General features: G+C 45.8%; 1 protein-coding gene and 1 long non-coding RNA gene across 2 annotated transcripts; both read right to left on the reverse strand.

Annotated features, from left to right (window-relative positions):
- Window positions 1-3,495: 3,495 nt before the first annotated feature.
- LOC135826243 (uncharacterized) lies at window positions 3,496-42,436 on the reverse strand. The gene is made up of 28 exons (XM_065338872.1): window positions 42,391-42,436; window positions 40,541-40,765; window positions 38,612-38,836; window positions 37,586-37,810; window positions 35,644-35,868; window positions 34,505-34,646; window positions 32,499-32,570; window positions 31,812-31,880; window positions 30,256-30,330; window positions 29,616-29,687; window positions 28,874-28,945; window positions 26,619-26,758; window positions 26,093-26,116; window positions 25,128-25,325; window positions 24,560-24,784; window positions 22,760-22,904; window positions 22,140-22,211; window positions 21,166-21,234; window positions 20,650-20,724; window positions 19,844-19,915; window positions 19,309-19,380; window positions 16,833-16,975; window positions 15,999-16,022; window positions 14,550-14,744; window positions 12,338-12,562; window positions 11,480-11,716; window positions 4,831-4,884; window positions 3,496-4,328 (listed from the first exon to the last, which is right to left on the reverse strand). The coding sequence occupies exons 1-28, from the start codon at window positions 42,434-42,436 to the stop codon at window positions 3,928-3,930; spliced, it is 3,819 nt and encodes a 1,272-aa protein (XP_065194944.1). The 3' UTR covers window positions 3,496-3,927.
- A 16,241-nt stretch (window positions 42,437-58,677) lies between these two features.
- Window positions 58,678-60,517, reverse strand: LOC135826432 (uncharacterized). The gene is made up of 4 exons (XR_010555294.1): window positions 60,457-60,517; window positions 59,896-59,967; window positions 59,086-59,157; window positions 58,678-58,769 (listed from the first exon to the last, which is right to left on the reverse strand). It is a non-coding gene; the product is annotated as an uncharacterized LOC135826432 (long non-coding RNA).
- Between the last annotated feature and the right edge of the window lie 1,223 nt (window positions 60,518-61,740).

Genomic DNA, 61,740 nt, shown 5'->3' on the forward strand with positions numbered 1-61,740 from the left:
GCCCGTCAACAGGATCGACAGCGGGAGGCCCCACTGATGCCGATGTCGATGCACACCAGGAAACTTGTACTAGTTGTAGTCGTGAGTGTGATACCAACAGGTCTAGCAGCAACCACTGACACACGAAAGGCCAGCTGGGGCATTCACTCCAGTCAGGGATGCTTGGTCGACGCTTCGTATCAGCAGCTCAGCTCAGTTTGATCAAACAAAGATGTTGCAGATGTGTCTTGCTTTTCCCCTTCCTTCTTCACCGACTCGTCTAACAGGTCTAGTAGCAACCACTGACACACGAGAGGCCAGTATCACACTCACGACTACAAGTTTCCTGGTGTGCATCGACATCGGCATCAGTGGGGCCTCCCGCTGTCGATCCTGTTGACGGGCGGACAGGTCGGCGTGAATCCTGAACGGCAACCGAGCCTGTCGCGTTGGGGGATCTCGGCGGTGAGTCTCACCTCGCCTGCATACATGGACATTGCAACATCATAATAATAAACAACATACATGTACTTTCCATTGGCATCAGTATTCCGCGTAAGATTTTCGACGCCTGTGTGGTGTGTTTCTCCACCAATGAGCGCGTACTATGATTATTAATCGCTGTTCTCACACTTTACCATTATTTTTAGCAGCTTGCATATGCCATTGATACACAAGAGAGAGTTTGGAAGCTTTGTCACAACTCCGAGTTTCACGTATCTCTACGATCATCAGGCAACTGATGGATCCAAAACGGGCAGCCAGAACATAAGGGGGAGCAAGGTGGGAAATTCCGAGGGGTGTCATAGGCGACGCGTATCATAGCGCAAGAGTCAGGTGCAGGCGTGAAGTTGCCAAGTCTTCAGACTTGGGGCTATGCAGCAGTAGTTCCGGCATGAATAGAATAGAGCTGGGGACAAATGCCAAATCCACACATGCCCACACCACTACACAAACATACACCCACACTCTCTCCCTTTTCTCACATACACATACACTCACACGCGTCCGCACACACATTCTCTATATCTCTCTCTCACACACACACACACACAAACACACACATTCATTCTCTATATCTCACACATGCACACACACACATTCATTCTCTATATCTCACACACACACACACGCATTCTCCAAATCTCACACACACATTCTCTAAATCTTACATACACACACACACACATTCTCCAAATCTCACACAAACATTCTGTCTCTCTCTCTCTCTCTCTCTCTCTCTCTCACACACACACACACACACACACACACACACACACACACACACACACACACGGCCACAATACTCATCCTTTCATTCTCACACCTACCGCACATATAGTTGCACCCGCACTTATCCAATCACCCACACGCACTCTCTTTCTCACGAATGCACACAAACACACACACACACACATGCGCGCTCACACTCACACACACTCACACTCACACACACACACACACACACACACACACACACACACACACACACACACTTGGCAGCGGGACTACCAGCTAGATTCACTTGACCTTACGCGCAAAGTTACAGAGGTAGAACTTGTTTTCATGACGACACTTGGACACAAGCTCTGACCTCTTGTTGAGGGAGCGGGTCTTGTCGGCCCAGGCAATCTCCAGCTTCTCGGCCAGACACAGGTTGCAGCGCTTCGAGATGTTAGAGTAGGGTGCGGCTCTCCTCACAACGGACCACCTGATACTGTAAGGTTTGTTTTCATCCTTCAGTCTCCAGATGTGTCTGGACAGTCTCGTTGAGGTCTCGTGCTTCTTGTGGCGAATAGTATGTTGATGACCATTGAATCGTGTCTTGAATGTCCCTTCCGTTAATCCAGTGTACTCCTTCATGTCGCTGCCGGTTACTTGTGCCCTGTACACAATGCTCGATGCTAGACAGTTTCCTTCCAAGGGGCAATCTTTTTTGACACGGCAGTTGCAGGTTCTCACATCCTTGGTCTTATTCTGGTGGTCGCTGCGGAGGATACTATTGTTGTGTTGCTTGACGATGGTGGCGAAATTTGGCATGCAACTGTAACTGAACTTTAGCGTGTTCCGGTTAAATATCTTGTATAATTTGCAACCGCCATTGATATATTATGTGGAAACGCGCACTTGCGCCATTTCTGGTGTATAAGAATGATCATTCCTCCATTATCATCATTATCATCCTCTACTGATGAGCTCCGACAGGGAGCGAAACAGCTGTCTAGAGGCATGGAGCAATATTATCTCTCAACGGAAGTGTCCTTGCTGGTGTCTGTATGGTTCGGCTGAAGAGCGCGTGGTTGTGATGAGTTGGGAATGCAATGAATTGAAAATATGGCCGAAAGCTCTGTCGCAATATTTAGTTTTAGAATACTATTGTGTAGATTATCAAAAGCCCTAACTACCGGTACTTGTAGACCTACAGGCTACAGCACTGTACATAATTTACTTGCTTGGAACACCTGGTTACTTTCAAGTACATTGCTCTTTAAAAATGGAAAACCTGACACACACCATCTTCAATCCAAGTGGTCTCTTCGCTGCAAAAATATTTCTCAAATCAACTTTTCGGCCAGGAGCCATCATCAGGATTGCTCTTGCCGTCCAGAACATCGCTTGCATCATCCAATTATTCATCAAACCTTCTATATAAACTAATATTCGTACACTAGTGCATGGTGCTTCAATCAGCACTGTAACATTACAAGCATCGGTCTGTACTAATAGTAATAGCCACTCTCTTTGCTAATGCTATCACGGCATAGGTGGCGACTGGCGATACATGGTATTGCGGATGCCGACTACCAGCGCATGACACATGCCACTAGTACTAGTACTCTTAAGTACCTGTGCCTATGATGTACATCGAAGTGGTACGGATACAAAGTATTAGCGGAGATTCCGCATTGTTTTCCTCGCTACCTATTCCTCACGCACCCTGACCATTGGCATTGAACTAAGACGTGATCAAGACCTACAGATACATGTACGTGTACATGCTGTCTTAATGCTGTCTAGAGCATTGCCATTGGGCATTACGCTCCTCGACATTACTGTAAGACATTATTATATTATAATTTATAACGAGGAAGCAAATCTTACGTTTTAACGGATGACATTTCTTCGTTAAAATAAGATCCGTTGAGGCCGTACTGCTTCATATAATGCTGTGTGTGGATATGGCAGAATACTGCAAGATCGTTAACATATCTTCTCGTTAACCTATGAATTTTGGACAATCGTTGAATTTTGCGACTCGTTCTAATAACATATCATACAGTAGTCTTCTTGAGCACTGCTGGCTCTAGTGGTGCTGCATGTCTGTGATGCCTCCTTCGCACCATGGATTGTAACTCGGCTTGCTTATATTAGAGCTCGTAGCTGTACTGGTGAGGCGTTCATGGCCGAAACAGCTTGCAGTCTACAGCACTGGTTACATGTACATATAGATGTAGGTGTTATGTGTACAATCGCCTCTCTATTGTAGATTTTCACAATACTGTACTCACCATTCACCATCTACCCTATATCTGTATCTATTTCGCACACTGAGTCTGGAGAAAAATAATTGAATTTTTGGTCTAAAATATAAATGTACAAAATGAAGAAAGACTTCCATTGGGGAATAGATACGATACTGCATAACATAATTAAGATTGTCGGCGGAATGTTTCGGTTCCAGGGATCTGCCAGGTATAAGATGATAGTAATGTAGAATGAATTGACCAGCAGTTCCTACACATACATAATACATGTATATGTATACCATTGGTGGCTTTAAGGTGGTAGCTAAATGTCGATGCCTGGCTTCTCTGCCGAAATTACCGAAATCAACCGGGAAATAGGAAACTAGATTACCAGGGTATTTTCAATCATGAAAAAATGACAGAAGTAATAATGAAAAAACTACCAAGGAGGCCATGTGCATCCTAATAATTCTGTGACTGATCAATTATTGTCATGCTCGTTGACAGAATTTGTCGTAGACACCGGTACGTCGGTTGATACCTCATCGGATTCCACTTGGATTCTGCTGCGTATCAGCTCCAATTGTGTGCTTTGATAGCCTTCGCAAGCTTCGACGATGGGAATGTTGCATTCCTGGATGAAGCTGGAGTCGCGGCGGAGCACTAGGTTTGTGGCGCTGGGACGTCGGTTTTCGCTCCTCGTGGTAGCGTGACCTCGCGGGTTCGAGACGAGATTCTTGGCGCTTCTCAGGTAGATCGATAGCGGCACACCACGGCGGCGCAGCAAGATGGCCAGGCCGCAAGAGGCAACAACGACGACCCCGAGGCACGTCATTCCAACAATGAAGCCGATACTTGTCAACGGGAATCGACTGTCATCATCTGCAAAAGGGTATCACGCACAGCATAGAAAGTACCGATAGGGTGGTGAAATCATAATTGAATATTACTTTCAAAATTGTATACCATGGCAAAATGTATAGATGCGGTCCGAAAGAGCATAGATTCTTGGAATTGAAAGTTAGGTCTTACCCTTTATATGGCTCATTATACGGTTTTCAAAAGCCAGTGGCACTACTGTATTGAAGTCGACTATAGTCGTGTCTGTCGCTTGCCATGGAGCTGAAAATTAGGCACTCAGATGATGGCTGGTGGGGGGGGGGGGGGAGAAGTAGGATGTGCTGGGGGGGGGGGGGGAGGGAGAGTGGTGGCGGGTTGGGGCAGGAGGGATGAGTGGGGCCATGGGCGGGGAGGGGGGGGGGGGGGAGATATGTGGAAGGGGTGTATTATGTTCCCACCGGCTTGTAATGGAATCGAAAAATATGTGTATGTATGTTATAATGGTGCATGCACATTGCTGATTAGACTAGTGTGTTCTCTGTACCTGGGTCAGTGCTACCCAATGCGATGTCGGTACTATTGTCGTTTTCCTCTAGAGCTGAGTTCAGCAAAAGCAGACAATAGCAAGTATGAAAAATACACAAACATGCACAAACGCTCATACCCACACATACATGCACACACACGCACACATGCATGCACGCGCATACATGCACACACACATACACGCGCATACACGCACATACATGAACACACGCACATACACACATACACACACACAAATTTAGATGAATACATGCAAGCAGAACAACGCACAAACTACCACAAACAAAATCGTTTTTGTACTGTAACTCGTCGGACTTAATTCGCTCTGCTGTAGTACAGGCATCCAACAGCTAGCGCCTTGGCAAATTGGCTCTGCTGTAGTGCAGGCATCCAACAGCTAGCGCCTTGGCAAATTGCACACACTGCCCCACTATGCTATAGTCATCTAGCACTCAGCTCCACACAATTCTCAGCCGGCAAGTTGGCCCATTGATTACATATCAGGGGTCCCGCTAAACCTTACACTTGTTTCTGCCTGCATCCACCTTAAATTTCCATTATGCTTTGACCAGCCTGCATTGAATATTGTTTGCCTGATGATTGCACACGGTGCATGAAACTCAGAGTAGCAAAACATTACGAGTGATCCATTGTTTCTTGACATGTGTCATTGCTCCCCCCAAGTAATTGGATGCTGAACACTTTTTCTGCAGCTGCAGGCATAGTCTTACTGAGTATATAATTATATGTGTGTGTGTGTGTGTGTGTGTGTGTGTGTGTGTGTGTGTGTGTGTGTGTGTGTGTGTGTGTGTGTGTGTGTGTGTGTGTGTGTGTGTGTGTGTGTGTGTGTGTGTGTGTGTGTGTGTGTGTGTGTGTGTGTGTGTGTGTGTGTGTGTGTGTGTGTGTGTGTGTGTGTGTGTGTGTGTGTGTGTGTGTGTGTGTGTGTGTGTGTGTGTGTGTGTGTGTGTGTGTGTGTGTGTGTGTGTGTGTGTGTGTGTGTGTGTGTGTGTGTGTGTGTGTGTGTGTGTGTGTGTGTGTGTGTGTGTGTGTGTGTGTGTGTGTGTGTGTGTGTGTGTGTGTGTGTGTGTGTGTGTGTGTGTGTGTGTGTGTGTGTGTGTGTGTGTGTGTGTGTGTGTGTGTGTGTGTGTGTGTGTGTGTGTGTGTGTGTGTGTGTGTGTGTGTGTGTGTGTGTGTGTGTGTGTGTGTGTGTGTGTGTGTGTGTGTGTGTGTGTGTGTGTGTGTGTGTGTGTGTGTGTGTGTGTGTGTGTGTGTGTGTGTGTGTGTGTGTGTGTGTGTGTGTGTGTGTGTGTGTGTGTGTGTGTGTGTGTGTGTGTGTGTGTGTGTGTGTGTGTGTGTGTGTGTGTGTGTGTGTGTGTGTGTGTGTGTGTGTGTGTGTGTGTGAGTATATAATTATGTGTGTGTGTGTGTGTGTGTGTGTGTGTATGTGTGTGTGTGTGTGTGTGTGTGTGTGTGTGTGTGTGTGTGTGTGTGTGTGTGTGTGTGTGTGTGTGTGTGTGTGTGTGTGTGTGTGTGTGTGTGTGTGTGTGTGTGTGTGTGTGTGTGTGTGTGTGTGTGTGTGTGTGGATGTGTGTTGATGTTGTTTTCAATTCTGTATGGTTGCCGTGCCCAGTTTGTCCCGTGGGTGCACTCTGGAACAGCATGTGCAGTGTCATCCAAACGTACCCTGTTTTACACACCGCAGTGTAGAAGTTGGGCCAAGAATTTTTTTTTGTCACGAACATCTTCTTCCCTGTAAATCATGGTTCAATTGACCAGTTTAGGGAAATCCTTCCAAGTTATTTACCTGAGACTAAGACACAGTGGAGATCGGATATAACGACCTTGCATATAACGACAGGTTGAGTTTTGCGACACAATTCTGTTGCCCAAGTCGTTTAGTAAGTCCTTTGTAAAGATCGGGTTTAGTTGTGGCAGATCGAATATAGTGACATTTGTTCTCTCCCGAAGAAGTGTCGGTATATCCAATCTCCACTGTACCTTGGATTTGATTAGAGGAGTGTTGTATCCCCTTCTTTCGCTTTTATTTGTCCATATTAATACAGTAGTGGCGGAGGTGATATCAACATTTATTTGCCAATATAAGATTAGTTCGGGCCTGGTTTGAATCTGGCTTTGGAAATTCTTTTCTTCATTGCTATCAGGTTCGGCCTCATTTTCTCTGTGCTGCGCTGATGAGTCCACGAAGGCAGAAACAGTTCCGTCCGCAGATTGAGTAAGATTAGTTTCAAGTAGTTCCCATTCTATTGTTACGTAGATTCACCGATGAATGTAACAAGAAACCACTTCTGAACAAGTCCTCTCTTTCCCTGTCGTTGTGTGCCTTGCAATCATCATAATTATAACATTGTACACATCCATGTCGACATGTCGACATGTGCTGCGCTTGCGTAGTTGTTCTTACCGCGATACGTTCTAACAATAATGAGATGCCTTTTGTCGGCTCTTCTGCCTGGATTTCGTTGACAGATGCGTTAAGCCCATGGATCCTTCCATGAGTGGCATGCGAGCTGTAACTATTATTATTATATTATTATGTCGACATAATTATAGGAAATGCATACAGTGCAATTAGTCGACTTTGTTATGTGAACTGGTAATGTTATCTTTACGATATACAACTCGGACACTGAGGCAATAAATATAATCAACATAGAAGAAGGTCGTTGAATGTCTCAGCAACATGTCAGTTGTGTGCCCTGTTATCGCACTTTCTGACCGCTAATTATCTTGTTACAGTCGTGGATAGTTTCTCCATAACTCGTTTCCATGTGATTTCTTCTATTTCAATAATATATAAGATATATTCCATTGAAAACATTTTGACACATTTTCAACAATACCAACCCGCGATATTCATGTTAAAACAAAATGGCGTCACGATTTATTGAAAGTGGTATAGTTGGTGGTACGAGTGTTCAAAACCATTTGAACTTCATACTGTTCGTCTTCTTTTTGATATGCTCTCTTTCCATCGTCCTTAGCTTTTGTTTGTTGTGAGCTGTTTTGGCTTCCTCCTGTACCTCTGGGGGATGCCAAGTGATGGTTTTGAGAGGCTGGTGATGGCTGTGAGCGAGAGTTTGCCGATCGGCGTCGTCCTCGCTGTAGCGATGAAAATACTAGTTACTGCGCACCTGGCAGATATCACAACACGTCGGAGCGTCCAGGAGCAAAGGAATCTTGGGTTTTCACTGGAATCTAGTTCCTCCAGCATCGTGTAGCCCACCGTCGGTGAATGGCGGTCCAGAAAGGTCGAACCTGGTCTTCTGCAGCATCTCGCAGTCCTGCGAGGCACACCGTGTACGCCTGCCATGTATTGTACAAATAAAACTCATGCAGTAGTGGACTCTACAGTGATGAGTCTCAGCCTGTATGCTGCAAAAGACACAGGAAATGTGACTGGTGTCTGTACACTCAGTGACTGGACGCCAACACCCCAGTCTTCTCCAGCAGGATCTGTTTGACATTGACATTATGCAGTAGGTCGGCATTGACCTGGTTTGGCAGCTATCGTAATAGTATCTGCCTGATTGGATGTAGCAGGCTGGCGTTTGCTCGTCGTCCAGTCCGGAATTTTCTTGTAACTCACGGTGGAGTACGCGCAGGGTTTGTGATCATCCCTGTTCACTTCAATATTATCAAACACAACGTTCCCTTTGTCACTCATCTTATCCTGAGTACTGAATTTGCTGACAATATTACACCACACTTGTCACAACCTACCGCCACTGCTGGCGGTGGCGATTGGTTCATCAATGGCGGTGACCAGGCTGACTGACTAGCTTCGAGACAGCGGCCTCGTTGTCAACCCCGCGGCAGCCTAAAGGTTGATTTTATCAATCCAGCCTCAGCGCCATGTTGACGATGCCCTAGTGACTGTGTGTCATGGATTGCCTTGCCATCAGCGGCCATTGCCGTCCACCTTGGTGCAGCCCTCAACAACTGGCTCAGCCCATGGGAGTCTCAAGTGGACAAAGTTGTTGCCAAAGTAGCTCAGAAGATTGGTGCATCGTGGTGTAGGTGAGCACATAACTAGGACTTCCCAGCGCCTATTTGTCCAGGCTGCGATACTATGTGACATGCTGTACTGCACATTCTTTTCAGCACTGCAAGGCCGGCAGCTGGACCGACTGCAGGGGCCACGCACATGCAGGCCGCCTGTTGCCAGTGCAGCATTCTGGAACATTCCTTCCTTCTGAGATCCATGGAATAATAACTTTCTTTGCTTAAAAGCAAGTTGCTTACCTTTCTGTTGTGCTCCCAGTGTCCTTACAACAATAACCTACAGCAATGTTTTATTTTCCTTTCCATTCCCCAACCAATGAATACTACAATGTCGATTCTATTTCTGAATACTTTAGTGTGTGCCCGCGCACGCACGTGTGTGTGTGTGTGTGTGTGTGTGTGTGTATACCTCACTCGCCACTCGAAGTTCTGTTCCCCATTACTGGAACACTGCCTGTTCTTTCAGGACCTGCCATCATCTGCGGATGGGCATTCAATGATTGTATTGTGTGTGTGTTTCATTCAGAATCAGATCCCCTATCGTTGCTATAAGAGAAAATCTGTGGGTTCACATCCAGTGCATTTGTAGATTTGCGTGCTTTTCTCGCCACGGGCGCATACATGGGACATTGTGTGTGTGTGTGTGCGTCTGGGTGTATGGGGATATTGTCTGTATCGGCTTTTGGTACTAATGTTCAGGTCTGTGCATGCTATTGCTATGTTGTATATTATTGTATGTATGTGTGCATTTCCACGAACAGTGTAGATGAGCGTGGAGAGTGCATTCATCCCTCATCAACCACTTCCCCTTGGGCTTACGAGAGTTTTTTCTGCGTACCTCTCATTTTTGTTTGTTTCTCTCTGATACTGTATTGATGCTGGTACCTGTACCTCGATGTGTTCCTCTATCTGCAGTCGCCTTTATCCTTCGGTCAAGTTAACGTTTATTGTGCTCTATTTATCGTGCGAATCAAAATAAACAATAATAACACAAGTCATGCTAGAGTGACGACATGTGCGTGTAGTAGGGACGTTATAATTAGGTGGAAGAGAACACACATTGGGCAGATTGATTGGGCATCATTGATTGTGCTCAGTCTAAACAGTGAACATAATAATTATCTTCAGTGACAGACTGTAGCGGCTAGCCTCCAATCGGTAGCTGGCGCTAGTCGCTACTGCTTGTTTGACAGGTGCCGCCAGAACCCCTGTTGTGTCATGCTATAGATGCACATGCCCTATTCTGGGGCATACTGAGGTACTTTGATTTTGTTGACTGCATGTAGACAGCATCCAATAGTAGTACTCGTAGACCTTGGCTCTTTGTAGGTCAACCACCACCGCATGGATCGATCCGTGACTATGCACTTGGAGGTTGGAATAGCCCGCGCTGAACAGATCCTGCCATGGCCCAGGGAGTGAACTCGCTTACTCGACTATCCCGGTTTTAGTTAACCAGCATGAGTGGTGCAATTTGTCCATACCATGTTGCGAGCTCACAGTTGTTTGGGCAGGTTTTGAGCTGCACAACGAAACAAAGCGAAATAACGGCGTGACTGCAGAGCAAGGAAGCGGCGAGACGGCACTTCCAGGACGAGACAGGCAGTAGAGATGTGTTCACAGCACGAGCAACCTCTCAAACCCTGCCGGTACTCCACAGTTACAAGAAAATGTCGGACTGGACGACGCGCCAATGCAAACCTGCTACATCCACCCAGGCAGATAGCTGCCAAACCAGGCCAATGTCGACCCACTGCATACCGGTATGTCAATGTCAAACAGATCCTGCAGGAGAAGACTGGGATGATATTGGCGTCCAGTGTACGGACACCAGTCACATTTCCTGCGTCTTTTGCAGCATACAGGATAGACTCATCACTATGAAGTCCACTACTTCGTGATTTTTATTTGTAGAATACATGACAGGCGTATTCAGTGTGCCTCGCAGGACTGCGAGATGCTGCAGAAGACCAGGTTCGAACTTTCTGGACGGCCATTCACCGACGGTGGGCTACACGATGCTGGAGGAACTAGATTCCAGTGAAAACCCAAGATTCCTTTGCTCCTGGACGCTCCGACGTGTTGTGATATCTGCCAGGTGCGCAGTAACTAGTATTTTCAACGCTATAGCGAGGACGACGCCGATCGGCAAACTCTCGCTCACAGCCATCACCAGCCTCTCAAAACCATCACTTGGCATCCCCCAGAGGTATAGGAGAAAGCCAAAACAGCTCTCAACAAACAAAAGCTAAGGACGATGGAAAGAGAGCATGTCAAAAAGAAGACGAACAGTATGAAGTTCAAATGGGTTTGAACACTCGCACCACCAACTATACCACTTTCAATAAATCGTGACGCCATTTTGTTTTAACACGCCTACGGTCCACTGCAGCTACATGCATACCGTATAAGAACAAATTTTCGTTCACGAAATCTTTCGTTATTTCACTCCACCAGCCGGCTGGTTACGTACTAAATTTCGTTGTTGGTCGAGGTCTGTCACCCCAAACGTTCAGAAAAAACTTTAGTTTGGTACAAAACTTTAGTTATTTCGCGCCCCCTAACGAATATAGCGAAAGTTAATTCCAAACGAAAAAAAATTCTTATCCAGTATCCAAACTCACGTTGACACTGGACATGGGGCCAGGCAAATCCTGATCCGGGACTTTTGCCACGCACACATCTGATCAAGGCGGTGTCATCATTAGGGTAGTAGCCCGAGGCGCAAACGAGCACGGCGTTAGCAGCGCCCTCGATCTTTGGCAGCATGTGCACTTTACCATTGGCTACTTTGGGTGGTGTGAGGCATGTCTCGTTGTCGGGGACATCGCGTGGCAGATCTGTTGGGTGTGTTGGTATGACTTTGATACGCGCGCGTACACACACACACACAAACACACACACACACACACATGTACACACACACACACACATGTACAAACACACACACACATGTACACACACACACACAAACACACACACACATGCACACACGAATACAAACACACAAGCGTGTGATGGCACAATCCACACATCCATTTAATTGTACCGTGACACGGAGGGACGGACATACAGTAGGACATAGGGACAGATGGACAGACGGACGGAGAGATGGATCGAGAGATGGATGTAGAGATGGACAGACAAAAGGAAGATAACGAGAGACACACACAGATACAGAGGTGAGTAAGTAAGTGAGCAAGACTGGAAAATATTTTTATGAAAGGATAATCTCCAGCTGATCACCAAGTCAGTAATAAACAGGGTAGGGTCTGTATTGCGGGACAGACAATCTGGTAGGGTCTGTATTGCGGGACAGGCAATCTTGTAGGGTCTGTATTGCGGGACAGACAATCTGCTTGCAGGGTATACTCTGGCAAGTAGGGCACTTGCAGTACCCTTAAGTCAGAGAATACAGCAGAAGCCTATACCGCACATTACCACTGTGTCTGTTAAAGAGGGGAAACTAGAGCAGAACTCACTAGTACAATGGACTGGGGTCCACGTTGGCTTAACTGGACTGTCATCAGGACGTTGGCAGGTGATCTTATGCGTCTTGGTCGTGTATCCGGTATGGCACACAGCGTAGCCGAAAGCGCCAATCTCATTGCTGTTGGGTGCGATGGCAATGTAGCCGTTAAGGGGAGCCGTTGGAGGGTTGCAGAGATCCACTGTTAACAGGTAGTCTTTGGTCCGCTTACTGATGGCTGAAAATACATGAATGACACAGCAAAATTTTAAATGTTTAAAAAGAAATAGCAGCTTATCAATTGTCACCAGCACCATTCGATTGCTGCTAACTCTCCGTCAAAAATGAACCACTCCATAGTCTATTAATGTTGCGATGTTCTGATGTTTGGGGCCAGTCGCACAACTGTTACTTCCTCCGCGTCATCGAAATTGTCGCAGTTTGACTAGTGACTTGCCACTTGTTACTGACAACTCCATAAGCTAAACCATTCAAAACATTTTACACAGTATGATAGTCTGAAGACTAGAGTAACGTTCCAGGACAGTCGGGCTGAGAGTTTTCATGCAGAGATGAAGTCCTCGTCGTCGCTGATGTCAATGGACGCAAAAATATCGTTCCGAAATATTTCAAGGAAGGTTGAAAGTTGGTCGCGCCTCATCTCAGACGCTTTGATTTTCTCTACAGGACAAGAGCTGCTATGCTTGTCGTCTGCTAGCTCTGGATGATTTCTACTTCACCCCTAACGAAGCCTAGTAAGAATAAACGATCGTTGCGAGGTCGGTTGATTACCGTCGGCGGAACCAAATCGATCTTGAAAATGAACTTTTTTTAGCCGTGGCATGCCCATTTATTTTACCTGTGTGGTCACAGCTCATGCAGGTAAGTGTACTATCATCCAGCGCGCCCTCTTTTTCAGCATCACTGGTACGGCACCTGCGCGTGCATCACTAGCACTTCGTGTAGAGTCTACACCATAGTACACGGCTCTTGCAGGTAAAATCATGTACTGAGTGTCTCAGCCAGAGCAACAAATTTTATCGCCGTTGCATGCATTTAGTTTGCTGACCCCTCGGTGTTTCTCCGAGCGCTGCTACTTGTTCCACGAAGTCATTCTCACCCAAGCTAAGGTAAACAGTGATGAGGCTCGAGTGAATGGCCATAAGCACGAGAAATGTGCAGCCTGCAACGCCTGACTGATCTCAGGGAGTTGAAATTACCATCGCAGCGACATCAGCGAAGAAATTGCGTCTAGTTCAAAAATTTCAGATTCCAATAACAGAATATAGAACTTTGCCGTCACCCTATACTGATGACTATCGCCTATGTCCGATTCATTGCCTCTGATACGAGTGCTGGTGAGTAAATACCCCGTTTTATGTCAAAAGTCAAACTGCGACAATTTCGATGACGCGGAGGAAGTATATGGGATGTGAAAATAACACGCGAAGCACAGAAGCCATAATAGCTGCGACCAGGCCTTTCATAACATCACTTTTCAGGTGGAATACAACGGTGATTAACATGGCAGCAAGCAAGTTCTTATAACCGGCCCTTTGGTGATCAGAGCAGTTACAGAATAGCACCTGAGATAGGACTAGTGGTTCCAGCTACATAGTGAGACCATCAAAACACACAAGGCACGAGGAAGATTTACAGATTTGTCGCAACTCGGAGTGTCTTGCACAATGCAATCATCAGGCAACTGATGGTCGCATTGTGCAAGAAACGGCGGAGTTGCGACAAACCTGTAAACCTGATTCTTGCCTTGTGTGTGATAGTGCTCCACATTACTGTGTTGAGCCCTCTCTGCTGGCAGAAGGAACTTTCCCTCCTTGTGGTGAGACAATCAATAAAGAGCATATTATGTGAAATTGCGACTGAATAGAGCTGTCGTCAGTCATCAATCCCAAGCATCTGATTATGCAGCTAACAGGGCAGTCTTGAAGCCCACAGTGCATCCTGTAGTGTGGAGCATCGTCAATGTCACAGCAATGCTATTAATGTGATGCATCAGACACACAGTCAGACACACAGTCAGCAGGCGCCTGCCCCGTACGGGTTCCTGGGTGCCCGGAACCCCCTTTTTTCGCTCAAAATGCAGGATTTTCCTTCATTTTTTGAAAATATTTCCCCGGGACACCCCCCCCCCCCCCCTTGAAGGGCACCGGCGTACGCGCCTGGTCAGACACACAGTCAGACACACAGGCAGGCTGGGGACTCACGATCACAGAATACTGGACTCCACGCAGCCCGCGCTCTCTGAGCTGTCGGCGCCTGGCAGGTCATCGTGCTTTTACCATTACGAGTAGCATACCCATCCTGGCAGATGGCGAGTGCTTTAGCACCGATGCCGGTCGAAGTGTAGGAGAAGATACCACTATGGCCAGCTATCGAGGGGAGTCCACAGTCAGTCACATCTACACGCAGAACAAGAGAAAGAGTAAGGCAATGGAAAGGAATATTCTCTCCAAAATCGCTTGGGCAAACGGACGAATATTCTTTGTTCTTCTGATGTGCCTCGGTCGCTTCACTCCATTAGACCCAACATTCATGTTGCATACAGATCATGCTGATAGTCAATACTCACTGGCTATAGAGCAGATTTGACCTGAGGACATGCTTCACAGTTCTCACAACATATTTTCTTTTCTACACTATCATCCTCAACACAGCTCAGGAGATCAAAGTTGGAGCTAAAAACACAATCATAAAGTGCGAACCTTTCGATTTTCAAAATTAGAATGTCGTTGCCTGGATTCGAATATTCTTTCTGGTGTCGGTATTCTAGGGTATTGGAACAATTCGAATATTCCTTGCATCACTAGGTTATAACGACTGTCTGAGTATCGACAATTCGCGAGTAACGACACAATGTTAGTGCTCCCCCAGAGGTCAAATTCACTGCTTGAATAACAACTTACTGGGCTCCTGACCGCTATTTCAAGTACCCAGTGTCATGCAGAAGCACCAGAGCGCATTGATCGAGCTGCACATGCCACAAGATGTCGCAGTGTGTGTGTGTGTGGGTGGGGGGGGGGGGGGGGGTAGGGTAGGATTGGCTTTTTTCTTTGTTCTTGTTTTTGCTTCAAATGCCAAATGGGCGCCCAACAGGTGCCGAATGCATGCGTTGGCAGCATGACTGAAATACACACTTTCTCACACACTCCATATGGTATGATAATTGTTACGCTGGGCTTTCTACATTCACGGTACAGCTGCATATAGCCGTACTCTCGGGGCAGGGTCATTATCTATTTCCGTCTGATGATCGATTCAGTTCGAGAAACTCAGAGTGATGAAAAGCAACTGCTCGTTCTTCTCTCTGTGTACATGTACATGTTGCACTTAGTCACTAGTTGGAGCAATCAACTAGAATAAGAGCTTTGGGACCTCGTTCGAACACGATATTTGTGGCCGTGGCAGCGGGCAACACAGCTTCAATGTACATGTACATGGAGTATTGTTAGAAGTGGAAGTAGTACACGTGTTAATGGGCACACACACAATCACTCTCTCGCTCTCTCTCTCTCTCTCTCTCTCTCTCTCTCTCTCTCTCTCTCTCGCTCTCGCTCTCGCTCTCTCTCTCTCTCTCTCGCTCTCTCTCTCTCTCACTCTCTCTCGCTCACTCTCTCTCTCTCTCTCTCTCTCTCACTCTCTCTCTCCCTACTTACCAACTTGTGAAGTTATGGAACAATCTGTTGAAGAACAGGCCAACAAGCAAAGAAAAATGACAGAATTTTCTGTGTGCAATGCTTATACTTAAAAGCACCCACGATAGGCGGTCAGCCTTTGGGCCATCCAAATAAAATTATTATTATTAAAGTGACCCACAGATATGTACAGGGACTACTCAAAAGAATGGAAAGAAGACTTCTATCACACATGATGCATGCGAGACAAGAGACAGTTTGATGAATATCATCACACAAGAAAATGCTACATCCCCACCAGGATGCATGGATGAATGGAAGTAGAGAGTGACCCAAAACACAAGTATCAAGAACTGAACGGCAAGTCCTGCGAGTCGTCCATCTTTATTCTCTTATCTTCTCATACTACAATTGACATTACAACGCTTGTCTTCTGAGAGTGCCAGGGAGACGCTAATTTACCCAGGGCAGCTAACACAAGCAAAGAACCAGCATTCCACACCCTTTGTAACACACTGTATGTATGCCCCCCCCCCCCCCCCCCTTTAAAGCCATGGTCTCATAATCATTCAAAACACCGCTGCTTGCCCAGCTATCTTAGATGCAAAAATGACTCAGCCACTACGCCATGCCATAAGAGTGACAGTTCACACAGAAATTAAAATCTAAATCCACTTGTTCACCCTTTCTGCTGGGTTGGAAGCTTGAAGCTATGGCTTTTTAATTTACTGAGACTGGCTTTATAATCGATATACAGCCATGGCCTTAAGTAAAGGTGCGGTCATAATGGTATTATGTTCCACCCAGGTTTGGACTATTTCTTATCGTCTCCGTCTCCTGCCCAAAGACACTTACAGATAATTCGGTACTTCGTGATTGGCTCGTTTTGCAATGTAATGATGTCTCTGCAGTCGCCATGTACTCTGCCCCAGGATGCAGTGCAGATGTTGTCCTCTTGGCTCAGCAAAAAACACGTCAGGCTATTGTTCTTCAACAGGCTGGATGACGACATTAAAGCAAATGAAGGACAAGGATATTTTTTCGGGGTCACTGAGTATCACGTGGTACACACACGTAAAGTACACACGGATTACGTGGGACTAAACCTCTCTAGTATTACGCCATGCAAGCCAAAAGAGCATTCTTCTACCAAAATCCTACCGCCAAAAAAGCATAATCTCACGCCATAAGAATAATAAAATACAAACGAGTTCAGCGACAAAGGTGTAGGTGCGGTAGAACCAAAAGCATTTGGTGAAAACAGCCTCCTACCGCCAAACACAGCATCATCTCGTGCCACAAGAATGTACATTGAGTTCAGCGGCAAAGGTGTAGTAGGAGATATTCAGCACCAGAAGCAACGCATAGTGTCAGATGACATACAGTCACTGTCACCTTCCTAACACCTATATCTCACACCTATGTCATACCATCATCTGTCACCTTCCTAACACCTATATCTCACACCTATGTCATACACTCCATGAATGCATACGGTAAGAAGCATGGTAGCGAGGAAAGCTTTTCTGGGATGCTGACTCTTAGGTTATGGTGTTTTGATGATTTTCAAATCCAGTTATTAAGTTACCATGAAAAGCAGTGGATAACATCCACATATATCTGCTTCCTACAATAGTTTCCATCGGGCACTGATGTTACCATAGGGCCTGGCGGCACGGCTTCACGTGGTTTGAAGCGAGCTCTATCTGGCTCCCTGGCAACAAGGGCAACTGCAGAGAACGCACTGTGACCACATACCAATTTGCAAACTGATTGGGTCGTGCGGAAATGGTCCCCCAGGGCGTATCTCCTGTGTGACTTCTCATCTGTCACCAATAATATGTTTCTCGAGGATGCCACTGGTCTCGCTGACATACTATTCTGGATAATCCTTGCAATAAATATCATAAAACTCGGATGATGAGCCAATAATTTATTACGGAATGGAAATGACCATAAGGAGATGTGTTCGGAGATGTGTTGGAGCTAGGTGTCAGGACGTTGAATGTCACCGTACTCTGTCAGTTTTGTGCCTAATTGTTGCACTTTCTGACTGTATAGAGTCTAAGTACAGTGGTGGAGAGTTACTCTTTACTATCCACTCTCCACTCCACTCTTAACCCTTTACCGTTTTAGGTATTTGTACAGCAAAAACCGACCGTCATTGTTCATGCCGTAACTTTTTTATTTTTCACTTTTATTAAGTACAAAATGGGGTGATTCTGAAAGTAAAAACACTCAGGAATGCGATGCAACAACTTTCAAGTCCAGAAAACGAACACAGATTTCACTATTTACCACTAATAATTATTTGAATTTATTGCCGATCGGGCAAACTGTTGCAATATGCAATAAATCAGATCCTTGCACTGGAGTGGCTCCCTCAGGTAAGTGGATACCGGGTTCGTTCTCTGGGTGGAATGCAGGAGTGTTACCAGTCACAGTGGTGTCAGCATTGTCCCAAGTATTGCAAATATCGACTAGTGCAGGTTGCACCGCTGGCTGTACCTAGTACCTGTGCACCACGACCTCTACCGTGACGACGGCCTATTCCACGGCCGAATCCTCTCTCTCTGCCACGTCCACTTCCACCATTCGTGGCACTCATCTCAGCGACACTGTCGTCGTCTGTGACATCCATGTCACTCTCACTGGCGCTGCTTTCACTCGCCATGTCATCGTCGCGGTCATCGTCAGAATAAATATTTTCAACAGGATTGTCTGGCTCCAAAAACTCATCTTCGCTGGATGAGGCAGCGACAGAGTCATCAGGAAGGGTCTCCAGAAGCGAAAGAGCTTGCTCCGCGTCCATGGCTTGCACAGCAGGGCAGACAGTCGTGAGACCAGCTCAAGCAAAGGTTGAAATAATCTGCAGGCAATACCAAAAGTCGTAGGGTACGCACTTTTCCCAAAGCGCATTTTTCAAGTCGCGATTTTCGCGAATTTTTATATTGCATCACACAAAAAAATTGTCGGCACCCTCTGCGCGTACATCTTGGCTACCAGTAGGGAAAACCCCAGCTCTCTGCGGTGAACCAGTCCAGCGCTGTGCGCACACTAGTCATCGACCGCGAGCGGTCGAAATTTGTACGTACAAACGGTAAAGGGTTAACTCGTGTCCATATGTTCCTTTCTTTTTTTGTACAAAATATCTTGCACTACATTATTCTGCATACATTTTCTCCACCTGACACGTGTGAATAATGCGTGCAGGTTGATCACATGATGTGAAGTTCTGCCGTCACAGATGCCATAGCTGGAGTTGCACCTTTTGGGTGTACTGTACACTTGCTACCATGTCACTCTCAATCGCAACAATAGCAGCACTCACATTGTTGCTGACTTCTTTATGGAGTCCAATGTAGCAGTGGTCATTGTGGTCAACTTATTGCCGCTCAAGTCCCTGATGAGGAGAGGAGAGAGATACAGATTATGAGAGAGAGAACGGGGGGGGAGAGAGAGAGAGAGAGAGAGAGAGAGAGAGAGAGAGAGAGAGAGAGAGAGAGAGAGAGAGAGAGAGAGAGAGAGAGAGAGAGAGAGAGAGAGAGAGAGAGAGAGATAGTATAAGATAGAGAGTATTAGATAGAGAGATATGCGGGACAGAGGTAGTCAGACAGAGACGCATGCAGAGGCAGAGGCAGAGACAGACATAGAAACACAGAGAGGCAAGGAGACAGAGACAGAGGCAGAAACCGAGACAGAGATGGAGTGACCTTCCCGTAAGCATTCTTGCATTGAATGTCGGAGTTGAAAAACATGAACACCCGCCTGCCAGAATGCATGAAGTGTTGAAACACTATCTTGATAGTGAGGAAAGGGGTCAGGAAGGCTTGGGCTACACGCTCGGTTGCACAAAATCTCCTTACAGAGTCTTGAGTGCGGCAAGGCCAGAGTATGTGCCAGGAAGGATAGACGTGAGCAGATTATCTGCAATCTTCCTGTGACAGCAAACGTAGAACAGAACAAAGCACCTGATCAAAGGAAAGAAAGCAGCGCGTAGCGTTTTGAAACCACTGATGAAACATGGTTTGCTTTTTGGTTTCACACTTATATTCTAACTCTCAGAAGGATCACACAGTTACGGTTTGTAGGTTTGCCTATTTGCGAGGAGGAGAGGAAGATGAAGACAGTGTGCGAGTAGTATGCGCGCAGCTTTCCATCAAACCATTCGGTGCATAGTTAATTTATACAAAAGAGAAAGGACCAAGGAACAACAAGTTACGCTATACTGTCCACTAACACCACCAGTCCGAGCCGTCCATTAGTGCATAGTTTATATGCATAGCGGTACCTTTGTAAGCCGGCACCAGTTGTGCTACGGAAAGTCTCCTGACCTGGGAGGGTGCTGGATAACAATTCTTTTTCTTTGTGCAGAGGGCATGGATATGAAAATTTCGGTTTCTTAAAAATGATGCTGGCAGGAAGAAGGTTAAGGGTGCTGGTATATAGCATGCTGGATCAAAGATGGGTGACTGAATACACAAGTCGTGTGTGTTTGGAAAGTACCTATAGTACAAAAATTGTAAAGAAAGAAAAAATTCGAAGGGTTCGCGTACCGGGCAGGTCAAGAACAAGGAGCCGTACAACTCCCTGGTCAAGAACCACCTTTTCCGTGCTTCCGTACCACTGCATTGGATTGTGCAAAATCTTTTTTAAAGACAACCATACTTACAGGACCTGAAGTGTGCTTGCTAAGGGCTTGAACGTGTCCGGGTGAATGCTGGCAAGTCTATTATTGTCCAAGATCCTATCAGTGAATATCAGAAGAAGAAACGGGAAATGTGTCGGAAGGGTTATTGATAGAAACACAATCAATCCACAGCCAACCGACAACAATTCGTTTTGACCGAAACAATTTCCTCCGGAATTCATCGAGTGTCTGAAGAACGTTACATCGAGGATACAGTCAACCTCTTGCATAATATTCTTGCGAATAATGACATCATCTTCAGACCTAGTCGGCAATTGACTGTATACTTTGACATCACGCATAGCAGCATGCTTATCATACCCCGTCGAGGGCCATTCTTCGAGAGGTAGACTTATAAAAGTGTAGTAGAGACATGATTCTTTGAAGAAGACTGCATCAACATATCCCATGGAATGCAATAGATGAGAAAAAGCAAACAAAAAATGGGGTGAAATCGCCCAACAGTAAAGCTATGCGTGCAGTTGATACTACACTCACAAAGTGACGATGACAAGACCTTGGAACGCATCCTTGTCCATTGTCTGCAGACCGTTACTGTCCAGTAGTCTTGAGGTGGAGTAACAACGGAAAACAACAGCAAAACAAAACAATTAAAATGCTTATGTGAAGGGAAGTAATAAATGAAGTTTAGGACACTGAAGAACTTTGCCCAGTAAAGTAGAGTGGTTTTTTCTGAATGGAATACTCGTCTTGCAAAACTGGATTCTTCCTGTCCTCGCACATTGATTACTGCCCTGGGGGAACGGGATGGGGCTGGGAGGGGCTGGAACGAGTTGAGTGGGCGGGTTGAGAGGGCTGGGAGGGGTTGCGAGGGGACTGAGAGGGGGCAGAAATGGGCTAGGAGGGTGGGAGGTGGGCTGGGAGGAGACTGGAAGAGGGCTGGGAGGAGGACTACCGTATTTCCTCGATTAATGGACCATGCTCGAATAATAGACCATGCTCAAATAGTAGACCCTCCTAGAGGCCTCACGGAAAAATAGTAGACCATGCCCGAATAAGAGACCCGGTCTCTTATTTGAGTTCATCGCTTTGCGCATGCGCACTAAGAAAGCACGTGGTGGATCAAAAAAGGACGCGATTTTAGGTTGCGCAACTACAATTTTTGTAGTGGCTAGTGCTTTCTTTCATTATTTGAGCACGGGCCACTATATTTTCATCGGCACATCGCTGGAAATGGTGGATTTTTAACAAGTCATAATATAGAACTTCTATATTATGACGTGTTACAAAATTCACCATTTCCAGCGATGTGCCGATGAAAATATAGTGGACCGTGCTCGAATAATGGTCCATGCCCAAATAAGAGACCAGGGGTCCAACCCTCTTCAAAAAACAAAAGACCGAGTCTATTAATCGAGGAAATACGGTATTCTTGCTACTTAGCAACAGGTTGAGGCCTGCTTAATTATTCCACTGAACATGAAAATCAGAACACAGGATCCATCACTTACAGGCCTTTCACCTTGGGGAAGGCCTTGAAGGATCGAGCTGGAAGATACTTCACCGCACATGAATCCAACACACTGAAACAGGGGCAAGACACAAAACAAGGAGAAGCGAGAATAAGGGATAATTCTGTAAATCAACAAAATATTCGGTGCATACACATATGTATTTTCGACTATTTTTGGCCTGGGCATTTTTGGCCTAAAATTTGCGGCCGAAATTTTGCTTTGCGAGGTTCAGTGTGACAGTGTATACAGACAGCAGGGGTAAAGGCTGAAAAATTAATGTGATCGAAATGTGTTTTAGCCCCAAATGGCCAAAATTTCAACTCGCTGAAAATTTGTAGACTGACAGTAGCCTCTGCAGGTTTTGATCAGTAGGCATGAGAAGTTCACAGTGGTAAAGACACTCACATACAGGTTTTGATCAGTAGGCATGAGAAGTTCACAGTGGTAAAGACACTCACATACTGCATGAGAACTATGCAGATGAGTAGCACAATGTGTCAGTTTCCGCAAACACAGGTTAATCTGAAGGGAGAGCTATCCAGGGTGTACAAGGTATCATGATAACAATAGGAGTTTATGTAGGTAATCAACTAGCATTCCGCGCCGACGTGACTCACAGAATGGTGAACGAGGACGTGTCAGCGGAGAACTTGGGTACGGCCGTGATCTTCGGGTCGGTGCACATCAGTGTACCAGATGCAGACCGACAGTTGACACCGGTAAAGTTGGTGGCCAGTGGTGACGTGTGAACTACTTTACCGACTGAGTAGACATTGGAAAATGAAATGCAAAAAGAAAAATTATAACGTCTTTCTCAGACTTGATCCCCTCAAACAATCAAATCATTACAATTCTCACAGGGAGGATTTCCATGACGTTACTTTTGGCGTGACTGATATTTTCTGTCAGAAATAGGATACTAAATCATTTCCGATGAGAAATTTAATGTTACTCCTCCAAAAAAGAGAGAGAGTGGAATGAAACTTTATATGGTCTACATAATGGTGAAGATGATAATATTATGAGTTCCATGCAGATATGAGTACCTGTTCACACACACACACACACACACACACACACTGACACACACACACACACACACACACACACACACACACACACACACACACACACACACACACACACACACACACACACACACACACACACACACACACACACACACACACACACACACACACACACACACACACACACACACACACACACACACACACACACACACACACACACACACACACACACACACACACACACACACACACACACACACACACACACACACACACACACACACACACACACACACACACACACACACACACACACACACACACACACACACACACACACACACACACACACACACACACACACACACACACACACACACACACACACACACACACACACACACACACACACACACACACACACACACACACACACACACACACACACACACACACACACACACACACACACACACACACACACACACACACACACACACACACACACACACACACACACACACACACACACACACACACACACACACACACACACACACACACACACACACACACACACACACACACACACACACACACACACACACACACACACACACACACACACACACACACACACACACACACACACACACACACACACACACACACACACACACACACACACACACACACACACACACACACACACACACACACACACACACACACACACACACACACACACACACACACACACACACACACACACACACACACACACACACACACACACACACACACACACACACACACACACACACACACACACACACACACACACACACACACACACACACACACACACACACACACACACACACACACACACACACACACACACACACACACACACACACACATGCACACTCGCACACGTTCACGCACACATGCCCGCGTGTACGCACATGCTTGCAGACACACACACACGCAATCACAAATATACACATCCACGCATGGACACTCGTTAATTAATGCAAGCACACACGCGTGCAGGGTCATGCACACACATGCACACACGTACACATGCAAACACATACACATACACACACACACACACACACACACACACACACACACACACACATGCACACACATACACATACACACATACACATGCAAACACATACACATGCACACACACACACATACACATTTACACACATACACATACACGTGCACACACATATGCATGCACACAAAGGACATAATATGAAGGTACTTAAAAAGTACTTGAGTAAGAGACTTGAAGAGAAGGCAACAGATCTACACCACACAATACCACGGTGTCTGTTAAAGAGGGGAAACTGGAGCAGGACTCACTAGTGCAGTACACTGGGGTCCACGTTGGTTTAACTAGACTGTCATCGGGACGTTGGCAGGTCATCTTATGCGACTTGGCATGGTATCCGGCATTGCACAGAGCGTAGGCGACAGCGCCAATAGCATTGCTGTTGGGTGTAATGGCAATGTAGCCGTTAAGCGGAGCCGTTGGAGGGTTGCAGAGATCCACTGTTGACAGGTAGTCTTTGGTCCGCTTAGAGATGGCTGCAAAGACATGAGTGGCACAATAAAAAAATTAAAAATAAGGGCAGCTTATCAACTTACAACACCTCTGCTCTGTTGCTGCTAACTCTCAGTCAAAGGTCGGAGTCACTCCATAATCTATTGGTGTTGCAATGTTATGCCGTTTCGGGCCAGTCGCCCAATTGCCAGATTAGAGTGAAATTGCATCTGCATAGAGTGGCTGCCAGTCGTCAATCACAAGCATCGGTTTGTGCAGATGAAATGCAAGTGATGAAGCCTGCAGCGCATCTAGTCGTATGAGGGGTCGTAACTGTCAAGGCAATGCGAAATAAAATACTTAAAGGAAGCAAGCGGGCCGACTCACGATCACAAAATACTGGACTCCACGCTGCCTTCAGACCCGGGGAAGTCGGTGCATGGCAAGTCATCGTGCTTTTGCCATTACGAGTAGCATACCCATCCTGGCAGATGGCGAGTGCTTTAGCACCGATGCCGGTCGATGTGTAGGAGAATATACCGCTATGACCAGCGATCGAGGGTAGTCCACAGTCCTTCGTCCAGTCTACATCAGAACAAGATGAAACATGATGCAATGGAATACGTTTCAACCAAAACAGACACATACACACACACACACTAGCAGACACACCATTTCTCCTTTTCTTCCTCTCACCCTCTTCCTCTTTCTCCGTCTCTGTCTGCCTGTCAGTCTGTATCTCTGGGTAGTTTGAGTAGGCTGAGGAATAGGCTGAGGAATAGGCTGAGGAATAGGCTGAGGAATAGGCTGAGGAATAGGCCGAGGAGTAGGCCGAGGAGTAGGCTGAGGAATAGGCTGAGGAATAGGCTGAGGAATAGGCTGAGGAATAGGCTGAGGAATAGGCTGAGGAATAGGCTGAGGAATAGGCCGAGGAGTAGGCCGAGGAGTAGGCTGAGGAATAGGCTGAGGAATAGGCTGAGGAATATTGTGTCTGAAGAGCACAGCATTATACATTGCTCTCAATGTCAAACTAACACCACTGTACAGTGAACGCTCATTTTTGTACCTTGTTTGAAGGTGTGCCAGTTCGTATCTGTATCGATATTTTTGATTTCGGTCAGTATCTAAAGTACGGAGGGTTTTTGAACCAAACGTCATATTAGGTGAATGGGGTCCACCTAGGGATAAAAGGAGCCATCTTTGAGCAAAATCGGAAAAAAATGGCCCTGTCGGGTGGTGTTTGGTCGTTGCAGACATTGACTGATGCTGAAGTTGGTGCTACATGTGCTACTGTGTGTTATAGCAATCTTGTCTCCAGGGAAATGCTTTATCTCTCCCTACTTGCAACTTACCAACTGCTAAAGCTTTGCCACAATCTGTGGCACAAACAGACCAAAAAGAACAAACAAAAGGGGAAATAATTTTGAAACAGCTCCGTAATAGCAAGACAGTGATCTGATTGTTCGGTAGCTAGTTGGTTGAAAAGACAATATTGAAGACTCACAAATCACACATGCTTATAACAGTTAACCCACATGCACACTAGACAAGAGACAGCTTTGGGAATACCATCCCACGGAAAAACAATACATCGTTTTATACCAGCTCAAATGGACGGATGGATGAAGATTGACAGAAAGCACAGGTTAAAAAGACTTATGAGCAAGTATTGCGTGTTGTCAATCTCTATTCTGTTATCATCTCATACTACAAAATTAATCGGACTAAAAAGCCCATTTTCTGAGAGTGTCAGGGAGGGGTAAATTTATCCAGAGCAGCTAACTCCATCAAAGAACAAGAATTATAATTATGCCTTTTGAAACCTTCCCAGATTCGACCTTTTTTCAATCATCCCCGTCTCTTCCCGAATGTACTTACGAAGAGAGCGGAATGTTGTGATGGGCTGATCCGCCGAAGTGAAGTAGTCCAGACAGGTACCATGTACTCTACCCCAGGACGAAGAGCACATGTCCTCGACACCGCTCACAGAACACGTCAGGCTGTTGTTGTTCAACAGGCTGGATGAGGACACGACAAAAAAAAAAAAGACAAGGATACTGAGACAATACGCCAGCACTAAAATCAAGAGTCCATAAACAAGAGTATGCAACTGTGATCTCTTTTCTATGGGCCAGATGCGCGGTGCGCTGCCTTCATTACATCATTCAGCTGCAGTCCGCGCACTGCGGAAAATCAAACACCGCACTTTCCCTCTGGTTTGAAATGAACTTCCGTAGGGAACCGGATGGACTCGTACAAGAAAATGTGAGCTTGAATACATGCGTTCAGAGTGTGATGAAGGCAAGTTACGTAATGAAGGCAGCGCGCCGCGCACTGACCCATAACCACAGTTGCATACTCTTGTTTGTGCACTCTTGTTACAATCCATCGGTAGAAAGTAATTGGGTGGACCCGCTCCAAACCCACTTCACAGGACCCTGACCGATCCTTACCGTACAACACCGTTTCAGCAACATTGCCATCGTCAGGTACAAATAAACAATGATGCCATGCAGTCCTCAAAAGAGCAGTTTTGTACAAATATCCTTCCCCAAAAATGGCATACTTATACAAGCGTTTCGGAGACAACTACTTCAGTATCTCAACCAAGAGAACACACTGTGCGGTGACCAATCTTTTAAACAGACTCAGTTCACGCATGGATGCAGTGTATGCAGCGCAGGTGAGTGTAGCGGCGAGAAAATTGTTTTGCTTGAAGTGGGAATGAACATGATGGATTCACTTTGAAAATTGTAGTCTTCCCTTACTAGTGGACGGTTCAGAACATTTTTCGTTTCACATGTATATTTCACATTATTATCTCTAACGTGTTTGTTAATATAGTAGTTATCCATCACCAATAAAGAATGGCTATCTCACAGTTTGTTCCCTTGGTTGCGATATCAAAAACATACGCTTGGTCTGGACAATTCAGCAAAAGAACGGGGAGTTCCTCCATAGCGTTCATCTATAGCTCCTTGAAAGGCTCGTATTGAAACCTTTCGGTGGGATTTCACTTTCTAACCCCAGTGCAGCATTTATCACTATGAAAACATTCTGCAACCTACGAGGAGACAGTAGTCGTAAAACGGCAATGAATAAAACTAATTGTGCACTCATGAGTCATAACCATGTACATGTACAAAACAATAATTATTACTAAAATTTGATAACCGCAATCAATAAAATTAGCTGAACCGACATTTGTGTACTTTATTCATGCAATGTAAAAACTGTGGAGACGATGTGCAATAAAACGATGAAAATATGAAGAAATGGTGTAGAGAAAAAATATGGATTCAAACAAGTTTTCGTACAACACTCATCAGGAATCGTCGTTGTACTAAAGGACACTGAAACAAAAATTGAACTATTATAGAAAATCAAAGTTAGAGAAATAACACTAAGAGCAACAGCAGTGAAATTTACAAGTGTGAATTTTAACAATCAAAGCGGGAAATGTATTACTAAAATGAAAAAAATCCATAAAGTTTTCTCGCGACTATCACCAGTGGAACATTGTCACATGGTAAAAATCACTAAAACAACCAGTTATATAGCTAGAATAATATTCACAAAATAGCAGCTCGCTGTTACACATAGCGTCAATTACATCAGCAGTGTGAGTTTATGTATTACAATGTAAATGTGAAAATTGCAGCGGTAAATGGATGAGGCAGCTATGTCACATGTGTGCGTGTGTGGACAACAAAGGGCGAGTGCGTATTATTTGAAGAGTGTGAGTGCTACAACGTTTTCTTTCTTTCGTTATGGAATTTTTTCATTAAGTAATAATTATTGTTTTAAACATGTACATGGTTATGACTCATGAGTGCACAATTAGTTTTATTCATTGCCATTTAAAAAAACGTTCTGTATTGCAATAATACCAACACTTACAGAGAGAGAGGTTCCAGAGAGGTTCAGAGAGGTTCCAGGCGGTACAAGAGAGTGCTCAATACCGAGAGGCAGAGCTGTTTCACACAATAAGACGACGGAGAAAGTGTTTTTACTCTGAGTTTCACGCACTAAGCGATCATCAGAAAACAGTTTTCTGATGATCGCTTAGAGTGCGTGAAACTCGGAGTAAAAACACTTTCTCAGTCCTCTTGTTATGTAATACCAACACTTACACTGTTGCTGTTCTCTTTATGGAGTCCAATGTAGCGGTGGACACTGTGGCCAACTTATTACCACTCAAGTCACTGGAGATGGGAAGAGAGACGCACAGAGAGAATAGGAAAGGGTAGGGTAGGGAGATGCAGGACAGAGAGGGAGAGAGAGAGAGAGAGAGAGAGAGAGAGAGAGAGAGAGAGAGAGAGAGAGAGAGAGAGAGAGAGAGAGAGAGAGAGAGAGAGAGAGAGAGAGAGAGAGAGAGAGAGAGAGAGGGAGGAGGGGGGGGAGAGAGAGAGAGAGTCTGTTGAGGTAAGGTGAGGCAGAAGGCAATTCCAGAACTTTCCAATCTTGTGAAAAAGGATGGTGGTAATGTGCCTTGTGCTTGTGTTCCCTTCCATATTGGTCACCCCCAACAACTGTCACCTTTCCCGCAAACATTCTTACGCTGAGTGTTGGAGCTACCGCCTAGTCATAACAAGCGCCTGACTGAATGCATAATATCTCCAAGCAGCTTCATAACAGTGAAAAGAGCGCAGATAATAGAGAGGTGCACGATATTTCCGACGTGACGCGCAATTTCACGTCAAATTTGGCGTAAAACTCCTAATTTCGACGCGAGCTGCAGGCCACTCGCATTGTTTTTTCGACGCACAAGCCAAATAACACGAACTGAACTTTTGCGTCACGTTAGAAATAACGTGCATCTTAACCTCTCTAGTGTGGCTTGGACAACCCCGCCGTTTGCACAAATCTCCTTACAGAGTGACGAGTGCGCCAAGGCCGGAGTATGTGCCGGGAAGGATAGTCGTGAGCAGATTATCTGCAATCTTCCTGTGACAGCAGAAACATAGATTAGAAGAAAGCATACGATCAATGAAACAAATTCAATGCTAATTGGATAGGAACACTTACATGTACATTCATGATATTCTTGTTTGTTGTTTCATAATGTCCGCCACACGGATATTATTCATCGCATTAAAGAAGGATGGTTTGATCATATTTGGTGAAGATCAGTTTTCATACACACACACACACACACACATACACGCACACGCGCACACACACACACACACACACACACACACACACACACACACACATGCACACACACACACACACACACACACACACACACACACACATACACACACGCACACACATACACACACAGACATTTTTCACACGCACGCATGCAGCACTGGTCCATTGGCGAGGAGGAGAGAAAGAAAAACACGGATGTGCACAGATGTGCTGGTTCGTTGAGAATGCTTGTTTATAATATTGTGCTGCATCAAAGAGGGACGACTGTGTACACATTATGTATGTTTGGAAATGACCTATACTACAGCTGCATTAGATTGCACAATTGCTTCTAAACAGAGGGAACCTTACTTACAGGACCTGAAGTGTGCTTGCTAATGGCTTGAACGTGTTCGGGTGAATGCTGGCAAGTCTATTATTGTCCAAGATCCTATCAGGGAATATCATCAGAAGAAACGCGAAATGTGTCGGAAGGGTTATTGATAGAAACACAACCAATCCACAGCCAACGAACACCGATTCGTTGGGACATTTTTTTCTCCAGAACTCATCGGGCATCTGAAGAACGTTAGATTGGGGATGCACTCAACCTTGTATATAAAAATATAGGGTATAACAGATAGCGAATAACAATGTAAGACTTAAATGGAGAGCCAAGGATTAAATGAAACTTGTCAGCACCTTCTAGGTTCAGGCAGGCCCCATAGCTCAGTGGTTAGAGCATTGGTCATGACAAGCAAGGTCCCGGGTTCGAGTCCTGGTGGGTCTGGCATTTTTTTCTCTTTCGAGGCAGCTCACTTCCCCAACTGATCCTTTGAATTTGTGAAGTTCTCCCAATCCTTTATTAAAAAATAATAACCTTCCCCTCTTTGGTCTTTCCATAACCTTGAACCTTCCAAGTTGGAAGGCTGTCGGTTAGTGCTGCGGAGATGTGTTGAAGCTAGGTGTCAGGACGTCGAATGTCTCAGTACTCTGTCAGTTTTGTGCCTAGTTGTTGCACTTTCTGACTGTATATAGCATCTGGTTACAGTGACGGAGAGTTACTCTTAATTCGTATCCATATTTCCTTTTCCTTTCTACAATAATAAAATAAAAATAAATAAATAAAATAGCGAATAACAATGACTGTCATCGTCATACCCAGTCGCCAATTGACTGAATCTTTTTAACATCGCGAATAGCAGCGCTTTTCTCATAGCCGGCCGCCATTATTCGCAAGGTTGAAGTACACAGTTGTACTAGGGATGTGAACTCTTTCTTGGAAGAAGATTGCATAAATAGTCGGCAGAGTCATCAATGCCCCACCATCACTGCTGCGTCTTGGTACAGTGCCTGCTCACTAGTTGTCAGTTTGTCCTAGTCTCCATACCATTGTCTTTCCTTATTCTTCTCGAGCTGGTTATGTGAACATATTAAAAAATATAATAAAATAAAACGATGAAAATATGAAGAAATGGTGTAGGGAAAAAATATATGGATTCAAACAAGTTTTCGTACAACACTCATCAGGAATCGTCGTTGTACTAAAGGACACTGAAACAAAAATTGAACTATTATAGAAAATCTAAGTTAGAGAAATAACACTAAGAGCAACAACAGTGAAATTTACAAGTGTGAATTTTAACAATCAAAGCGAGAACTGAACAATTTCAATTTTTGTTTCAGTGTCCTTTAGTACAACGACGATTCCTGATGAGTGTTGTACGAAAACTTGTTTGAATCCATATATTTTTTCCCTACACCATTTCTTCATATTTTCATCGTTTTATTGCACATCGTCTCCACCGTTTATATAATAAAATAAATAAATAAATACACCCATTTGGAATGCACTAAATGAAGAAGCAAGGAAGAAAACACGAGAAATGCCCCTACAGTAAAGTTATGCATGCCAGTTGATAGGACACTAACAAGGTGACGATGGCAAGACTTTGGAACGCATCCTTGTCCATTGTCTGCAGACCATTACTGTCCAGTAGTCTTGAGGAGGAGTGACAACAGAAAACAACACCAAACGAAACAATTAAAATACTTATGTGAAGACAAGAAAAGATGACGTTTACGACAATGAAGGGGGCTGGGAGGGGGTTGGGAGGTTGCCTGGAGTGAGCTGGGGGGGGGGGGGGGCTGTGAGGGGGGCTGTGGGAGGCTGTGGGGGCTGTAGGGGCCTTGGGGGGCTGTGGGGGGCTGTGGGGGTGGGGTGTGGGGGCTGGGGGGGGGGGGGGGGGTTGTGGCTACTCATTCTAGTTAGTAACAGTTTGAAATAATAATAATAATAAACACAGTTCGCATGTAGCCCAAACAAAGAATTATTATGGGATTAACACATCTGTATGCAGCAATAAATTAGGTGAAACATTCGAATCTGACGTACAATTCATAGTAGCTAGTAGTAGGGGCTACCTGGACAAATTCAGGGGACATGGGAAAGTTGAGATCCAGTAAAATCAAAATCAAATTTCATGCAGAGTCAGTACATCTGTGTGCAATATCCAGCCAAACTTTCCGATCACTGCCCAACTGCAAGAGTTAAAGAGTTCCTGTTAAAAAAGGCATTCCACTGAACATGAAAGCCAGACCACAACAGCAATCACTTACAGGCCCTTCACCCTTGGGAAGTCCCTGAAGGATCGCGCAGGAAGATACCTCACTGCACATGTGTCCAACACGCTGAAACAGGGGCCAAAGAAGAACAAAGAGAAGCAAGAAAAAGCGATTTAAACACAGCACGCGTCACAATTTCACAATCAAAGAAAATGACATCCTGACGTGATAACTACAAAACAGAGAGGTTTTAGGCTGTCCAATAGAGTGCACAAAATACCGAAAGGCAGAGCTAGTTCCAACAAGAACGAGCAGATGGAAAAGGAGTTCCACTCCGAGTTTACCGCACTAAGCGATCATCGGAAAATGTTTTGTGATGTCAGATCGTTTAATAGTGCGTGAAACTCGGAGTAAAACATCCATTACATGCTCTTATTGTCGTTGATGTCATAACAGTGCAGATGAGTGGCACAAAGTGTCCCTTTTCAATGGCTACTCTTCTTGTTTTTTTTGTTGGAAATAGTGGTTACGACTTTGGCGATGATTGCTAGGAAAGGGTTTGCTCCCCACACTGGAGCTAGTGCTATTCCGTCGACTTGACTCGACACTTGGCTGACTCACGACTGCCATCCAGAGCACACGAGAAGTCCATCGAACCTTCGACTCGTGTTGTTTGTTTGTTTCTTTTATTTTACTTCACCAAGTGAACAGGCATTACTACCTTCTCACCAGGTCCACAGACCTAGTTCCTACAAAATGATGAAGAGCATTCAGAAGAGTAAATGAAAATATAATAACCGACGAGGAGACAACAGTCGTAAAAATATTAATAGCAATGAAAAATATCAATTGTGCACTCATAACCATGTATAAACAATTAAAATGAAACAATTCCAGAACGTTTTCGTGTGACCATCATCAGTGGAACATCGTCACATAGTAAGAATCACTAAAACAACAATAATAATTATATATTCGTGTGTATATATTCGCACACGTGACCCTGTTCTATGCAAGCAAAAAGAAAATGTTGTAGCACTCACACTTTTTAAATAATACGCACTCACCAGTTTTTTGCCCACACGCACTCACAGCTGCCACATTCATCTGCTGCTACCATTCTCAGATACACTGCAAAGGTTCACACTACACGCGTTATGCATAACCGCTAGCTGTGCTGCATTCTCACGCTTCTTTTCATATTACTCTAGCTATATAACTGGTTGTTTTAGTGATTCTTACTATGTGACGATGTTCCACTGATGATGGTCACACGAAAACGTTCTGGAATTGTTTCATTTTAATTGTTTATACACGGTTATGAGTGCACAATTGATATTTTTCATTGTGAAAATATAATATGTATATAATGATTAAAATCACAAAGTGCCTGAAGTCCTTGCTGCAAATAGTACTCAACACCCTAACAAGGGCAGAGCGTACTACACAAGGCAGAACAACAGAGACCAAAAACCGTTTTCGTTACTCCGAGTTTCGTGTTTATGAACACGAAACTCGGAGTAACGAGAAAGATTTTTGGTCTCTGTTGTTCTGCCTTGTGGAATGATTTTGAATCATGCAGACGATTATCTCAAGGGGGACGCTGTCAGAGTGTGCAAAGTATCGTGATGATCACACAAAAAAATGAGTTACAAAATGAGTTTTAGTAAGTACAGTTAAAAAAACCTATCAAGGGACCATCAAACGGTAGTCTTTGTTACCAGGTGGTCTCCCTATCCAGGGTCGTTTGACTGGAAACACCATCCCTTGATTCTGGTTTCAGTGGTCTTGTAGGACAGGTGGTCACCTTATTTGAGTGGTCGCCTTGACAGGTCTCACTCTACTCAGATGGTGAGCCAAGAAAAACATTTAAAATGAAAACGAGGAAAACAGTGTCAGTCTGGTGCTACCAGTACCTTGTGCATGTCTGACTGTTCAATACCTAGTTTAGTTAGTGGACTCAGACGCATAACCTGTGCCCTCCATTTTCTTGGCTTCCATTTACAAATTAGTTTTTAAAAGCAGACGTTCAAGTAGCACTCAGTTTGGACGTGACTCACAGAATGGTGAACAATGACGTGTCGGCGGTGAACTTGGGTACGGCCGTGATTTGCGGGTCGGTGCACATCAGTGCCCCGGTGACAGACTGACAGCTGACGCCGCTAAAGTTGGTTGCCAATGGTGACGTCGCCACTTTACCAACTGAGTAGACAAAAAAATGAATTTTTTTCATTAGAAACGTTTTCCACTGCCTTATTTTGGGCAGCCAAAACTAACACACACAAACAAGCACACACACACACACACATGCACACATGCACACATGCACAGATACACACATGCCCACATGCACACAAAGCAGGTATATGATGGTATAGGAAGTAAAATGAGAGATATGAACAAGCGGCGCTGAGACAATAACTTTAATAAGGCAATAAGCAGAATCAGCAAAGCGCACATTCAACGTAGTCATGAACAAAAATTAAAGATGGATAAAAAAGTTGCATAAAAAGGTTTCCGAACACGTTTTCTAGAGACATTCATCAGGGAAAATACGTCTCAATACTGAAATCTAGTAATAAACACCCACCAACATACCCATGCGCGTACTCCTTACACTTCACCCTCTCTGAGTCTCACATCGTTATTATTTCTCACCTGCCCACAACTGTTATTAGTTCACACTTCTCTTGTCTTTCGCACTTCACCTTCTTTTCTCCTATTTTCTTTAACATGCTGCATGTCGTACTCTTCCACGTATATATCGTTGTTTATTGCTAGATTTCAGTTTTTTCCCTGATGAATGTCCCTAGAAAACGTGTTCGGAAACTTTTCTATCCAACTTTTTTATCCATCTTATATTTTTGTTCATGACTACGTCCAATGTCCACTTCACTGATTCTGCTTATTGTCTTATTAAACTGAGAGAACGCAGCAGATATCTACACCGCACATTAGCACGATATCCCTCAGGAAATTTACAGCTGACTATGCCTATGCAATCAACGGAATTCCGCCACCTTGCAGTTGATTTTCCCCATTTCTCTCCTCATCAATCCCTACTTCTCTTTGCACATACATCTACATCTACTGTTCTTTCAATCAAATGAACCCCTCGATAGGCACATTGCCTTTGGGTCATTTCATAATAATAATAATAATAATAATCTGGTAAGGGCGGAACTGTAGCATAACTCACGATTGCAATATACAGAGGTCCACGTTGGCTTAGCTACGCTGCCAATAGGACGTTGGCAGGTCATCTTATGGGACTTGGTGTTGTATCCGGCATTGCACAGAACGTAAGCGACAGCGCCAATACCGTTGCTGTTTGGTTTGATGGCAAGATAGCCATTGAGTGGAGCAGTTGGAGGGTTGCAGAGATCCACAGCTGAAGGGTGAGGTTTGGGGGCGATGGCTGCAGCTACATGAGTGACAAAACAAAATATGAGGTTGAACTTTGAGAGAGCTTGAAAGTAGACAAACAAATGAAATTATTTCATTAGAAACGTTTTCCACTGCCTTATTTTGGGCAGCCAAAACTAACGCACACGTGCGTGCGCACACACACACACACATTTCATTTCACGGTTCGCGTCAGACTCGGTTTCTCTATATAGAGGCCGAGTTTTCCGCATCCGTAGGAACGCCACCACCCTTCAAGGATCAAGGCACAGATGCAGCTCCTAAAGCGGTGGGAGGTGAGTAGATCAGCTCACCATCATGTGGTCAAAGACTGAAAATCCCATTCACTGCATCCATGTTTTCCTCGTGCCAGGCCACGAGTTCCCAATTAACTGTGGATCGCAGCACGGCTGGAAAAATTCCTTCCGCTTCCAAGCAGGATTTGAACCTGGTACCCTCTGTTTCTCAATCATGGTCTTAGACCATCCCATTATGACACACACACACACAAACACACACACACACACACAAATGCACACACACAAACGCACACACAAAAACACACACAAACACACATACAACTGACACAAACACATAGAAGTGTAGTGGCATATATCTCAACATGAATGGATGGACAGACAGACAGACGGAGAAATAAATAAGCAGATGGTCTGACAAAAAGGAAAGATAACTACCCACATAGGGACAGAGCAAGGGAAGCAGGTCAGCAAAACTGGAAAAATTCGTAATAGAACAATCTCAATCTTATGCAGAGCTCACTGACTTGACAGTTTGAGCACTCTGGCAAAGGTACATTTGGGCTTGGTTGAAATCTGGCTTTGGAAAATGTATTTTTCATTGCTACCAGCTTTGGCTTCGTTTTCTCTGTGCTGCACTCATGAGTCCACAAAGGTCAAAACAGTTCTGTCTGCAGATTGAGTAATAGAACAATCTCCAACTGATCCCCAAGTCAGTGAGTAATGCTTCATGCCACACATGCTTACGATAATGATAGTAAGCGCATACTTGCACATGTAAGCACATACATAGACACATACACACGGACACACGCGTGCACACACACATGCATGCATGTGCGAGCACACACACCTCACCTGCACACACACACACACCTTTGACCTTTGACCTTTGACGCCCATCGCCGGAGGCGATGATAGCAATGCTACGGCAGAAGCCATAGCAACTTGTGCTGGGATTACACCATTCAACAGCTTGCAAGGCTGAAGAATTGACCATCACTATTCAGCCTGGTCTACACCATACAGCTATTTGAAGTGACTTTTCTGGCCAGTGAATCCCTATTTTTGGTCTTTTTTCTTTTTTTTCTTTTTTTTCCCGCTCACACATCACACCCACATACTCCGGCATGCACTGGCTGTTGGTAACCACCCAGGAGAATGAAAGAAAAGTCAGGACGAGTCTGAGAAAGAGAAGAAAGACGTGTGTGACCATAATCGTCGGGAATCGAACCCGCAACCTATCGATTGGAAATCGCTGCACATACCACTGCACCATATGGGACACACACACACACACACACACACACACAGATACAGAAACACACAAACAAAAACAAATATGCACACACACACATGCACACATGCACACAAAGCAGGTATTTGATGGTATAGGAAGTAAAATGAGAGAACGCAGCAGATATCTACACCGCACATTAGCACGATATTTAGAAAGGAGGGAACTGGAGCATAACTCACGATTGCAATATACAGAGGTCCATGTTGGCTTAGCTACGCTGCCAGCAGGACGTTGGCAGGTCATCTTATGGGACTTGGTGTTGTATCCGGCATTGCACAGAACGTAAGCGACAGCGCCAATACCGTTGCCGTTTGGCTTGATGGCAAGATAGCCATTGAGTGGAGCAGTTGGAGGGTTGCAGAGATCCACAGCTAAAGGTTGAGGTTTGGGAGTGATGGCTGCAGCTACATGAGTGACAAAACAAAATATGAGGTTGAACTTCGAGAGTGCTTGAAAGAAGACAAACAAATGAAATTATTTCATTAGAAACGTTTTCCACTGCCTTATTTTGGGCAGCCAAAACTAACGCACACGTGCGTGCGCACACACACACACACACAAATGCACACAAACACACAAACGCACACACAAACACACATACAGCTGATACACATACACAGACATGGAGTGGCATATATCGCAACATGAATGGATGGACAGACGGACAGACAGAGAGATAAATGACCAGATGGTCAGACAAAAAGAAGAAGAAAAAACTACCCACATAGGGACAGAGCAAGGGAAGCAGGTCAGCAAAACTGGAAAAATTTGTAATAGAACAATCTCAATCTTATGCAGAGCTCACTGACTGGGCAATTTGAGCACCCTGGGAATGGTACGTTTGGGCCTGGTTTAAATCTGGCTTTGGAAAATATATTTTTCATTCCTACCAGGTTTGGCCTTATTTCCTCTGTGCTGTGCTCATGAGTCCACAAAGGTCAAAACAGTTCTGTCTGCAGATTGAGTAATAGAACAATCTCCAACTGATCCCCAAGTCAGTGAGTAATGGTTCATGCCACACATGCTTACGATAATGCTACGGAGCGCATACTTGCACATGTAAGCACATACACAGACACATACACACACGTGTGCGTGCGTGCACACACAGACACATACACACGAGAAAATGAGAGAATGCAGCAGATATCTACACCGCACATTAGCACGATATTTAGAAAGGAGGGAACTGGAGCATAACTCACGATTGCAATATACTGAGGTCCACGTTGGCTTAGCTACGCTGCCAGCAGGACGCTGGCAGGTCATCTTATGGGACTTGGTGTTGTATCCGGCATTGCACAGAACGTAAGCGACAGCGCCAATACCGTTGCCGTTTGGCTTGATGGCAAGATAGCCATTGAGTGGAGCAGTTGGAGGGTTGCAGAGATCCACAGCTAAAGGTTGAGGTTTGGGAGTGATGGCTGCAGCTACATGATTGACAAAACAAAATATGGGGCTGAACTTCGAGAGAGCTTGAAAGCTCAGCGCCCTATGCTAATGGTTTTTTTTCCAAGACCCTCATGCACGTTATTTAAACTGATGGAAACATGTTTGCAATATAATCATCGGCTACATCATTGTATTGCAAAAACGTTTCCATCAGTTTGAATAACGTGCATGATGACCGAGGCAAAAAAAAAGCTTAGCGAGGGCCCTGAGCTTTCAAGCGCTCTCGTATTATGCTATTACACTATCTTATTTGATTTTTTTTCTTTCCCTTTTTCCAATCCATAACCTGGGATCCAACCTGCACTATCGTCCTGCGCTGCATGCATTCCCTCGATACACTTCTAATGCACATACAGTCTACCTAGTGGCTTCACTTTGTGGTCCAGCAGTTGAAAGCCGTATTTCAACATGTGGCCAGCAGTCTTTGCCGGCATGGCACGAGACATGCACGGGATAGGGGCAGCCATGGTGCGTCACGTGATGACGGCCCTATGCCCACGGACCGTAGTCACCACACACTGAGCTTGTTCGAGCAAGATCACGTCTTTTCTCCTGCCGACTGGATGCCTGTTCAGCGGTCTCTTGCTGGCGACGCATCTTGTCACGAAGTCAGCGAGTCTCCAAACAACGGGATATTTGCTCCGTTGTTGCTTTTTGTCGATGTAGCCTCTCGCGAGCACGGCGACTCTCGAGGTGGTGGTACCTCTCTTCTCCCATCATTATGATATTTCATGCCAATCGCCCAATTTGTCAGATGTGAGTAAATTTTGCAACTGGATAGAGTGGTTGTGATTGCCAAGCCCCAGCATTTGCACTTCAACTGCTTTTCAACTGCACGTTCACATGCTTTGAGCCTGGAGTGCATCCAATAGTTCATCAGGGGCGCAATACAGCGTAGTATGACGAAGTGCACCATATTTTCCGGGGTGCGTTAGCCGCACCGGAGCCCACGCCGCAAAGCAGTCATATGAAGGTACTTGAAGTAAGTGAGAGAACACAACCGATATCTACACCGCACTAGGGTACCCTGTAAAAAGACTTACAGTCTGTGGGGATTCCCCTCGTAAAATAATAAATACTACTACAGGTGAAAAAAACAGGTGAAATCCGGATAATTCGAACCTCAAAATGCCAGGAAAAAACTTCTTACTATCCGGACATTCTAATTATCCAAACATGAACCCACAACTCAATATGTATGTCAAAATGCTCTCATGGTCACGCAGAGTTGCGCTATGGACCTTAGACACAAATTTTACGGATACTGAACTGACCAGCACAGCCTGCTCATGCAAACTGAACTGACCAGTACAGCCTGCTCAACTAAACTGACCGGCACAGGCTGCTCAACTGAACTGACCAGTACAGTGTACAGTGAACTTCGAATTACACTTTGCTAACTTCGAATTATCAGCACAAATCCCACACATTTTCTATGTAAGTGGAATCTTTGGGACTTCTAATCAACCGTGCATGTCCAGTTCGAGGTTTGAATTATCAGGATTTTTTTGTGGGAATGGTATTGATAGAAATCGGTCCTGGAAAAACTTCTAATTAAGCGGTATGTTCGAATTAAGCCATATTCGAATTATCAGGATTCCACCTGTACTACTACTACTACTACTACTACTGCTACTTGTTACTTTGATATGTAGAAAGGAGGGAACTGTAGCATAACTCACGATTGCAATATACTGAGGTCCACGTTGGCTTAGCTACGCTGCCAGCAGGACGTTGGCAGGTCATCTTATGGGACTTGGTGTTGTATCCGGCATTGCACAGAACGTAGGCGACAGCGCCAATACCGTTGCTGTTTGGCTTGATGGCAAGATAGCCATTGAGCGGAGCAGTTGGAGGGTTGCAGAGATCCACTGTTGCCAGGTAGGCTTTGGTCCGTGCTGTGATAGCTACAAAATACATGAAAGACACAGCAAGATTATGAATCTGAAGATATATCGGCACCAGTTGACTCAAACATATCCATAAGGCATAAATTCGTTAAATTTTAGTATGTTTCCATGGAACGGTGGGAGCTGCAGTTTGGGTAACGTGACCGTGACACTGGATTTGCTTGACACAGATAACCCCAAAATAGACTGCATGAATGTGTGGGTCATATTGTCACAAGTTGACTCTGGCTCTGGATTTTGATAAGTGACTCCATGGACTTCATGAGAGCCACGGCTGTTACGGGGAGGTCACCTGGCAAGATGGCGGCGACCTGTAGCAACACCCTGGCAACAGCGGTCACACGGAAAGCGTGGGCACGCTCATCGCATTTTTCAAATTTTCATGATCATTTCCGCAGAAAGAAAAGGTTCTGTCACTTGAAATACTTTTATGGATTTCGTCTCTTCAGTCTCTTGCTCGTCAAAAAATGTTGTTGGAGGCAGCTGTGCTCCGCGAAGTGCAACGGATACCGCTAAGTAGCAGATAAAGGAGATGTGCCTCGCAGGACTCTTTCGCAAAATGACGACCTGCGCGTCGGATCAGAGGAGAATTTTTTGTCAAGTGTACTCAATCTCCGGACAGTTATAGCTGTTTCGACCTTGTTAGGTCTCATCAGGGGAGCTCAGAGTGTGTGGCCGAACAGATCAGCATGAATTAATTTCGACCTTGTTAGGTCTCATCAGCGGAGCTCAGAGTGTGTGGCCGAACAGATCAGCAAGAATTGATTTCAACCTTGTTAGGTCTCATCAGAGGAGCTCAGAGTGTGTGGAATTAATTTCAACCCTGTTAGGTCTCATCAGAGGAGCTCAGAGTGTGTGGTCGAACAGATCAGCAAGAGTGTTTGACCAAGAAGACCACATGTTGAGATGATCCACCAAATACCTGCTCCTTGAGAGTGGAGCATGGCACAGCAAATTGGACGCTGTGCCCTAATGTTGTCCCTGCCCTTTTGGCACGTGTGTGCCCCTTTTGGCACGTGCAGGTTGCGCATGCGTGCATGCTTATCGTGCGCATCCTGATTGTTTTTGGGTGCCTTCTTCCTGAGACTCTCCTTGGAGTAAGACGAAAACAATCTGTCCTCTGAGTGTGGCGTGCGTGTGATGTATAAGAGAGTAATCGGAAGGGCTATCGTGCGAGGGATTAAAACCCCCCGACGACAATTGGCGCCCAGCTAGTGGCATCGTTTCCCACGACCCTGAGATCGTTTTCGTTTTCGCCGTGGCTTCAAATCTTGTCTTCTCCACGCGTCCTCGCCATGGCTCCGCTTTGCTCCATCTGCTCAACCCTGTCCTCGGAGCTCCTACTCAGGTGAGCATGCTTTGTCTGCCCTGCGTAATGTTTGGTACCTTGTACGTAGTTCTCCTGGTACTAGTCTTCGATTTGGGATTTTCAAAATAATTGTTTCGCTTCGTGGCATTGAAGTCCCGGGTTGTTCTCTTGTGTACAAGTACCTCGTTCGAGCCTCGCTCTTGTTAGTACATGACTGTGGCCCACGTTGTGTGTGCGGTGTTTTGAACCAGTGTACATTGTCGCCCTCCGGCCTCTGGCTGTTCGAGTGGTCGTGTGCACTGTGTTTTCACACCTTCTGACTTGAAAGTTCTGTTGTCCGTGCTGTCGTGCATGCTCATCGTGTTGCTTGGTACGTCATCATGGTAGTCAGCATGGGTAGCTTTGCTCGTGTTTGCTTACTCGCCCTGTGTTGTGCACTGGTGCACGTCGTTTCGGTGTCGTCGGACTGCTCCGATCCTGTGTCGTCCGATTTGTTTCAGTTTGGTAGATGTCCCCATCGATTTACTCGATGTGGTGGCACTCCGTCGTTTCCAGTTTCAAGTACAAGTGCTTTCTTTTTCGTTTTACTAGTAATCATGTTTTGTGTCGAGCGTTTTAGTGCTCCGCCTGGTTGTCCCGCTCATGTGGAATGGCTGACGCCCAGTGGTGTAACATGCTTCTGAGATTCTCGTTGACGGTCCGGGTGGCAATATTTCTGTGAGTGTGTTGTTTGGTATTTGTGTTTTGGCACGTGGGTCTCTTCATTTCACCTAGGGGGGCGTCCGATCATGGTGAGCCACGGTCTGCCTGGTGGGCTGGTGGGATCCAGCGCTTATTTGCATCGGTTCGCCTTGCGGGTGTTCGGTTTCCGTGTTTTGCTGGCTGGCCTTTGTGCGTCCCAGTAGGGTTCAGGACGGTGTTTTTTTGTGTTTCGTGAGCGGATGTGTTTCACGCGTGATATTCAGGTTCAATCCCTGTGGGTTTTTTCAGGCTAGAGACCTGTGGTTTTTTTCAGGTTAGAGGCCTGTGGTTATTCAGGGTAGCGCCCTGTGGTTTTTCTATGTTAATTTTTGTTTGCGTATTGGTGACCGATTTGTTTGTGTGCTATCTGGTGTCCTCATGGATAGACTGCCCCTGTATCCGTAGGCGTGTTCAATGTTGCTGTTCTGCCATTCCTTCTTGTGGTTTTTCTTGTCTGAATTTTGGCTCCTAGTATTGCTGAGATGTTTGCGTCAGTCCGTGTTTCTTTCTTTCTGTGTATGTCTCTGTGAGTTTTCGTAGCCCCATCGGCTGCGCGATGGTTTTCCGGACAACTCCTGTGCTGTCAGATGACTGGTCACCCGGTTCAGCTGCCGCGGTCTTCGCAGTAGCGTCGGTTTGCCTTGGCTTCGCACCAGGGCGAGGTGGTTGTTTTCCGGGGGCCCACGCCTGAAAGATGGCGGTTCCCTCTATGGGTGGGCCCAGTCTGTTTTCTTTCCACCCCTTTGCTTTGGATTTTCCCCCGTTGTCCGGAGTTACTAATGTATCCTAATGTTTTGGCCCTGCGTATCTGCATGTGTATGTTGTTCACATTTGATTTCTTTTTCTCCTGGCAGTCTTCTCGTTTTGTTTTCTTCTCTCCCATCCTCAGGAGAGGATGCATTTTTTTTCATGTGGAAGTATGTTGTCCCTGCCCTTTTGGCACGTGTGTGCCCCTTTTGGCACATGCAGGTTGCGCATGCGTGCATGCTTATCGTGCGCATCCTGATTGTTTTTGGGTGCCTTCTTCCTGAGACTCTCCTTGGAGTAAGACGAAAACAATCTGTCCTCTGAGTGTGGCGTGCGTGTGATGTATAAGAGAGTAATCGGAAGGGCTATCGTGCGAGGGATTAAAACCCCCCGACGACACTAATGTTCTCAACATGGCACTGCATGCAAGCGTAACTGTCATTTGGAGTCTGATTCCGGGCTGGCATTGCTGCGTTGGCGCTTCTTGGGCTGTGGACGGAGAGCCACGTTCCTTGGCAGAGTGCTGAGGCGGTGTTGCTCAGCAGAGGTTTTCAGCCTCGCAAGGGTTGATGGTATTGCTGAGAACTTATTCTCAAAGAGGTTCTTTACTTCCTTGTGGATGCTCTCCATGCCCTGCTCGTTCAACAACCCCAATCCCATGCCGAAGTGCTGCATACAAGGAAGGACATGGCACTCGAGAAGGTGAAGCTTAGGAGTCACATTGCCTAACTTGCGTGCCGCAACCTCCGCTCTGCAGGTGGCCATGAAGGTGTGGTTGGCACCACCCAGAACCTGCCTTGTTGCTGTTGTAAAAACCAGCTTGCCGCTGAACAGCTTGCGACATGGTGCATACTCTGTGAAGAGTCTCGAGTAGCAATCTCTCAAGTACTTTGCCTCGGCAAGCAGCTGAACCTCGGCGTTGTCGGCAGGTGTGCGGCTCTGCACAACTGTAAGGGGAACAGAAGTGAGGGCAGCAATGACATCCGGTTTCAACGCATGTGGTTGCCGACAAATGCTCTGGAGTGATATGCTTGCCGCTTTATTTGGTACTGTTGCAGTACTGCTTCCAAGGAAGTTACGCACGGGCCAGCTGCTTTATAATCTTGTTCTGTTAATTTCTCATACTCTTTTCGAGCCACGTCACATCTATCATTCATTAATTTGAGTTCCTTTTCTTTCTCCTTCCATAGGAAGTGCAGATTTGATGCCACAGTCTGCAAGCCAGCAGCCACTACTTCTTCCTGCTGCTGCTTGTGCAGCATCACACACTGCAGCTGCCTAAGAATGCTTTGTGCTTCTAACTGTAGGTGTAGTTGTTGTGTTGCTGTATCGTGTACGTTCTTGTAGGCCTTGATAAGTGCTGTAAACGCTGCAGAGTCACCGTCATCTGCAGCAAGAAACATACCGTATTTTACCGGTTGTAAGTCGACCCCGGTTATAGGTCGACCCCCATATCCGGAGGTCTCAATTCTGCGTTTTAAAGTGTTCACCCAACGAAGCACTACTAACCACTCCCTGCTACTAACACATCAACAAATCATGTAAACATTCCTTATTGGAGAGTATAACTTCCCAATTCTTTAGAAAGGCCAATAAACTGCCAAAAATGTATACACATGGTGCTCTCGTGCATGCAGTGCAGGTCATTTTTGCAAGATACTGATAGTTCCCGGTTATAAGTCGAATCCCGGTTGTAAGTCGACCCCCAGCTTTTCTCCTTCTATTTTTAGTCGTTAAAGGTCGACTTACAACCGGAAAAATACAGTACCTTTGCTCAGTGCAATATCAATTTGATGTGCGTCAGAAAATCCAGGGATAAATCCCTAGATCTAGGTGGAGCACAGGAATACACACGTCTTGCAACTCAACAGGAAGAATGGCTTTTCTAATCACGTTGTTGTACCACCTCGCGTGCTGCAAGTTGGCACCTGCTGCAACCAACTCTGCATTTAAAAAGCGTTCCGGCAGCAAGTCAGCAATTATTGCTTTGTATGGCGGTGATGCAAGGTCGTACAGTTTCATCAGGGGAATATCCATGCCAATTGTTGCATCATCAGTTTTCGAAAACTGTGGTCCGTCTGGAACGTGCAAAATCGGTACAAAAATCGGAACCCATCAGATTATTGACTTTTGTTTGAGTTTGACTCGTACTCGACTCGACACGGCTATTAGGTACACTTGGGTCAAGGCAACTCAGTCCTTTGCATGTGAAACCTAAAATTCTATGACTAAAAATTAGTAAAAAATGTGCCATAAGTACCCAAAACACAGGATTTTGTGTCTTTTTTATACAAATTTCCCGGGGGAGCCCGCTTCCCAGCCCCCTCCGTCCTTTGGTTCCCAAGCCCCTCCTACGCCCCTTCCTCAAGCCATTGCAAAATGCAGTAAAACCTGTGTTTGCCGAACCCTGCACCAACGCAGAGTCCTGTGTTGACCGGGCAGATTTTCATGTACAAAATGCTGCGGATCAAACGTGCATCCCTGGATCAAGCGGAATCCTGTCGTATCAGGGCAGTCGTCGCTGCACCAAGGGCATCCGGTTAGTGCAGGCTTTCGAAAAAAAGAAAAAAATTCGACGGGTTCGCGTACCGGGCAGGTCAAGAACAAGGAGTCGTACAACTCCCTGGTCAAGAAGTTGTACAACTCCCTGGCAGGCTTTACTGTTCGTAACAGACACACGGGCAGGCCGACTCACGATCACACAAGACTGGACTCCACGCAGCCTTCTGACCCGGTGAAGTCGGTGCTTGGCAGGTCATCGTGCTTTTACCATTACGGGTGGTGTACCCATCCTGGCAGATGGCGAGTGCTGTGGCACCGATGTCGGTCGATGTGTAGGAGAAGATACCACTATGGCCAGCGATCGAGGGTAGTCCACAGTCCTTCGTCCAATCTACATCAGAACAAGAGATATCGTAACTCAATCTAAATACGTTTCAACCAAAACAGACGCGTACACACAAACTAGCAGACACAATGTTTCTCTCTTTCTTCCTCTAATCATACTCCTCCTTTTCTTTCTCTTTTCTGTTTTCTCTCTCTCTCTCTCTCTCTCTCTGTCTCTCAAACATTTTAGTCTTCATCTACATTCTTCTCTCATTCACACACGCCTGCCTATGCACATGCATATAAGCGTGTACGTATGCACACGCACGCGCACGCACGCACACAAACACACAAACACACAAACCCTACGGAGCATTAGAAAATCTAATACTCGGTTCGATTGCGTGCAGGTCAAGATGAAGGACAGCACGGTAATTCAAATAAAAAGGAGGTTCAGCATGCAGCAATGCAGCAGCTGTGTTTTATCGACTCGAGCAAGTGATAGTTCTTTTCGAGCGTGAGATGAAAAATTGTGAGCCGTGCATTGGCTGTGGTTGTTGCGTTATAGCGAGAGTGCATAACTCTTGATCATAGCACTATAGCAAGCTGATTCCAGTTTAGTCAAAACGGAATAGCTGATACATGTATTTGCAGAGGTATATGGCTTCCAGTAGTACACTACAAAATTTAGGGGGTTCCACTGAACCCCTGAAACCTCTCCTGGATCCGCCCTTGCTTCTCTGTATACTGGAACGTGCAACCTGCATGCAAATCTACCTTTCTCTTGGTTGGTAGTTTGCAGCCGACCACAGCTCTAGTTTCAACTCTTTGAGTAGCTGTCGAAGATTCTCTAAAATCAATCCAAAATTCGACTGTCTAATACTCCGCACTATCTCTCCCTACTGCTAACTTACCAACTGTCATATCCTTGCCACAATCTGTTGAACAAACAGGCCAACAAGCACAGAAAAAACATGGAAAACTTTCAAACAGACATGAAATAGCAAGATATTGATCTGATGGATCGGTGGATAGTTGGCTGGGTAAATGGATGGATGGACGGGTGGATGGATGGATGGATGGATGGATGGATGGATGGATGGATGATGGATGGATGGATGGATGGATGGATGGATGGATGGATGGATGGATGGATGGATGGATGGATGGATGGATGGATGGATGGATGGATGGATGGATGGATGGATGGGTGAATGGATGGATGGATGGATGGATGGATAAATGGATGGATGGATGCATCCATGCATGCATGCATGAAAGGATGGATGGATGGATGGATGGATGAAAGGATGGATGGATGAATGGATGGGTGAATGGATGGATATATGGCTGAAGGCAGGTTTGAATGAATGGATAGAGGTATTGTTGGAAGGGCGGGCTATTACGCGTCAGGCGAAATAGCACGTCATAGTACATTTGAGAGCGGGAAGAAGATGACGACGTCCACTAATTTCGTATCTGTGCACACGAATCTGCTGTGTGTGTGACTGTGTGTGTCAGCTATGATATCATCTTCTGTGGTTCCATGCCTAGCATGTACGTCTGAACCATCCTGCAAAGTTTGAATGACGTAGGTTGAGCGATCGCTCCGCGAAACATACTTTTTGAAAATCTCTTCATAGTATATCTTCCACCATTGAAATTTCGAATTTCTTCCAAAAAAGTGCTGAGGGGGGTGGCTTGCAACCTCGATATGGCTTGTTCCAGGCATGCTTTGGAGCCATCTTCTGTTGAAGTAGTGGCGGGGATCTGCCCTGCAACTGCTACAACAAAAAATGATTCGATCTGAGAAAGGGTGAGACCGCGAATCTCGGTTGAATATTGAGTATTTCAAGCCTTTTCACGACGAAGATGGAGTTCTTTTTGGAGATGGACGTCGCGGCAAAGGACATGGTGTCCGACTTCTGGCGTCTGGTGAAGCCAGGGATCATTTGTCCAGTCAGGTCGGCAGCCTAACCGTCGGTAAGCTTGTGTTTGGATCCCGTTCTGCTCGATGTGGTAGATCACAAACAATTTGATATCGCACAAATTGATCTCAGCATCGTGCGTACGGTATTTTATATTCAGAAAATCCCAAAGTGTCTCTGTGTGGCCGTCCTATGCCACGAGAAACTCCAATCAGGCTCCTATGTTCTCTGCCTTCATGATTGAATGTCCACTTCGTTTGAACAACGAACACAACAATCGAGGACGGCTTTGCAATGAAAAATACAGCTATACTGGAGCTGAAAAAAGAAGAAAAAAACGTGCTCAGGATGAGACTCGAGTACACGCATACTCTCCCAGCAGGTGAAACGCAATTTTTTGTGAAAAATGCGTGTCGCCGACTGACCAGTAATTTCGCCTGACGGAATAACAGCCATTCCGTAGTTCGCTACCCTTAAAGTGACGAATAAGAAGACTGAAAAGACAAGACTGGGAAGTCCTAAAATCCAGGATGCTCATATCACACATGCACATGAGACAAGTGACATTTTACAGGTTGGGCAACATCATCACACATGAAAAGAATACGTCGTTCCTCAACAGGATGAATGGATGAATGGAAGTAGAGAAGTGACCCAAAACACAGGTGTCAAGAACTGAACGGCAAGTCATGCGAGTCGTCCATCTTTGCTTGTCTTCTGAGAGTGCCAGGGAGAAGCTAATTTACCCCGGGCAGCTAATGCAAACAAAGAACCAGAGTTGTACGCACTTTCAAACATTCCCAGATTCGACCTTTTTCCAATCGTCTCTGCCTCCTCCCGAATGTACTTACGAAGAGAGCGGAATGTTGTGATGGGCTTATCCGCCGAAGTGAAGTAGTCCAGACAGGTACCATGTACTCTACCCCAGGCCACAGAGCACATGTCATTGACGCCGCTCACAGAACATATCAGGCTGTTGTTGTTCAACAGGCTGTATGACGACAGGACAAAATCAAAGACGAGGATATTTATTTTAAAAACAGAAAATATGCCAAAAACTGTACACCATGCCAGCACTGTACACTATGTCAGCACTGTACACTATTTTTTTACCAGGCGTGGGCCATCCCCTGATTTCATAGGTGCCAAACATTTTTACGTTTTTCAAAAAATAAATCAATAAATTGTGTACAAGCCAAAAAAAACTGTACACTATGCCAGCACTGTACACCATTTCTCAATTAAACAATGTAGTTTACCATTCGAACGTCAACCCCGGTTAGAGGTCGACAGTATCTGTGTCATAATAATATAACTCTGCGAGGAATGGATTCACATGACCCTGAGGTACAGTCATCATTGTTGGTACCATCTCCACTCAACCCTAGCATCCATGGGTCACATGACGTCGACCATGTTGGTGCCATCTCCACTCAACCCTGGCATCTATGGGTCACATGACGTGGACCATGTTGGTACCATCTCCACTCAACCCCAGCATCCATGGGTCACATGACGTCGACCATGTTGGTTCCACTATCTAGAAGCTCCAAAGAAAATAACGATTGCACCAGGATCAGGGGCGTCGGAAGGTATTTTAGTGCAAAATAAGATGGAAAACGCTGTTTGGGTTCATGGTGCATGCAGTGGGCGCATGCAGCCAACGCGTCTCCAAAACAACAACGTATGTTTAGCAGTCGTGGATAAATCACGTGGAGCAAAACCCAGCAGCTCTGATCTTTATGTATTAAAATTCCGTGCAGTTCCTACGTTATTTTCATACGTAATTCCGTAGAGCGAAACCTCCCTATTGATTAATTTAGAGTAAAGAAAAAGGACCAAGGAACCACAAGTTACCCTATAATGTCCACTAACACCACCGGTTATTTGACAATCAGCTCATGGAATAACATTGCACAAAGCTGACCGACAGGACTGACATTCAACAACTTGTCACTTGTAGTTCCCTTGGTCCTTTTTCTTCACTATACTAGTGTTCTGTATTGCAATAATAGATGTACTTACATTGTTACTGAGCTCTTTATGTGGTCAAATGTAGCAGAGGGCACTGTCTGCAACTTATTACCACTCAGGTCCCTGGAGAGAAGAGAGAGACACACATACAAAGAGAGAGAATAACTATGATAGATGTGGGTCAGAGAGACAGAGGAAGGGAGACGAAGAGAGAGGGAGAGAGAGGGAGAGAGAGGGAGAGAGAGGGAGAGAGAGGGAGAGAGAGGGAGAGAGAGGGAGAGAGAGGGAGAGAGAGAGAGAGGGAGAGAGAGAGAGAGAGATGCAGGAGAGAAGTCCCTGTCATCTGAACTTTGTAACTTCTGTACTATTGTCAATGAGCAGTCTATTTGTTTATGCTGTGACAGCACACAGAGAAAGCTGATACTGATGCAACCACTTTGCACTCCCGAGGTGCAGCAAGTCATCAATGGAATGTGATAAGAAATTACTGGATGTTATTTTATGGTGTAGATTGAATTTCTTAGAGGTGTATGTGTGTTGTTGTAGCTTGTGTTCGGTGCGACAATATCTCTCTCCATTTCGGTCACCCGAAAACTGTCACCTTTCCGTAAGCCTTCTTACTCTGGATGCCGGAGCCTGTGCTACGGCGTAACACACGCCTGGCAGAATGCACACTGTGTTCAAGCAACATCATGAAACGGACCAGAGGGGGAACAAGTCCTGGCCTACACACGAAATCTCCTTACAGAGTGGAGAGAGCACCTAGACCGGAGTATGTACCGGGAAGTATAGTCGTGAGCAGATTATCTGCAATCTTCCTGTGACAACAAATGTAGAAAAGAACAATGCACCTGATCAATGGAATGAAATGAACGCCTAGGCATTCAACCACATAGGAAACATAGTTTGACTGTTTCGTGAATGGCATTTTTTCACACCTCAGACCTCAGACATGCCCATCGCGGAAGCGATGATAGCGAACAGCTATGTTAGACATAGCAACTTGTGCTGGGATTACACCATTCAACAGCTTGCAAGGCTGATGAATTGACCGCCACTATTTTTAGCCTGGTATCCACCACACAGCTGTTTGAAGTGACTTTTTCTGGCCAGTGAATCCCTATTTTTCATTTTTCCAGTTTTTTTCTTTCTTTTTTCTACACACACCACACCACATACTCCAGCATACACTGGCTGTTGGTAACCACCCAGGAGAATGAAAGAAAAGTCAGGAAGAGTCCGAGAAAGAGAAGAAAGACGTGTGCGACCATAATCGTCGGGAATTGAACCCGCAACCTCTCGATTGGAAATCGACTGCACATACCACTGCACCATACGGGACACACACACACACACACACACACACAAGAGGAAGGTCTATGCTGTATACATTGTCACGCAGGGCGACAAGCATTTTTCCAGTAGGTATTGTCTTTAGAAGTCATCCTGTGAATTTAAAAAACGGGGGCCCTTTGGGTTTTACTACCGTAAAATTCCGTAAATAATGTCCGATAATAAGCCCAGTTTTAGGCGGTGTACACTTCAAGTCCGTTTTAGCGCCCATGCCCGAAATAAGCCCCGGGCGTAAAGTGGACTCAAAATGACCAGCGCGCGAGCGTGCGTTCACGTACAAACTGTAGAACAGTTGTAGATCGAGTGCGTGCCATCCCACTGCACGCAGCACAGTGCAGAACTCAACACTGTCACGGCGCGCGAGGACAGCGATGTTCCATTGGAATGTAGCAAACTCTCATCTAGTTTTCTGCCTTACCTGCTTCAGCGTCACGACGTTTTCAGCCATGCCGGTACCTGTTGTGCCTTTTACTTACCATAGCAAGTGGTTTACCTATCAAATCTGTAATTTATCGCTACATTCTTGGTTACGACCAAATTTCCAGCTGTGATTTGATGTACCTGTACCGCGCTCAGTGTGAATGGTGGTTCACTGAAACTAGTGGGTTGCTGATAGATTGATCTTCTGCAGATTGCGACCGAAATAACGCCCATGCCCTAGTATAAGCCCATGCCCAAATATACGCCCGGTTTTGACGCTCTGCAAAGTATACGCCCGGGGCTTATTAACGGAATTTTACGGTATCGTTCCAAAGGGCCAAAGGCCTCAAAGGCTGTTCTGTATTTTGGCCGAGATTCCAATATTTGAACCTCAATTTCACACTGGAGCAGTTATAAGAGCCCCCAATTTTTATCGCAGATTCGGATTCAGCATGACTTTGTCCATTAGTCCATCAAACATGAGCGAATTAGTACACTGTGGAAGGGTGGGTGAAAGTGACCAAAAACCTGTGTGGCAATGGCTGAAGCTGTACCAAACTAAAATGTACCCTGAACAAATTCGTATAAAGCGACAACGACACTTACAGGACCTGGAGTGTGCTTGCTAATGGCTTGAATGTGTCCGGGTGAATGCTGGCCAGTTTATTATTGTCTAGGATCCTAGCAGCGAATATCATCAGAAGAAACGAGAAATGCGTCAGAAGAACGTTATTATATATATTTCAAGGACACCCAGTGGATACAAAATCTCCCGAATAATGACATCATCTTCACACCTAGTCACAAATTGACTGCACACTTTTAACATCATGAATCACAGCCCGTTTCACCAACAAAGTCAATGGAAACCAACAGATGAGAAAAAGCAAACAAGAAATGGAGTGAAAGAGCCCAACAGTAAAGCTATGCATGCCAGTTGATACTACACTCACAAAGTGATGATGACAAGACCTTTGAACGCATCTTTGTCCATTGTCTGCAGACCGTTACTGTCCAGTAGTCTTGAGGTGGAGTGACAACAGAAAATAACAGCAAAACAAACAGCTTAAATGCTTCTCTGAAGATGGATAAAACGAAGGACAACATGTTACGAGTTGTGTATGACCAACTCTCCACCAATGTGTGCAGACCATATACAGTCAACATGTGCCATGGCCAGCAATCGAGGACATCTGAGAGTTGTAATTTTTGTACTCCTCCGAGGTGTGATTTTTGGCATGCTGGGCCAAGCACAAGGAAGGCATCTGCAAAAAACTGCAGAAAATGGTTGTTGTTTGATCCTTTGGTGTAATCTTTGTTTCTAGTCGAAGCTAGTTGCTGTTTGGAGCAGAAACGCTGAAATTGACTATTTTCTGCATGTACTCATACTTGTACTCATGTACTCAGGCATGCAGTCTCACTCGTATTTTAGCTATTTTTCTGGAATGGATGCTGCTCTGCGCCCCTTGGTGAACATTTCCTGCGCTCGTGGAGCAGCTGAAAAGGACCACTGGTATGTCTGGTTCCTGGTTTGAAAGTGGAGAGTCGACTTTTGTGCCTTGAAAAAGGAGTAGAGAGCGATAAAGGTACGTCTGTGGCTTATTTTTGAGTGCTCCTCGTACATTTTTGATCGTGATAGAAATTCTCAGACCAAAGTCAGACCAAAGTCAGCGCGATGATGGCCGTACAGTTTTCTTGTGGATTTTTAGTTGTTTCATCTCGTATCTATGTCAGTATCGTGATGGTGAAGTGGAGAGGGTGATTTTCTTCCTCTAGGCTTCGTTCGGCCGACTTTGCTTCGTCCTCGTTGAAAAGTGATCCTGAAAAAAAGGTCGATTCGCAAAATTATGTTGATTTTGAATGTACGTGATGACATGCGATTGCTGGCTATGATTACTCGTAACATTTTGTCCTGCCATTTTATCCATTACATTAGCTCACCATCCGAGTTTGCTTTTGTGAAGGCAAAACAGAAAATAATGAAGTAGGACAATGAGCAAATTTGCCCAGGAAGAAGGTGGCAACTTAGAGGTTAGGGGAAGAAAGCAACACTCAGCATGTTCAGATCAAAGCTAACCCAGCGAATAATAAGTTACCTCGGATATACCTGGAACTCATGGATAATGACAATATCTTCAAACACACTATCTATTTAACTGCATACATTCACCTGCCATGGCCAGTCGAGGGCTGTTACTTCCAAGGTTGGCTGTGTAGTCAATCTCACAGCTCGTAACGTTAAGTTAAAACGATGTGAATTCGATGAATCTTCCTGATTGCGCAAGGCGTGATTTTGTCCTCACACATTGATTTCTGATCCAGGACTGAGATGGGCTTGGAGGAGACTGGGGGTGGGAGGGGGGCTGGGAGGGGCTGGGAGGGGCTGGGAGGGCTGAGGGGGGGGGGGGGGGGGGCTGGGAAGGCTGGGAAGGCTGGGATCGGCTGAGGTGGGCTGGTAGGGCTGGGAGGGGTCTGCCTGGGAGGCAGTTGTGATGGCTCCTGTGAGTGGGCTGGGAGGTACTGTGGGGTCTTGCTACTTGGCATCAGGTTGAGGCCTGCTAAAGTATTCCACTGAACATAAAAGCAGAACACACCACTCATCACTTACAGGCCCTTCACGTTGGGGAAGTCCCTGAATGACCGAGCTGGAAGATACTTCACTGCACATGTATCTAACACGCTGAAACATTAGTCACAGAGAGAGGAAAAAGCAAGGAGAAACAACAATAAGGGATAGCCTCTGTAGGTTCTAAACAGTAGGTGTTATGAACATTTTTCACAATCAAACTCGGAAACTCACAACAAAACACGATAGCTATGCAGATGGGTGGCACAATGCATCAGTTTCCCCGATCAGGGGGCAGTCTTATAGGCTATAGGTGGGACGTTCAGGCTTTGCAAGGTATCACCATAACAATTATGAGTTTAAAACCCCTCAACTACTGTGTTCTAATCGTATCTTCGTCCTCCCTGCAACTTTGTTATCTTTCTTGTTATTATTTTTTCGTCTCGAGCCGGGTGTGTGCTTTTCATTCGGGTTTGTTGTTTTGAAGCCTGCCTCACTTCCTTACCCACTTCATCCTGAACATGGTCAGGGTGATCGAAATGTTGAGACAGAACCGTCCGACTGTGTGAAGTCGCAGTGCTGCCGAGTTTTGGCCAGTGTTGCCATAATATGAGTCAGAAAAAAGAAAAAGAAAAAGTGTAATAATAAAGTAGGTATTGTAACATGGGAGAAAGTGTGTTCATAAGTTATGAGATTGAGTCCACCAACTAAACCAGATTTTGAACAGTTTGACGTGCACAAACTAGCACAAAACTGACATACCACCACACTCCATTATTCACCCCAGTGTCTGGAGATTTGTGGATTTTGTAGGAAAAAAGGAAAAGAAAAAAACTTGTGCCCGCACTTTTTTCCATGTCACAACTGTTTTCCTTTGCTCACCATCTGAGTTCTCTCTTTAAAGTAGGTTTGGTGCACATGTGCAGCTGTGATGCCGAGACCCTTGGTCGGCTGAGCTTCACAGGTCCCACCCACTCCGTCCTGCTGGATATGTACCATTGTGTCGAGTTCTCCTCCTCATTTTAGTTCATCATGCAGTGAGTGTTCAATAGTAAAAAATAAATAAAATAAAAAGGTATTGTACTAGCATTCAGTTTGGACGTGACTCACAGAATGGTAAACGAGGACGTGTCAGCCTTGAATTTGGGCACGGCCGTGATCTTCAGGTCGGTACACATCAGCGTACCAGTCACAGACTGACAGCTGACGCCGGTGAAGTTGGTGGCCAACGATGACGGGCTAGGCACTTTAACAACTGAGCATACAATACAATACAAAAAGAATGAAAAAGAATAATGTCACGACTCCCTCAGACTTCATTGGGAAATGTTTCGGAGCAGACCGCCCTTTCCCATTTTACTCCGCAATATCGAACTCTTTTTATCAATCAGAGAGGAGTCGGAAGGTAATTTAGTGTGGTGCGGTCAGCCATCTGAAGTACAATTTGACTCGTGGGGGAGTGGTGGCACAGCCGAAAAGTTTGGAAATTAAGAGCCCAAATCAGTGCATTTTATTGATTCCCGGGGTACTTGGGGCAAATAGCGGTACGGTCAATACCGTAGTGACCGTACCGTTTGCGACGCCACTGAATCAGTTATTATATATCCCTCAGACTTGACTCCCTTTAATATACAGTACTGACATCCAGTCGTGTCACTCAAGTTTGCGCCTTCAATCATTCCGCAGTCCTGTGTGGGCAGTACTAAACAGTGCAATCACTTTCACACCAAGGTTCGACTTGAGTTACAGAAACACACGCAAACGGGCTGTAAATTTGTAGCCTGCAGGCACGGTGACCAGGTGACTGATGTACACATGAGCATGTGACCGCGTGTTCAGTCATGTTCGATTGGGAATAAGGGCTGAACGCTGCATCGCAGCCGTCTAGGACCAAAACCAATCGACTCAGTATCCAAAAGAGTACAACACATAGGCCAATAGCGATCATTCAAGCTTTTTTAAGAACGAAATGGCGCTTTTACTGACGTTTTGCATACAAATCCCAGCTAGTAGGGCGCAGTCACCCAGTTTCGGTGGAAGTGGCAAGTTCGATTGGGAATAAAGAAAGAAGGGAGTGTCTCAGTTTCCTCGGACCAAGACCATTCGACTCCGCACCCCGAAGACTACAGGTGAATAATTGATTGAAATTGTACTTCCCCTTTAACCCTTTAAGAGCCACAGGAAAATTTCAAAATTCTGCATTTTTTCGTGTTCCTTGGATCATAGCTTCAGTTCTACTCACTCAATTCTCACAATCTAGGGCTTCCTGGAAAGGTCTCCGCGAGAGGAAGAGAATGAGGTCGATCATGATCGCCAGCACACCGTCTATCCAGCGCTAGATCGCAGCGACAGTACGAAAAATGCCCCAAATGCGTCCAATTGCGTCCCGCTCCAGATATTACATTTTGCTCAATCGTGGAGTTCCAATTTTTTCGCTGTGTACTCTTGACAATATGAACAGTGAAACCCATGCAAATTCGAGTAAACCAGCATGACGAAAAGTCTCAAAATTCTCAATACTAAAGTCGCACTGCGCGCTTTTGAAATTGCCGCGATCGTGGCTCAACTTACGAGTGATTTATCTCAGGAACCGTAGCTCGCAGCGCTTCGCGGATTGTTTCTCCCGACAGGTGAGACTTTTCTCTTCGCCCTGAATATTTCGATCACTGGATTTGAGCAAGATTGGACTGAGTTACGATCTTTTGAAGTTTTGCATTTGAATGCGTCGTTTACGACGCATTCAAGTATGGGGCGGCTCTTAAAGGGTTAAGCAGCACTGAACACGGACACAAGTTTGGAAGCATGACCCCCCCCCCCCTTTCCCAACTACACACGTACATGTATATGTTCAAGGAGTGTACTAGAGAAGTGTACTAGTGCAGGTTGCTGACTTCACTCACATGATCGGATTCTATTCAGCAGCATTGTACGTGCACATACGTTTACAAGCACTGACACGCAAGAACGCATCCCGCACCCCAGAGCTGGTACCCATGCGCGTAGAACTCATGTGGCACGGGGAGCACGTGCACTCCTCCCCACCCCGTAAAATTTCGGCCTAGGTTCAGCACGCACAGGATCACCATGAATGACATGCACCAGCCATCCTACACATACATGTACATGTATGCGGCCGTGCATCCCCCCCCCCCCCCCCCCCCCCAAAAAAAGAGGGGGAACAGCTATGCCCCTGCTACCCAACTACACATGTGCATGTATGTGTATATGTTCGACAAGTACTTAGAACACTCACCAATAGCTGTGCCATTGCTACAATCTGGTGCACAAACAAAACACAAAACACACACACACACGCACACGCGGACACAAGTTATGTTTGGTAATTTTAGTCATGGAAGAGGAGTTGAGGTGCACCATGGTCAGGGGGCTTAAACGGTGACTCTCCTCACAAGTACACATCACCGTGGCAAACCTGTTCTTGGCCAGGGCGCATGGCCAATACTCGTGTGGCTGATGATCACGTAAGTGTGAATCGGAGTTGCCATACAATTCTGTTCCACCTTGCCTGTAAGGAAGCTATGCCCATTTGGGCACTTAAGCACTTTGCGAGCAGAGAGTACTCAACCCACTGTGTGTAACGTAACAGTACTGTCGGGTGCAGAAGAACGAACAGGTTAGGATTTCACCAAGCACAGCATACCAATGTATACATGATGACTCAACAGGACCGGTGGAAACAGGTTTGGATTTGTCCGGTCATACCCTAGCCTTTTTATGCTTTGTGTGTGATATGGAGGGTATACATATGACCCCATCAGCGGTAAACACACGTTGATGGCCAAAAGGTTCCACTGGGCCTGCCCAACTGTGTATAGATGGAAATAGATGAAGTAAGAACCGTCTAGGCTACGAGGCTGCTCCACCCCCCCCCCCCCCCCCCCCGTCACCTCTAGTCCCCCCCCCCCCCCCCCCAGTTCTTCAGAGTTAACAGTAGTGTACTGTGGCAATGAACAGGTTGTGAGCTGCTCTTGGCACTTACGCTTGGTTTGGTAGGCGCTGATTGCCTGCTTGGTGCCCCAGGGAAGCGAACAGTTTCCTACGGCACGGCCCCAGGATGCAGAGCACATGCTGCTAGCTCCGCTCGACGAACACGACAACCTGTTGCTGCTCAGCAAGCTAGCATAGACACGGCACAGGACAAAGCAAAGGCACGCCTTAAAGGATATACCACACTAGAGATACACTATTGAAAAAATGGGAAACATTTCGGATAAATTTCGCTATTTCGTGACCATCACACATCCGCAAATACAGATCACGGCCCACTGCTGAGTGAATGGGTTGTGGACAACATGATGGTCCAACTGGAGAGATAACATCACGACCGATTATCATCGTGAACCAGCGCACATCTTGAAGGCGTACATTTGCGCACCACCATGGCATTATTGACACCACCTCTAGCATTGAATTCCAAAATGCACACACTTACATATTCGCCGAACTCTTGAGTGTATCGAAAGCAGCAGACGGTACGCTGGTCAACCTATTACGACTCAGGTCGCTGTACAGAGGGAGAACACGGTCCAAGTTGCGGGGTCATACACACCAACAAATGCAAGACAATCGGCGATGGAGTGAAGCCTTGATTAACTGTATGCATAGCCATGCTATAGGCAATAGTAGGCGGTGACAAGTTCCTTATAAATCTAAAAGGCAACATGTCAAACGTTCTGTTTGGTGTAACTCCAGGCTATGCCCTGGGTGCCAGAACCCTGACTCCTCCATATAAAGTACCCTGGATAGAACATACCCTGGTTATAACACTCCCTGGATAGAACATACATGTACACTGGATAGAACAAACCCTGGATAGAACACCCTGGATATAACATACCCTGGTTATAACACACCCTGGATATCAACATTCCCTGGATATATCATACCCTGGACATGACACACCCTGGATATGAAACACCCAATGAGCTCTCCAAGTGCAACAGGTTTGGAAAACCAAATGGTTCTGCATGCGTGCTGCTTCGTCACCAGGCTATTACGTGAGTTAGACAAAACAGGCAAGTGAGCTGAGTAGTTGCACTTCAGGACGGTTTTGCGAAACCATGCCACACAGCATCCCACACAGCATCCCACACAGCATCCCACACAGCATCCCACACAGCATCCCACACAGCATTCTTTTGCCATGTTTATTCCCCAAAAGTATCCGATTTACCAGTTCAAAACGGCCAACACCTGCCAAAATCCTTATTAAACCCGCAGAATCAACCCATCCATTGCTTACAGTAAGGAGAGGAAAGCGAGACCGGAGAATGTGGTGGGCTGTATAGAAGCCAGCATGTTATCTGCAATCTTCCTGTGACAACAAGAGAATGCGCATGTCAGAACTAGCTGTAGCTCTGTTGGCTAGCAAAAACAGAGGAATTATAAAAAGTCTTACCCACTTAACACATGCATTCATGCCTGCATATGCACTTGCACACGCATCCTCCCCCCCCCCCCCCCCCAACACACACACACGCACACACACACACAACCGGACGCATAAAAGCAAGCGCACCAACACACGTGCACCACCACACGTGCACATATGCACAAATACATACAGATGTGCGTGCACACACACACACACACACACACACACACACACACACACACACACACACACATACATACACACACACACACACATACACACACACACACACACACACACACATACATACACACACACACACAAACACACATACACTCAACACACACACACACACACACACATACATACACACACACACACACACACACACACACACACACACACACACACACACAACGCCATACTTACAGGACCTGCAGAGTAGAGGCGAGTGGTCTAAACGTGTCGGGATGAATACTGGTGAGGCTGTTATTGTCCAGAACTCTATAAACACAAGACAAGGCATGACAAACCCTAGCTTGAGCCGTAAAGTACTGTCAGTCGTCGAAGAACTTAGGGTCAGCCTCCCAACCTAGACCAGTCATATTTTCATGCACAGTTAATCCACCATACATGCATTGATATGCTGTGCATGATGAGGTTCTAGGCCGTTCGTTCTTCGTCACCCCGTCCTTCGTCACTCCGTCCTACGTCACTCCGTCCTACGTCACTCCGTCCTTCGTCACTTCATCCTTCGTCACTCCATCCTTCATAACTCTGTCCTTCGTCACTCTGTCCTTCGTCACTCCGTCCTACGTCACTCCGTCCTTCGTCACTCCGTCCTACGTCACTCCGTCCTTTGTCACTCCGCCCTTCGTCACTCCGTCCTTCGTCACTCCGTCCTTCGTCACTCCGTCCTTCGTCACCCCGTCCTTCGTCACTTCGTCACTTCGTTCTTCGTCACTCCGTCCTTCGTCACTCCGTTCTTCGTCACTTCGTCCTTCGTCACTCCGTCCTACGTCACTCAGTCCTTCGTCACTCAGTCCTTCGTCACTCCGTCCTTCATCATACTCCGTCCTTCGTCATACTCCGTCCTTCGTCACTCTGTCCTTCTTCACTCCGTTCTTCGTCCCTCCTTCGCCTCTCCGTCCTTCGGCACTCCGTCCTTCGGCGCCCGACTGTACTGAATTCCACTGTCCCACTTCTTCGCGCTGTACTTATGAGCAATGCAGTTCCTAGTACCTTCCCCCCACCCAATAATAGTCCTAGACACTCTAATCACCATCCGTTATGTTCCCTGATGATTGGGCCCACATTGTTTTTCGTCTTTTTATGTGGGAAGAAGACAGCCGTACCAAGAGACATGTGGACACAAACACAAAACAAGACACAGGACAGGGGATGTAGGGCCGACGTGCCCATGTACAGGGAACAACTCGACCGACCAGAGGTCTCGTCACATGCAGCATTGGCATTAAAACTCGCAGGTACCAACAGAACAGCGCTTGTTGTCGTTGTCAACTTGTGTAACTTGATCAATTTGAAACGTCAGGCGCGTCTTCAAAACAGTGCTCTTGGAGACAAACAAATCTACACATGCACTACTCCGAAAAAGACACATCTCAGGTTCTTGGGCATTGTTTTGAAACGTCTTCACCAGTCTGCTAGTATCCTAGTAGCTGTGTGGTATTTAAAAACAGAGCTGTATGCGAG

Source organism: Sycon ciliatum, chromosome 10 (assembly GCF_964019385.1).
Source record: "Sycon ciliatum chromosome 10, ocSycCili1.1, whole genome shotgun sequence".
NCBI lineage: Eukaryota > Metazoa > Porifera > Calcarea > Leucosolenida > Sycettidae > Sycon > Sycon ciliatum.

Bases quoted from the DNA above. Each gene is read 5' to 3' on its own strand.
- LOC135826243 (XM_065338872.1), bottom strand. From the start codon at position 42,436: ATGAGCATGCACGACAGCACGGACAACAGAACTTTCAAGTCAGAAG. The intron at 24,785-25,127 runs GTGAGTCGGCCC...ATGTCTTTGCAG, and splicing joins GAGTCCAGTATTTTGTGATC to CCATCTCTAAGCGGACCAAA. The intron at 19,381-19,843 runs GTAAGGAGATTT...TCTCCTCATCAG, and splicing joins CTTGCCGCACTCAAGACTCT to GGACTTGAGCGGCAATAAGT.